The sequence below is a fragment of the Parus major genome, chromosome 13 (assembly GCF_001522545.3).
Source record: "Parus major isolate Abel chromosome 13, Parus_major1.1, whole genome shotgun sequence".
NCBI classification, from domain to species: domain Eukaryota; kingdom Metazoa; phylum Chordata; class Aves; order Passeriformes; family Paridae; genus Parus; species Parus major.
Genome location: NC_031782.1, coordinates 10,482,771 through 10,554,275, shown reverse-complemented (window position 1 = coordinate 10,554,275; position 71,505 = coordinate 10,482,771). Strand labels below are relative to the sequence as shown.

General features: G+C 42.4%; 1 protein-coding gene and 1 long non-coding RNA gene across 6 annotated transcripts; one reads left to right on the top strand and one right to left on the bottom strand.

Moving 5' to 3' along the window:
* The first annotated feature begins 12,691 nt into the window (after nt 1–12,691).
* P4HA2 (prolyl 4-hydroxylase subunit alpha 2) lies at nt 12,692–39,010 on the top strand. 5 transcript variants are annotated; one of them, XM_015641948.2, is made up of 17 exons: nt 12,692–12,755; nt 13,805–13,907; nt 19,465–19,564; nt 21,304–21,400; nt 22,560–22,711; nt 24,094–24,231; nt 25,067–25,306; nt 26,796–27,007; nt 27,783–27,959; nt 31,459–31,529; nt 31,760–31,859; nt 32,730–32,783; nt 35,142–35,201; nt 35,270–35,335; nt 37,464–37,532; nt 37,932–38,028; nt 38,776–39,010. In XM_015641948.2, the coding sequence occupies exons 3-17, from the start codon at nt 19,483–19,485 to the stop codon at nt 38,844–38,846; spliced, it is 1,686 nt and encodes a 561-aa protein (XP_015497434.1). In that variant the 5' UTR covers nt 12,692–12,755; nt 13,805–13,907; nt 19,465–19,482; the 3' UTR covers nt 38,847–39,010. The 5 variants fall into 5 exon arrangements, with proteins under 5 accessions (XP_015497434.1, XP_015497429.1, XP_015497433.1 ...); XM_015641943.2 differs by lacking the exon at nt 35,142–35,201; XM_015641947.2 differs by lacking the exon at nt 35,270–35,335.
* Nucleotides 39,011–51,619: 12,609 nt separating this feature from the next.
* On the bottom strand, nt 51,620–53,651 carry LOC117245127. Its single transcript, XR_004499374.1, has 3 exons — nt 53,619–53,651; nt 52,840–52,968; nt 51,620–51,963 (listed from the first exon to the last, which is right to left on the bottom strand). It is a non-coding gene; the product is annotated as an uncharacterized LOC117245127 (long non-coding RNA).
* Nucleotides 53,652–71,505: the final 17,854 nt, after the last annotated feature.

Genomic DNA, 71,505 nt, shown 5'->3' with positions numbered 1-71,505 from the left:
TCTGCTGCAAACATCCCCTTGTACAAAGAGCTCCATGCAGTCAGGCTGCTCTGTGTTGTGCCCAGGGCAGGATGGTTGTGCAGGGGTGTCACAACATTTTGCCCTGCCTCTTCCCTCTCACTGTGGGACATGTGACTTCCTCCTGATAGAGTAAAGGAATGATTTGAGTTGGAAGAGACCTTAGAGATCATCTCAATCCAAGCCCCCTGCTATGGGCAGGGACACCTTCCACTAGATACCGGGTTGCTCCAAGCCCTAGAATCTGGCCTAGAACACTTCCAGGGATGGGACAGCCACAGATTCTCTGGGCAACCTGTGGCAGTGCTTCAGCAACCTCACAGGTAGGAATTTCTTTCTAATATCCAATCTAAAGCCAATCTCCATCAGTTTGAAGCCATTCCCCCTTGTTCTGTTGCTATTTTAAAATCCCCCTGCTCTCCTGCATCCGCCCAGCCGCAGCCCAGAGAAGAGGGGAGTTAATATAGCAAGGACTGGGGATACAAGGAGGCTCTCTCCTGGTGGGATGGAGTCCCAGCTTTAATCCCAGGGCAGGAAAAGAGGAATAATCATGTCCTGTGTTGGCTTTTGAACTGAGGGGAAGGGGGTAGGGAGGGCAGGGAGTAGGGAAGAATCAAAGGGCTGGGGTGAGCGGGGAGGAACTAACACATTACACATCAGAGGGAGAGCCCCAGGAACATACCATGTGTCTTAATTCAATGCAACATTCTGTCACTCCAGGCCTTTGTCCAAAGCTCCTCTCCAGCTCTCCTGGAGCCCCTTTAGGCACTGAAAGGGGCTCTAAAGTCTCCCTGGAGTCTGTTTTTCCCCAGGCTGAACAAGCCCAGCCCTCGGAGCATCTTTGTGACCTCCTGTGGACCTCCTCTAACAGGTCCATGTCTTCTTGTCGGAAGGACCTACACTATGTTCTCATCTTCATCCTCTGCAGGAACAGAGGGAGGGTTTCCCTGCCTCAGTTCTGCACCCTAGTAATTCCTAGCAGCTCTCCTTGGGTCCCAGCTTCCTGCTTCATTTTCCAAACTGCTCTTTAATAAAGTGATGAAGACTTAGAGAGGCAGAAATGCACTTGACTCCACCTCCAGACAGTATCTTGCTAACTTAGGAGCACTGGGACTTTTTTTGTGGTCTCTGAGATGGACAGCAGATGTGAGCAGGGACTTCAAGCTCTCATGATAATTGAGTGTAATAATGGTGTTAGCAAGAACCAAATTGCTAACTTGGTTGTGAATAAAAATAATCACCCTGCCAGACCATTGCCATGAAAACTCTAAGAGCAATGAAAACAGACTGGTCTGGAATGAAACCCACTTATTGTATCAGAATCATCTTGTGCATATTCATTGCCAAGTATGTTGGCTTTTGGGTTGTTTGACAAAATATGGCCTCAGCTGCTCTCTGCTGTTTGGCACCATGTCAGGAGAACACAGAAAACAGGGAAACCTATTCCACAGACTTTTAGAAAGAAGGTGAAAAAAAAAAAAAAGGAAAACAAAGACAAGGGGTATTTAATATAATTTTTTTAGTATTTTTTTTTAATAGTAGCAATGAGAAAAGCAAGCAATTGGATGGATTTTGTGTGAATTTTGTTTCCTAGCTACAAATGGGATTTTTTTTGTGAGGGAGAAAGTTCATAAAGCCTCTCTGCTGTTTATCCCTGTGACCTCTGCATTACCCCAGCTGTGGCTGGGATGACAGATATACATCCATGCAGTCAGAGTTGTGAGGTTAAAAGGAAAAGTGACTCATTCAGTATTAAACCCCAAGGAAAAAAATCCCTTCAGAACAAGAGACATGTTAGACCAGCAGCTGAATTTTGGTTAGTTGTGGGACTGACTTATGGGTTCATGCTGTGCATCCATAGCTGCTTTGGGGTGGGCTTTCTGGACTAACTCTTTAGGGGCATTGATGCTCACTTCTGTTGAGAATGAGTGGGGGTCAAACAAAGCCTAGCTGCACAAATCCTGCCAGGACTCACAGCATAGTGCTGGAACACAAGCAGAGTTGGATGTAAGAGGACTGAAGGAACCCTTGTTCTGCTGTGGGAGAGGCCCCAGCTGGTGAGGATGTGTGTCATGCAAGCTGATCCTTTTTAGGGCAGAGACACAAAGTAAATGGACTTTGACAGTCTTTCATTGACAATTCCACTTTTTGGAACACTGGGCAATTTCTGTGGCTTGTAACTAGTGTTTGAAATCAGGCTTTTCCTCTCTGTGCTTTTGGTGAAAAAAAAAAAAAATCTATTTTTTGGGGAGCAAAAGTGGTGTTTACAGCTCTCTCTGTGTAAATCAGTTTTAATATAGCCACTCTGAGAACAGCTTTGTCCTCTTGGTCACGGTCCTGTGCTGGGGATGTGTCATGTAATAACACATCCCCCGATTCATGGAGAAGGGAGCATCTTGAACTAGAGAACTATCCCAAGACAGGTATTCGTCACTTTTGATGCTGTAAAGAATGGATTGGAAATAAAGCCGCAACAGCAGAACTGACCACCATCACTTACATCACTGACCACTTACACTTACATCTGGTTTACACCTTTTAATCCATTGATTTCAGTGCTCTGTCCTGATGTCAGGCAATTCTCAGCTGCCTGAGCAGCCTGGGTTTGGGTATCAACATGAAAAGCCTCATGGGTTCTGTCTGTCTACCCAGTATGGTGTTAAGATGTTACCATCATATCCTGGATTTCTGTAAAGCTAATCCTTTAATTTGTTGCTCTGTTTGATCCAACACTTACAGTATTCTTGCCTGCCCACATGCTTGGATCCCCTCGTCAGTCACAGACAGAACCCTCTGTCCTGGGCAGAGGGGAAATTGCATGTTAATGTGGAAAATACCGATAATACTGTTGAATTTTGTTGCTGTGGGAACAGGAGCTGCCCATTGTGAAGGATGCCCAGAATTCTGTCTTTAAACAATGACATGGAAAAAGAATGAGACACAGAAGGCCAACAACTGCTCTGTGGGTTTGTTTTCTGTTTTTTTTGACCTTTAACTATAAATTGTCTCTCTTATGACTCTCTCATAATATAATCTTATATCGTACATAATTTTTCATGCTCTTGCATTAATAAATGGAATGATGTATTCCCCTTCTTCTCTCTGTCTGTGACCTTCTGTGATTAAAATTCTTCACTGAGAGATGAAAGATATTATTTGCCTTCAGCCCAGATAAATATCTTGTGTTAATGTAGTAATGCATGAGCATCTGCTGTCTGCACCCAGATGTCAGTTGTGATGGCTTTTCATCTTTCAGTCTGATGACTGGGTTGCTTTTATTTCGGAATGAGTAGGACTTAAAGAGGAGGTGAATAATTTTGTGGTTAATGAGCACATCTGGAGCTATAAAAAAGCCAAGCTATGAAGGAGTAGGAAGGTCAAGCTGCTCCACACGTGTCCTGCAGACAGCAGGCCTCTGCTGAGCTCCCTGCTTCTTGTGGAGGTACTTTAAATAGCCAGGGCTGATTCTCATCAATGCTGACAGAATGGAGCTCAGTGTCATACCCAACTCCAGACCCAACATTCTCTGTCCCCAAAGTCCTTTTCCAGCTTTGGGCACCACCCTCTGCTAATGTATAGCTGGTTTGATGTGTTTAGAACAAATTAAGTTCCACAACTTTGCAGCCAGGCCATGGCGAGGAGCCAGTTCCCACGATTTCTTCATTGGGGCATTTCCACCTGCATAAATGAGAGGCAGGTCATTGCAAGGCCTTGATGCTCCAGTTCAGCTGCCATCCCAGATGTGTCAAGGCACAGAAAGCACCCAGCAAGAAATGGGTCCCAACTAGGCCCATGAACACTCAAAATGACTGTTTCTTCAAAGCTGGGAGTTTGGTCTTCTGCTGGCTTACAGCATGCACATCTATGATGCATCCCCAAAACACACAGCCAAACACTGTTATCAGTAGAGAAGGAGGAACATAGAGCTTGTGTAAGTACAAAGGAGAGGTTTTCCAAGGCAGGGTGGGGTGATTACACCATGAGTCCCTCAGCTTTGAGCCAGAGGGCTGTGACAGTGGTGCTGAGCAAGGCCTCGGCTGACTGAGTCAGGCTTATCAGCTGGGCTGTGCTGGAGGCAGCGGGTTTATGGATGGGCTTGTCAGGGCCTCCTGGCATGGCCTGCCAACATTAGGTAGTGTCACAGCTGCTGGCCACTTTCCACAGGAGTTTTGAGAATGCTTTTGAAATATTTTGCAGGGAGGTTGTATTAAACATACTGCCCAGATGACAGGAGTGTCTGCTCTGCACCAGCTAAATTCCTATTGTATTTTTAACCTGTTTGTTGACCGTTGCACTGTTTACCTGTGATAGCTGTCAGAAGCTGTGTTAAATTTCTTTTTATCTTTGTCTCTCCAGAAAGAGTTCAGCCCCAGATGCTCTGCTCTCTCCCAGGGGTGGGAGTTACATGCAGAGTGTGTGTTTCAGGCTCTGCTCGTGTTGAGCAAGTGGCTGATGGTGACCACACTCCAGGAGAGAAGGGAAGGTCTCACCCAGAGCAAGGAATAGTGGATCCTCCCAGCTCAGCAATGCTCCAGGATGCACACACAGGGTGTGCAGGAGACCCCATTCCTACTCTCTCTACATGATTCCTTTCTGCTTCCTTCACACCTTCCTTCCACAGCCTATCCAAAATCAAGGCCAGAAGGAGGAGGAGGAGGAGGGCTAGGGTTCTTGTCAGCTCACAGTCAAAAGAGGGATTGGGATGCAGGGAAATGTCCAGGCATTTATAGGATGAACTTTGGTATCTACTCACTTTGCCTTTCTTGAGAAAGTGTCTCTAAAACTATGAAAATAAATAGTCCTGCTGTGTCTCAATTGTCTTTTCAGCTAACACAGCCTGTGATGCAACTCCTGGCTCACTGGTGTGAGGTCAGACACAGAGTAGCTAACACTGACTTGCTGCTCACCTGAATTCCCACTCACAAAGTGACTGTGCCAATTTAAGTAAATTAATTTAGAAACGGGTTCTTCCAGGCCACACAGTTTCTGTAGGTCCCTGGGAACAATGCCAAGGGGGAGCTCATTCTTTCCTGCTCATTGTTTCATGGTTGGCCTGTCAAGGTAGGAACAAAGGCTACATTTAGCAGGAGCTGTGACAGCAAGTGATGCCATCTGGACCTCATTCTGCTTGTCCCAGTGATTCACAGGGGCTGTCACATATAGCTCTCCCTTCATGGCCAGCAGATTTCCCTTTCAACTTATCATAAAGATTCTGTCAAGATAAGGGGAGTAACAATGGCATTATCTATCTGGATGGCTGAAAGCCTGTTATTAATCTTACTAATTCTGTGTTTTGCTGTCAAGCTGCTGAGTCAGTCACTGGTCTGTATTTGTGTATATTTAATGCTTTTAGGGATAAAGACAAGATCATCATGTTTTGCAGAGCACAATTCCATTATTTTACTTTAAAATAAGCATGGCACACATCCAATACAGAAATACCCATTGTTTTCCAGTTGGGTTGTAACGGAACTGTTGGAATTGTTAAATCTAATTTCTGATTTTTTTTTTTTTTGCTAGTTACTTTTTTACTACCCAACTATGTATGGCAGATGCTAGTATCGTGTTAGATTTGTGTAATGAATAGTGAAATATATTGCTTACATGTGTAGCCACAATATGTTAGCAGAATGTGAGTTTTTATTTCAGTTTGATGTGAGGTAACAAGTACTTGAGTATTATCCAGCACTGTTTCCTTGGCTAGCCAAGGGTAATAACCATTTTACCAGCCATGTGGAATTAGTACAGCTACCCGGAGCGGGGGATGGATTTATCTGGAAATGGATACACGGGAATGCTGGGCTGGAGAAGGCATGCAGCCCCTCAGCCTGATCCAGTGAGAAGTACCAGGCTGATTCTGAATGCGGCTGATCCTGGATCCGGGCTCGGCGTGCTCCCTCCCGGCCGCTCCGGGAATGGCAGCTCGGGCCGGGCCGGAGGCACAGCCGGTGTCCGGCCTTGGCACACAGGTCCGGCTGCCGGGCACCGGCTGCGGGAATGGCAGCTCGGGCCGGGCCGGAGGCACAGCCGGTGTCCGGCCTGGGGCACACGGGTCCGGCTGGCGGGCACCGGCTGCGGGAGGGCCCGGGGCCTTGCGGGTCGCACCGCCCGGCTGGGCTGGGCTCGGGGAGATGGCGAGGCACAACCAATCTGTTCATAACAGATGATGCACAAAGAGCACAGAGAAGAGTTTTTTTCCGGTGGGAAGGGTGGGTGAGTGGTCTAAGCAGCATCCAGGGCCTGGGGGAGAACAGCTCTAGCCTTCCTTCAGGAAGGGATCACAGCTGAAGCACTTGGTGGGGACAAAACCCAGGGTTAGCTGGCAAGCTGGTACGGCAAACACTTCACCAGTGTCACATTAGAAACCACATGGCTGCCTTGAGACAGCTCCTGTGAAAGAAACAGTGCCACACTGAGGCATGAAAAGTCACTTTGCACAAACACATGGCTCTGAGTTTAACAATAGATTGGACAACCCTCTCTGATACATCATGGGATTTTTGGGGTTGTCCTGTGGAGGGACAAGAGCTGGACTCAATCATCCTTGTGGGTCCCTTCCAGATCAGGATATTCTATGATTCCAAGGGAACTTTCCAACAGTCCAATAATGTCCTTTAATTTCTCGCAGCAAAATGATGCTGAGAGGGCAGCTCCAGGCATGTGAGGCCCTGCAGGAGCTGAGCAGCCGTGGCTGCATTCCTGACTGCCCTTGGCTGCCCATTGGCAACGTGTGCAGCGAGTGTAAAACCACAGCAGAGCTGTGCCACAGGCTACACCCTCCGAGAAAACTGAACACAAATACTAGCTCTGCCCAGGGTGAGTAGTTTCATTTTTGACTTCCCAAAATCATGGAAGTGGGGCAGCAAGTTAGGGCACAATACCAGGGTTGGATCTGCAATTAATCAAAAGTAGCTTACTCTCTTAGGATCTGAAACTTTGCTAATTAGTTTCTTTCTCCCGAAATTATTAGAGATTTACAATATGTATAAGATGAGGATTTGTCTGTAGGGCCAGAATTATTTACCTTGTGATGCATTTTCTCTGTCACGCCCATACATTCAATACAAGCCAGATTGAGCAGAGTGAAAATGAAGACTTGTTTTATGATCTTATAATGTGTTTCTTGAAATACAAATGAGAAAATACAATTTAATTTTCTTCTGAATTTCCATCCTACATTCCATGCCTTACAGCAAGTAAAAAAGTGAAGGGACATCTTTAAGTTAAAGCAAATATTGTTATTAGCTTCCTGGTTACATAACATCTTTTCTAAACATTGTTTTTCTGTATTACCCATGGAGCTTTAAATCTTCATTAACCAGAATAACTTGGTTCAGTAATTGCTAAATAGAGCTGAAGACATACATAACAAAGAGCAGACTAGAACATAAAACCACACAATGATATCATTGCAATTATATCAGGAGTTATGAAAATGCCTTTAAAGAACACTGGAATCTGTTTGAATGTCAGAAATTATTAAATGTATATACTCTTTACAGAGATAAAGTTTAATTTCTTGCAATGGCAGTTTAAATACATTGCCTGTCTACTTTTTTTTCTCTTCTTTTTGATGGTTTTCTGATGTAAGGGAAGAACACAGCTGATACTGATTTAAGCTCTTTGAGTTATTTAAATTTGCTTAGAAAATGTGGAGCAACATCCTTCCACACACACTATTTACTGTAGAACCAGTCATTCTGGGAGAAATCTCTGCCTCTGCATTTCTCCAGATTGTGTCAGAAATCAACTGTCTTGTGTATCCTATCACAGGCAGGGCAAGAAAAAACATTTGCCCTGGAATAACGCCAGCAAATGAATAGTGTGACTTTACCTATGGAGTTGTAGCATGGATATATGCAGAAGATGTGTTTTCCCTTCCAATAGCTGTAGTGAAAGGAGTTCACTGCCTTATTTCATACCTCTACATGAATGTTCATGCTCAGGTATTCACTGTTTACTTATGCTGAGTATACAGTGCACACACTGTGCCTCTTCTTCTGCCTGGGAAGGAATAAAGATCTACTGTTCAAGTCAGACAAATATTTTTAAAATCAAGCGATGTGCCAGAAGGAATTTCAGGAACTCCAGAAGTTAACAATTCCACCATTGCGTTTTGCTGAGCAGATGTTGCTGCTCAGAGGAAGGATCAGGACTCATGCTGCCAGGGCTGCCCTGACTGAGCACTGAAATGGGCATTCAGAAAAGATGTTCTGCAGGAGCAGCTCCAGATCAGGTAGGAGAGGAGGCACCTCTGGGAGGAAGACTGCTCCTGTCCCCTTCTAGCCTGGGTGGCTCTGCATGAGCCATGAATGATACAAAACACAAATTAAGGGATGTTATGTGAGAGTGATGAGAAGCTAAAGAACTGAGTGTTCTGCAGTTGAACAGTTCTGCAGTTGTTTGCTTGCCTGGCTGCTGGTGGGATGGGAGGTCATGAGTCTGTCAGAGTGGAATTTATACCTCTGATCAAATTTAGGAAGGGTGCTGTCATCCTCTCTAGGACCTCAATTCTAAGATCTGAGATTTCAGAATCTCAGCACAAAGCTAACGAGCTCTCTGCACAAGCATTTTTCATCAGCTGGGTTTCCCTTCCAAGGTGTCTATAAATTATGTCATGTGCAAAGATGGGATGTGAAAAGCCGGCCCAGGCTGATGCTGAATGAGTAACGACACGGAGCTGAGAGTGCTGGAGCCAGTCAGCAGTGAAACCACAGAGCTTGCAAGCAGAATTTGCCAAGGCTGCTGTGTTTAGTACAAATAACCCAGATGCAGTGATCCTTTCTTCATGTGAGGAATCTTTTTTGGATAAATATACCTCAGTTCCATGTGGAAAACCCACACACATTGCAGGAGCTATGCCAGGCAGATGATTGCCACTTAAAGCACAAATTACCCTCTCTCCAGAGAGAAATACTTCATCCAGATCTGACTTCAGACTGATTCAATATGGGTTTTTTTTAAGGTCTGTTTTTTTATCCACTAATTAGTAGCCTAAATAAAATAAAGATTGAGATTTTTGTGGGTTTTTTTCATGGGTTTGTAATGTCTTTTACCCATATGTTTTAACTACATCTTTCTCTAAACCTAAAAGTAATAATGTGACTGGCTGGCCTTTCCTATTTCTGGTTTTGATTTATGCTGGAGTCCGCAAAGGAAAGACTTACAAAGCCTTTCCATTGGCCACTTAGCCTTGTACAGAATCTGTGTTGAAATCCAGGGCATGCACATTAAGGTCTGCCCAGTGCAGTGTGGGATGACCCAGTCCTCTTCCACATTCCCTCTTGGACTTTATTATGCAAAATATGTGCTTCTCCTCTGCAAACCGCTATGTTAAATGTGTCACAAGCTTAAATCCCTTGCAGGTTGCTTTCTGAGCTTCAGGCAGGGTGATCTGTCTGTGTTACTTCAAAGTCTTTACCCAGCAGTGAAGATCTGCTCTTTGAGAACACATGGGTTGGGTGGGCAGTGCTCAGAGGTGCCTGCTTACCAGCCACCCAGGTGCATTCCACTTCACTTACACCCCAGCTGTGGTGACACAGGGAGATGGGAATGTGCCTTTCTTCAGAAATCAGCATCTTCCACTTGGACTATTTCCTTCTTAGTTGAAACAGGGAACACAGGGTGATTCATCATTCCTGCTAGCCAAGTTCACAAAAGAGTTTATTCATTTGCTGAGGCGGGGGCCAAGTTTTGATTAAAAACCATGACATGTGGATATGGCTAAAAAATGTTTCAGCCTGGACAGTGCCTCCTTTGCATGCAAATGATGGAGGTCACAGTCCTCAGAGCTGTCTATCCCAAATGCCCCCTGACAGATTTCAAAGGACAATATAAGAACATAATTTATAAAAGCTGCCTTTTGTCCTGCAAGCCCGTTGGATGCTTAGCAAGGACTACAGTCTGCATCACTACATCTCCTGATTCTTTTGGGCGTCCCTGGATAATCTGGAAAATCTAATTAAAACATGGGCAATGTAATTTTAAATAAGAAGGGAAGAATTTGTGTCTTTTTCTTCCCTGCAGAGTCCGACCCCTCAAATTCTGTATAGGTGCACTTGTACAGTTTCAAATAAGTCAGTTTAAGTAAGTCATAAGTAAATAAGTAAGTTTAAGTAAGTCAGTCAGGAACCAGTTTTTTCTGTGTTTGCAGATGTTTAAATGGCCTTGTGAATGTGCAGCTGGGGATGGCTCAGAGCACTGCCAGACCAGCCTCCACCATACCATAGTTATGTTGAATAGGAACACAAGCCATCAGATTCTCCCTTGACAATCCAGGTGAATCCAGCTTTAGTCTGCCAATCCTGGCACAGAGACAGCTGGAGGTACCAGTCTGTATGACAGACCTTTTCCATATGAACGCTGTGTGTTTATCTCACCTTAAATCCTGTCTAGATTATCTACAGCAGAATTTAAGGCATAAATCATATCCTTTCACTTCTCTATGTTGCACTTCGGTGTCCTCAAGGGGCGCAGCCTTGAATAACACTGAGTTATTCATGACTGCCTGCAGCCTCCCAGTCTGCTCAGCTCAGCTGCACCAGCACAGGGCTGGCTCAGGGCCTCGCAGGACTGAATTCCCAAAACAGTCTATCAGCATAAATCCTTTTGCCCATTCCAGGAGAATCCTGGCACAAGTCAGACTGCTCAGGAAGCCTTCAGAGTAGGCATTTGTTTGCAGCCAGGGTTTCTGAGTTTTGTCAGAGGACAAAGCACAGTATAGTTGATACCTCAGTGTTTCACACACCGGGTTTGTTTAGCCTGTGCAGGGCAGCCCCATGCAGAGACAACTGAGCTGGTCTGAGCTGACCTGAGCTGGCTGCTGGACAAGGTTACCTACAATCAAGGCAGCAGATGCCCAGTGGGGAGCAGTGGGAGCATGTAGAGCAGTGGGCTGTGTGGGCTGTGGAAGAACAAGTAACCTGATGTAGCTTTTCGTTGCTGCTGTGTGCTATTCCAAGAGGAAGTTGTACTCAGGTCTGTTTGTGGTGAGATGTGTGTGTCTGGCCACGTTGCCTTTTTCCAGTGTTTGCATCTTAGTCCCACCTTCTCCTCGTGATGGAGACATTTCTCTAACACTCAAAGGGTTTGATTCAGGATGGCTTCCTGACAAATACTCAGAAATTTTGCTGTTTGGAAATGGCTCTGTGATTTTGCTGTTGGCTGGGTACCAGACAGTGCCAATCCCACAGGTGTATCTGGCACAGGAGGCTTGTCCCAGTCCACATATGCTTCCCTCGCCTCAGAAGCCCCTTGGCTTCTGCCCATCACAAACAATATAGTTTGTATTTCCTTTGGTACACCAAATCCTTGGCTTGTGAGATTGACCAGGCCAGTGCACAAGCTAAAGGAAGACTAATAATTAGATGATACTTCAGCAGACAGCACCTCCACAGCATGGCACAGTCTTTTACCTGCTGCTGATGTAAACACATTGCCCAGGCTTTCAGCAGGATCTTTGAACAGCAGACATTGGATATTGGCATGCCTTGACTTTTGGCTTCCATCCTTGCTTTTCTAGGATCTGGTGTGATTATTTTTTCATTCATGAAAAAAGGAAGCGCAACAGACACAGCTAATTTTAGAATTGTTCCTGTACAAGGCCTTTTTACACATGTAAGTTTTAGCTTCAGTTTCAGGGAGAAACCTGAGCTATGCTGAGGTCAGAAAGAGTTGTTATCCAGGCATATTTGTTCCTTCTCTGTTCTGACTCACTGCATTGTTTTATGGGAAATCTTACACAGCATGACATAAGTACTCTTTGATTAATTTTAATATTTCCTCTGTCTAGGTCTTGAACAAACCCTTGTAATATGAGAGGCAAGGGGGCATCCAAAAATAGTTGTGTGTACTTTCAGCAGCCAAGCTCTCTGCAGAGATATTTTTGCTCTACTTTTCAGGAACGTAAGGGATTCAAACACACAGAGGATGCTTTATTCTCCTGTTTTTAAAGCAGATCTCCATGTCATAGCTCTCCAGGTTCAGCTGTTCCTCTCACATACTCTCACTCCTCTCTCTGTCTACAGTTGTACAAGGGTGTTTTGGTTTTTTTTCTCTTTTTAAATACATTAATACTGCTACTGTTGCCAATGGGCTCAGCGTTGTCCAGCAGCAACATTGGCTCTATGGGGCATGGGGGAAGCTTCTCACAGGCCACACCTGTAGCCTCCCACTAAATGTTGTCACACAAACCCAACACACCTCTACAAACCCATTTTTAGTCCTTTCTACTAAAAGAGAAGGGAAAAAAAAATCTATTTCTCCCTAACATAAGAGCAAGAAGTCTATAATAAAAATAGGTTAAAAAAGAAGCATCTGAACTGAGTAAGGCTCTGACTCATGTAATTGGGTCTGAAGAGTAATAGTGTTCTTACAGTCTCTAAAATGTACTAATATCTTTAAAGCCATCACAGACTGACAGCTTGCTTCTCTCATTGATACTGATGCGATAATTTCTAGATTCACCTAAACAAATGTTAAGGCCCATCCAGGCTGGCTGTTCCAGGGATGGAGCAGGTGTTCCAAGGCTGTTTGAACTCCCTGTGGATCGCTGTTCACCAGTGAACAGGCGCTGCGAGACCTCAGCACAGCCGGGGCGGCGGGCGGGGTGCGCCGCTACTCGCGGCATTACGGCGGGGGCGGGGCCGCGCCTGGGGCTCGGGGGCGGGCCCGGCGGGGGGCGTGCCTGGAAGGGCCGGGGCGCTTCTAGAACGGGCGGCGGGAGCGGCGGCAGCACGGTGAGCGGGGTAGACTTGAGGGTACAGCCATACGCTGAGAGCGGCGGCGGTCCGCGACACGCTGTGCCCGCTGCCGCAGCCCCCCGGGACTGGCGGGGATCCCGCTGCGGGGGAGCCGTGAGCGCTGCCCGGCTGCGCGGTGTGCTAGCGGGTGGAAGGCGGTTCAGCCCTGGCGCTCCGCGGTTTAATCCTCGTCCGGGATCCTCGCTCGGCTGCTGGGGGTCGGTGGGTCCTGGGGGGCTCCCTCGGTCCAGCTCCCCGGGGCGGGTCGGCGAGCAGCAGCCCCTCGGTGCTCTGGGCGGTGTGGCACGGAGGGGAGGTGGTACCGTAAAACATCAGCGGCTCTTTGTAAGCGTGTTAGAGGTGTCATCGCTAATACAGTGGGAGAGCTTGCTTCCCTTCTCCGCGCTGTTTGGGTTTGATAGGACTGGCATTCCCGGTTAAATGACGGCTGACTCTGAGTTAACTGGCTGTGCATGTTCCCTGCCTGCCATAGGCTCAGCATAGAGCAAGCAATGACTTAAGCTTTGTAGAGGTGTCCAAACCCCACTTGTTCTGCTCACGTCTCGTTTTACTTTACTCTGAGCTTTTTTTTTCCCAAAAAAAGCCTGTCTCTGCACAGTTGTGCAGCTGAGCTGGGGACAAGCCAGGAGAGCTCAGCCAGCCCTGTGTGACCTGTTCGATTCAGTGACCAAAGCCTCGGTGGAAAAGGCTGTGCAAAGACACTGGAGAGCAGCTGATGTGAAAACTGAAGGCACTGCTTAAGTGTTGCCACAGCTCAGCTGGAGCACAGCAGCTTGGCATGTCATAAAATGACAAAACATGCCTTTGATTAGACAGGAGTAATTCTATTTCTGGAAGCAAAGAGCGTCCTTGTAACCTGGAAGCAGGGAGGAGAGAGGATATGTAAATAAGGACTATTTTGGGGACTGGCTGACTTGGTGGTGTTTAGTGTTTCTAGCCAATAATCATCCATCTTCCTCAGCAGTAAAGCAGTGCTCCACAGAAGACATTTTTGTAACAAAACCTCTTGCTTTTTAATTTTATAGGTGCTCTGTGAGGGTGGAGTAGAGCTGAAAGGCCGCTGTGTCCATCTTTACCGGGGTAATACTTTATCTTTCTGACATTAAGGACTTGGAAATAATCCCACAGGTATGTGGTGAATATATATAGCAATCAATAACTGCCACTCTCATTTCACAAGCAGAACATTATTCTGCACTGGTAAATTGGCACTACTGTGACACTAACAGACAAGAATGTGTCTTCTTGCTATTGACATAATTTCTTGGGATTATAAATTTTATAATACAAATTATTAATCTGTATTTCTATGTATTATTATATATTTTTATGTATTATATTTATTCATGTTATTATATTATTTTTATATATATTTGGAATATAATTTTTTTAATGTGACTAATCATACATTGGGAAGCAGTACAGGAATTACATTCTTCAGAGAGAATAACAGCAGAGGGAGCAGCATTTACCAGTTAGTGTAAGAAATTTTTCACTGGAGGTTTAAGTTAGGAATCCAATCTGTTTATGATTTCCGTGCTGTGCACATTGGCAAACTTCCAAAGAAGCAAGCTGTAAACATAGATATTTTTCCTATGACTAGTTCTGATTTTTGTGCATGATTTTCTATATGTCATAGATATGAGAACATGGAATGTGGAAGGGGGCATGTTCTAGGGTGATGTTAGAGTAGAATCAACCCCTGAGATAATGATAATGTCTGAGATAATGCCTGACTTTAATTAAATTTAATTGAAAAAAACAGTCCACTGACAGTAGCTCTTTCAATGTGGAAAGAACCCCTCTTATTTCCAAACAGGAAGATATTTTTAATGCTTTACATGAGCAAATGGTAAGTTATGTCAAGTTATGTTAAGTATGATGATATACTAAAGTCATGGCCTTAGCCCAGTAAAATGCAATCTAAATACTAATGCTAAAAAAAAATAAGCTGTAGTGGAAAAAGCCCTGAGTCTTTTTGTCTTCACCAACACTGTGGAATTTGAATCCAGGCTGCTTTATAAAGGCAGAGCTTGCGGAGTAAGGTTTAGGTGGATTTGCTGTGCCTTAGACTTGCATCAGTTTTGTTCTCTACTGGAGTGTTGAAAAAACATTCTCTGTTATAACTTAAAAAAAAATATACTGGGAGCCAATCAAGATGATTATGGCTTTTAAGGTGGTTATAATTTATTTAATGTTAAAATAAATGCCAGCAGGTTTGTGTGATTGTGCTGTGTCCTTGTTAATGCTTGCAAATCAACAGGTTTTCCTCATTTTCTTTTGGCTTGCCTTAAGAAACAGAAGGCAGTGATATTGGTGTTTTTCCTAGGTGATTATAATTGTTTTTAGATGCATATTACAATACTTTGTAAAAAAGGTGCTGATGTTGGCATAAGCTGCTTCGAGCAGCAAAGCCGATGTGCCCTGGAGGAAGGGGCTGGGTTGAACACTGGTGCATCTGAGTTCATGTGGATAATGAATTTCAGCTCTGAATTACTGATGTTTCAAAGTCTTCAGCCAATGGTGTAGGTTTTCTTTCCTTAGTATTTAATAATTTTTAAAAAGTCTTGTTATAGCTGCTATTGTATGTTGGGCTAATCTGCAAGACTTGAAATATTGTTACACGTGGATGGTTTTATGGCTGCTTTTCTTGGTTGGTATTGAGAGAGGCTCCTCCTTGCAACATCTTGAAAATCTGTTTAAAATTAAGCCTGTCTTTTGGCTCTTAATAAGTAAGCAGCCTTGGAGGTTTTTTTGTTTATACTATTTTCCACTTATATATCATTAACCTTATCTACAGCCACCAGTACTGATAGCAACTTAATGTCTACTTTTGAAGCTCCATTTTTTGTGGAGGGGAAAGGGATGAAGCCATCTGCAGCACCAGTTCAGTACTGTTTAGTGTGTCTGCAAGTAAGAAGACAGGGTGGAAAACAGTGGCATTTGGAGGAGCCCCAAACAGGCCTGTTTCATCCAACAGTCCAGCCTCAAATTGCTGTTTGAGGATGAACCAAACTTCAGAACCTCAACTGTGTGTGCACTGAGAACTCATCAGTGGCCTGAGGTGATCTTGAATTAGAGATTTGCTTGTTGGATTTCACCATGATATTTAAATGTAGGTACATATGGAAGCAGCTGTTTCCAGAGTGATTTCCCAGGTGTCTTTAACAGCACAGGCAAGCACAGACGAGGAGACAGGCTGTAACCCTTGTCATCAGCTCCTATGTTGTATTTCGGTAGCTCAGAAAAATGGTATCTTAATCAGATGTTGACAGTATCTGGTTATGATACTTTGTCTCACAAACTTTTTTCCTCTGCAGTAAATTCTGTGTCTGTAAGTATGGAACCAAAACCAGAGAGCAGTACTCTGCCTTAATTACTTAGAAGAAACCATTGCTGTGTGCTCTGAAAAATTTTTCCCCTACCTTGTCTTTGGAAAAAGAGATTACTTGTAGCAGTTACATAGCACCCCAGTTCCCCACCTCCCCTAGAGAAGCCCCATAGCAAAGGGGGCTTTAAATGTCACATTTAAGTGTGGAGTGGAAGAACACTGGAGTTGTTTTTTTTGGAGTTCATGTGATCAAAAGGAGTGTTCACATATAAGTAACACTGGTCTAATTAACCACAATAAAGGGTATGACTTGTATTCTTTATGTTGTACAGGCTGGTCTTATGTTGGTTTTGCTTAATTAAATTTTTCTGCATATCTGTGCAAATTTGGAGCTGGATGAAGGACTTGCTTTTTTTGTCCCTGGTTTTAGTTAGGTTGTCAGGCTAGTGGAGTTCTCGTGTACTATGGTGAATAAAGGAGACTATATCGTGTCAGTTTGTTCAGAAGTTTAATCCTAAAGGCACTAGATGAGTATTTCCTCTTCTGACCTGAGAAAAGTCTTCCTTTTTGGCTGGGATCTGGCCTGTGTCCCCTTGTGACTGGATATGAAATTCAGAGTGAGTGAGGAACTGAGAACCATGGTAGATGTGCAAGCAGCTTCCCTTTAACAGGTCTCCATTTTTATATCTTGTTGATTATGAGGTTTTAGGAAAGCTCATTTAATAAAGAATTCAGTCTAACCTGTGGAGAAAAATTCCATCCTTGTGTACTTTGTCTAGAAGCTTTTTTATTTCTGCCAGTGTTCTCTGAGCCTGACAGCACCCTTTCCATAGGGAGTAATGATTCATTGAGGTCTTATACTGTAAAGAAGTAAAAAAACCAATGAACACCCTCTCCCTCCTGAAAAAGCCCACAAAAGAAAAAGCCAGAAATATAGGTGTGATTTATCCTACACTTTGTTGTCTGGCATTTCTGTTTGAATAAAACAGACTGGCTTTACAAACATTTGTCTTCATTATTGAGGCATGAGCTACTCATGCCCCTTCTGCCCCACTTGCCTTCTTTGTTAGCAAGATTGTTTAGCTGGAGTGGGGTGAGCACACATACATGTGGCTGTGCACACACACTCCTGCCGGCCAAGACTGTGGATGTTCAGCCTCCTGTAATTCATTATTTGTGCTGGTTTTCCCAGTAACAGCTGTGTAAAGAATGTGTACAAACAATCTGCAAACCCTGCAGCCAGGTGTCCTTGTTTGAGCAAGAGCTGCTTTCTCTTTTGACTGAGGTCTCTCTTTATTGACTCAAGTAAAATTGAGTAGGATGGTAAAGCTGTTGAAGATCTGTAAAGACAAGCTGCTAGCTGCAGTAGGTGTGCTTCTTGGCAGATATCCTCAGCCATGAGAGAACATGATGAGGAGGTACAGGAGAATGTAGAGTTGTGTTTTTAAACTGAAGTATTCACTTGTAATTGTTCTCCCAGACTTTATGTTGTGCATCCAAAAAACCACTCCATTAAATGATGGCAGACTATTCAGATGGACAGATGAGGCTTAATGTATTGAAATTAATGTACTTCCCCAGTGTGTTTGACTTGCTGGGCTTTCTGCTACATCACTTATTGTGGCTTGTGATATTGGCAGACCTCTCCGTGGCACTATTCACTCAGCTTTACGCATTTCTCAGATTACCCATTTACTAGTTCTTAACTAACTTAAATAAGCAGTTTGGGAATATGTGGTTTGCAGAAGGGTGAGAAACAGAAGAAGGAAAGAAGACTTTTTATGATACTGCAAGACATTTTCATGCTTACTCGTGCTTTCAAACTCTTGTGGTAAATGATTCCTTGTGTAGTCTTGCAAAGCAATCAAAAGAAGAATTTAAAAGTAATCATCTTGCCATGTGATAATACACAGCAGAGGACAGAGCTATTTCTAATGTTTTTAGCGATGTAGGTATCACTGAAGGAAGTGTTTGATGTTTGTGTCTGTGGCACTGGTGAGCCCAGCTGAGGGTAAGAGCTTCAGTTGTGCTGTGGGCTTGAAAATGGAGAAAGAAAGGGCGATATCCACTTTATCTTTCATGGATATTTCATCTTGTGGAGGCAAATGTGTGGAGCCCAAGGGAACAAGTTGGAGTTATTGCAGAATTATATCTTGATTCCTTCCTATTTGTTGCATTGCTTGAAATTTCAAGACACTCCATATATTTTCCTTTCCTTTTCCCCCCTCCATTCCCCTTTCTCAGGTTGATTCCATTTTGCCCCCAACAGATGCATTTTTACTGTGTTTGGAATTACTGGGTCACACATGGTAATTTTGAGCCACCAGTTTGCCCAGTTACATTGAGTAGGAAAAAGCAGTAAGTGCTTCTGTAGTTGAGGTGAAGAGTTGTCACCTCCCTTTTGACACTTCAAGGACGTGCCAAGAGCTCCATGTTTGAGCTGCAGTGCTTCTACATGAGATTGGCATTGGTGGCTGTTCCTGCTTGGTGGACAGGCAGCTCTGGAGTGAGCTGTGGACTGATCTAAGTGCAGTGCTCACAAATCCTCTGGAGAAGGTGTTCTGGTCATCAGACCTCCCAGGAGGCTCTTCTGTATGCCCCTTGCATCCTTCACTTCACTTGACCCCATCTGTTCAGACTGGCTTTCCTCCCATAGCCCTTAGGCTGTGCTTTTGGAACTGGAACAATCTGCTTTCAACATCCATCTCTGGGGCTGGGTTTCTAAACTGGCACAGCCTTTGAAATACAGAAATTATAAGGGCTGTGCCCAGAGGCCAATATGCTGAGATAATGCATCTTGAATAAGCAGAGCTAGAAATTTTTCTTACAACTTTTCCAACCGTTGCTGCCACTTCCATGTTACAAAATGTTCTCTATTTGGCTTTCTTACTATTTGTGTTTCTAGACGGTTTTTACATAACTGAGTTTCATAGAATGCTATAAATCCATTTAATTTAGACTTTTATTATTATTATTGGACTATAATACAATTTTGTGGGTCTCATATTTTCCAGCTCCAGTTATGTCTGACATGGAAGGTGCTCAGCTGCTCTTGCAATAGAGCTTGTTCTTGCTGTCTCAGTGGACAACATATTGTTTCCTTTACTTTTCTTGTGTGCACTTCCCAGTGTCTTCCGTGTAAATCTCAAAGAGTATGCAAGAAAGCATTTGAGACTGTCAAGTAACAGCTCTTAGTGTTGAAGAGTTTTTTCAAACTTTACTAATTAAAATTCAGAGAGTCTAAATAATTTTCATGAGGGTAAAATGACTGAAGGTAAAGATTAATGCTTTGGCTTGTTTCTCACAAATAAGTTAATTATTCTTATTTCTCCTTTTCTTTTTAATTTTTTACAGGTTTGAGGTACCTTGAAGATGAAACCCTGGCTGCAGTTGATGTTCTTCCCTTGTGTTTTCCTGATCTGGCACACAGAAGCAGAGTTCTTTACCTCCATAGGTGTGGAAGGACTCAGTGCATGATGTTGTGATGCTGTTATTGTGATTGCTAGAACTGTTCAAGTTATCATCTGAAGCATATGGCTTTCTTCATGGGGCCCTGACCAGCACTGTCTCTGTCAGGAAAAGCTGCTCTTCTGCAGCATTAGTGCCATTTATTTGCAGTTGGTTGACTTAGAACACTGACCAACATGATTCAAGTTTCCCTGGGGCCTCTGTCAGTAAAGTAAGATGGGGCCTGTGTTCCCTTAGGATTTGTGCATCTGTTGTCACCTTGAACAGAACACCTAAACTCCAATTCAGGATTAAGATTTTTAGCACCTTATGCTAAAAATCTTAATCCTGAATTGGAGTTATGAAAATAATTTAAGTGGTAAATATGTGAAGTTTTTTTTTTTTCACAGCACCTGAAATCTGTCTTCTCAAAAAGTTGGAGTTAGGTGTCAAAAGGAAAAACCAGTAACTCCCATACAATTGTGTGTTTTGCTAGGCTTGAGTAAATCCTAAAGAATTTGCATTTTAATAAATCTGTATAATAACCTGATTTTTATGACAACTTAGTTCCTGTGTTCTAAGAGGATACAGCCATGTATGATTTTGGTAGAGCTTCAAATAAGCATTTTAAATGCTTATTTTAAATTTAAATTTTAAATCTTATTTTAAATAAGAGTTTTCAGCTATTAATTGGTCTCATGTTTTCCTGTCAAGCAGTTTGGGGACTTCCCCTTCATAAGGGTATTAGAGGCTGATTAACTACCACTGGCTGTTCTCCAGAATGTCCTTTGAGTCAGTGGAGCTGTTTCTGAATGTCAAAGTGTAGAGGTCCTTGTGTGTTGTTCTGCACCACTGTGTGGAACTGCTCAGCTGGAGTCCTACTGCCACCCTCCTCACGTGCCCTGTGGCTGGCTGAACAATATTTAACTACATGTGTATTATTTGCTTCTGATTTTTCAAAGTAGCATTTTATACAAAGCTTCCATGAAGGGTTACTTTCTGTTTACACTTACCTATTTCTGAACCTTTCCTAACTCTGAAAATAGCACATCCTGCTGCCTTCTATCTGCTTAATCATGCCTCATTCTTAGTCACTTTGGAATGCTGGAGCTGTGGTTGCATTTATGAGTCTCATCATGCTCTTTCAGTTTGGGCTTTGAAGAGCCAAGTTTGTCATAGCAATTAGGACTGACACGTTAGCAATTTCCTCTAATACTAATCAGGAGAGTGTGTGAGTGTCTCTGAACATTAGTCTGAAATTCCTCTTGGTGTAATGTTAGGCTGTTTCCACAGTTATCCGTGTTTTAAAGCTGTAACTTTAAATAATGGCAGTGATTAAGCTAATAATTTGTAAGTGTGATCTAATCTGTATCCATATGTAGAACAGATGCTTTGGCAACCATTTGGATTTTTTGTTGCTTTATCTCCATAGCTGTATGAGTGTCAAACCCTTTTAATTGTCTTGCATTCACTTGTAACACTGAAAGTAATTCAGAGGCAGAGGAAGGATCAGAGCAAAGCTAAGGTGAACTGTTGAAGTTGGGCTTTAAAAGCCTCTTGAAGCATTTGAATGCCAGACCTATGGGTCTAATAGCTTTTGTGGTTTACAGGCACTGAAGTGTGCACCCTTAACTTGTCTGTTTGTGATGGTTTTAATAGCCTTGGGGCATTTAAGGTTTGTCTTCTGTGCACTTGGGAATGTTACTTTCTTTAGGTCTGATGAATATTTGCTCCTGTTCTTTTTAGGTCAAATGACAGACCTGATTTATGCAGAGAGGGACTTGGTACAGTCTTTACAGGAATATATCCGAGCAGAAGAGAAAAAGCTGTCTCAGATTAAAAGGTAGGGGAGATTGTGTAATGAAGGGTGACAAAATGGCTCATTTGTGTTCAATCACACCCCACCTTTCTCACCACTCTCTGATGCTAAATCTTGTTGGTATTTCCTCAGTAGATAATCACAGGGAGAGGATAGGTACTAACTTGGTTTAATTTATTACCATTAACCTACAAGGGTCCAAGGGTCCCTGCTTCAGATATCACTTAGAATTTGCTTCTTTAGAAATGGTTCTTTGGTGGGCTCTCCCCACTTTGCCCTGTCCTTGAACCATCACAGGACTCCTGTAGAGAGGCCACATCAGGAGTCTTGCTATGAGAGCTGAATGCTTCTGTGTGCCAGTGCTCTGTGCTGCCTGTTGTTCCATGTAAACAGGGCTGATGACAAGAGCCAAGTATACCAGTGGCATTCACCAAATCTCTGGGTTCCTTACTGTGTTGGCTTTGCCCTCAGGGACAGTTCTTCTCCCTTGTTCTCTTCAGATGCCAGCCTGGCTGCAGCACATCTCTGATGTTGTCCTGTTTGCTTGAATCACTTGAAAGGCTCTTGCTGACAACTTTGTGTTGCTTAGGAAGATTGTTCATTCTTGTCTAGCCAAAGCAATATTTACTAGGGTGTGACAGGAAGATAGTCTAAATGAGGTCCAGGTTCAGAACAGCCAGGTGCCTCTAGAGGGAGGCATGCTTTCCAAAGAACTTCTGAACCTGCAGCTGTCTGTGTCAACCTGACCTTCCTTTGGGAGTGTAGAATGATATTAGAGCTGTGGACTAGTGAAATGGTATGAATTCTGGTCACATGTACACAAAAGGGTCTTTTCTTGGAAAGCTGCCCTTTGGAGGCAAAATAATATCCTCTTCAAGTATTGGTAAAAAGGATATCTGTTCAGTCTGTTACTAAAGTGATACTTTTAAGGCTCATTACAACTGAGATGCATGCCTACTGAAGTTAGGCTTAAAATACTAAGCAGGGAAATATTTTCCCTTTGAAAGAGACTACTGGAATTGAAAAACCTCCACTTTATCCTTGTGAATTTGAAAGTTTGAAAGCCAGTTTTGACAGTAAAAGCAGCAATAATTTGATCTAGATGTGCAATTTGAATGATTTAAGAAGGAAGATGTACATTCATAAATTGTTCTCAAGCTGAGGTGCGCACTTCTTGTTTCAGCTGGGCTGAAAAAATGGATATACTGACCAGCAAATCAGCCTCTGATCCAGAGGGGTATCTGGCACACCCTGTAAATGCATATAAGCTTGTGAAGCGTTTGAATACTGACTGGCTGGAATTGGAAAACCTGGTTCTTCAGGATACAGCAAATGGTAAGGAGTTACAGGGAACTGCTGTTGGGAGGCAGCCTTGTGTTCTGGAAAACCACAAGCTTGCCTGTGGTTTAAATCTTATTGTCAAGTTTGTTTAAAATGCAGCTAAGGGATTTGCCTTGTGTGTGTACTGATTACCCAAGTGAGTGAAACTTGCAAAATTTGCAACTGAAACACATCTCATTCAAGACTCAGAAACTTTATTTGGGGAAAAAGGGAGAATGGGATATGCTTAAAGCTGTGGTGGTAACTGTTGAGTTTTATGTTCTCTTGTATATAAACTGCTTCATTTGCTTCCAAGTCTGTTGCTTCTCTTGGTGATTGTTTTTTCAACCATGTTGATCAGAGACAAAATTAAGAATCAAAATGAGTCCCATATTGAACTGGTGGAAAAATTTGTATCAGCCCCAGCATTAGAGTTGGCAGATGCTGTAGTCTGTCAAAACCTATCCTTCTAAATCAAAGGTTTCCATTACTAATCCTTGGGTTTGCATCATTCTATCAAGTGTTTGCCTGAATTTGCTTGCATACCTTTAAGTGGAGGTTTATTTTTACTGGACTTTTGGAAAGTGAGGGAGAGGTGGTTATGTTTTTCAGGCAGAACACCACATGTTTACTGTGTGGTTCCTTCCCTTTGTACTGTGCATATGCTAAAGTTGAGGTACTTGAAAGATTTTCCAAGCAAGGCTTTTATTGCCTTTTGGAATGGTTTTCCTAAATGGAAATAAAATACTGAAATCTATTGAATACATCTGTCACTAATTCTTTTTCTAAAGGCTTTTATCCAGTTTGGCTTGCTGTATGACTGAAAATGGTTGGGCTGTTTTCCTTCAATTGATGGCTTCCTCTTCTGCCCAACCAACTTGCTGTGTAACTCTGATATATCTACCTAGTGCATTTAATTTTATTTCTGAATATCACTTGGTTTTACTTGTCAGGCTTAACTCTCTCACTGAGTAAGGTCCTATGCTAGTGAGGGGATCCTGGATCAGGATTTTGGAATTGAGACTTGAAAAGCTCTTAAGGCTTTAGAGGTTGGAATACAGAGTTGAAGATCATTGACAGTTAAGTTTTCATGTCAGAAAGAGACGTTAGAGGAAAATGAAGATCATTAGATCCATCATGCTGTGCATCAATAATTGTGTGTCACAAGAAAATGGAGGAGTTTAGCTATTTATCCTTTATTTTTTACTCATGAGCCATATTTCTTGAGAAGGGACAGAAAACAATGTGTTTAACTTTTGGGCCTAATAAGAGACTTTAAATCTGGATTATTTAAAACTCAATATTCAGGCTAGAGCAGATGTTTCCTCTTCTGTGTCAATCTTGTACTGATGTTTATTCAAGCTTTGGAAGTAACATCTTTCCTTTTTACTGTGAAGGCTTTATTGCAAATCTTACAATCCAGCGTCAGTTTTTTCCAACTGAAGAAGATGAGACTGGAGCAGCGAAGGCTCTGATGCGCCTGCAGGACACCTACAAACTGGATTCTGAAACCCTCTCTCGAGGGAACTTGCCAGGTAAGTGCACCAAGGTCTCCTTGGCTTTAACAGGAAGTGGTAACATCCTCAAAATCTTGCCAAAAATCCTTTATGAATTGAGGATTAACTGGTTTTGCCACAGAGATGTTTCAGGAAATCCCTGGAGATACTGGGGTGTCTGATTGTTAGCTGAGTCCTGATGAATGTCTGTTGCTCATGAGACTTCTACTGAAACAGGTTATGGTGGCTACCAACAGGGTGTTCACAAACTGGATAGGCTTTGTTGGTGTGTGGGTAGATGAGCTGACACAATGTTTAGTTATTGGAAGTATTAATGGCCTTTAATAACTAATTAATTTTTAAGTCTTACCTGTTCATCTTCTGAGCTGGAAGCTGCAACTGGAAATCAGTGCAGTCACACTCAACTGGACACCCAATTTGTTTAAATAAATATCAGCTTGCTTATACCCAAATACAGGCTTACAATAAAGAGAAACAAGCTGGCTGTGCATGTAGTCAGGCTTCTCTGGTCATCTAACAGTGTTAATCTGTAGATTAGGTGAAATCTATTAAGATGTTAGTCTGCTCTTCCTTCATCTACAACAGAAAACACAATAACTTACCACTGCAACTTCTGTTAAACTTCTCTGTTTCCAGAGGAATGAATTAGAATAAAATTAAGACAGAGTTTCCTCTTTAATTCTGATGGTGATCACTTTAGTACTGAATTAAAAATATTGTCAAAGCATTGTTTCTTAGAAACATTTTTGGATTATAAAAGTGTGTATTTACAGATACTTCTCAATGTGTCCCATATATTTAAGGCAAAGGTGCTTCTGTGTGTGCTTGCTGAAAGCTATGTTTTTGTTTTTAGGAACAAAATATAGATCCTCCCTGACAGTTGGTGACTGCTACGGCATGGGGAAGACAGCCTACAATGATGGGGACTATTACCACACTGTGCTCTGGATGGAGCAGGCCTTAAAACAGCATGATGAAGGGGAGGATACAACAGTCAGCAAAGTAGAGATCTTAGATTATTTCAGCTATGCTGTTTTCCAGTTTGGGGATTTGCACAGAGCCATGGAGCTCACCAGACGGCTGATATCCCTTGGTAAGAACAAAGACCACGTTATTTTAGCTGGGGAGTGTTGCCAGCAGCTGAGCTGAGAGCAGTCTTGGCCCATCCACATTGGTGAGCTGACTGGAAAGGATATGCTGACAGAAGACTTATAATAAATGCAGGTCCTGGAAAAAAGGCTATTTATGCATGAAGTATCTTTAGCTGTCTTATGGTACATGCTGTTGTTATTCAAGGCCCCCATGTGTCTGACTGCACTCACTACCTGTGTGCTTTGTGCTTTTTTTTTTTGTGTTTTTAGCTTTCCCTTGAGTAGGCAAATAAGCTTCCTACCCAGCTTTGCCTACTTCCTGCATTGGAAAGATCTGTCCTCCTCATTTAGAGTTAACATTACCTGTGTTAGGTATTTGATGGGTGTTTTAATGAGTTGTGGTTCTTAGTTTAAATATTAGCAGCATTTTGAGAGTGGGAGAAACCTTCCTATTGAAAAATACTTATTAGTCCAATTTCTGCAGAACTAGAGTTCTTAAATAAAAATTTACAAGGATATGAATATATATCAAATCTCTCTCTCTGCAGTGGGATTTAGCACTGATAACAGAATGCTAATCCTTATCAGCTGTAAACAGTGAAACACACTTGGCAGTCCCCTCTGAAAGCAGCAGCTTCCTCTGCTCTGGGCTCAACTTGTTTATCTGGCCACTGTTACCCTGTGCTCTAATGAGGGGTGACTGGAGTGATCTTTGGGGTTGGTTCCATGAGATAAACACAGTAAAGCTGGGAAGGCCAGAAGAAAAAGAATCTGTTGTAGGTAATAGCATCCAGAAACACAGATGAACAAGGAATTGTTCCTTCCTAGTTATCTGGGGTAAAGATCTATTGATGATGTTTATTGATTCATACCAACATCATTAATAAATCACCAATATGTCCAGAGATCTTAGTGACCCAGGCTCCCTCCCATATAACCCAATTAGAGCTACAGATGGATGCTGTAGGTGGGCTCAAGCTTCTCAACCTGTGAGATGTCTTTGGGACTGAAGACTGTTGCTGGACTCCACCACAGTACTTGGTTAAAGTGTGCTTGTGCAGTGTGGGTGAGGAGCATGGTGGAAAGGAGGACTACAGCAAGTAGGCTACCTTGGTCTCTGCTCATGAGCCCTGGTGATCTGCTCATCTAGGGTGGAACTGGTCAGAAAAGTTGAGAGAAAAGGAGAAATGTAAGGAACAAAAAATGTAAAGAACAAAAAATTGTATTATTTTTCTTGGAGTACAAGTTTTATGATGAGTTCTTCCAGAAATTCTCCCAGGTTCTTTTGTATCCTGTGTGTACCCCTCCTTTGCCAAGATAGAAACTTCCCAGTGTTGTTTTTCAGTGCAGACTGAAGCCAATGCCTTTGTTTCCCTGATAATGCTTTAGAAAGGGAGGAATTGTTGCTGTCTTGATACAGGGACTTGTTTGTACTAACAGTTCCCGAGTTTGCAGAAATCACTGTTTCTGTCTGTTCTTCTCCCAATGAAGACAGCACTCACGAGAGAGCAGGCAGTAATCTGCGGTACTTTGAGAAGCTGCTGGAGAAGGAAAGAGAGGAGAAGGAGAAAGAAAAGTCCATAAACAAGACTGTGACAACCACAGAAGCCATGGTGCAAAGTGGAACCTATGAGAGGCCTCTTGATTACTTGCCAGAGCGTGATATCTATGAGGCCCTTTGCAGAGGTGAAGGGGTGAAAATGGTATGAGACATGAACTTCCTGACTATGCTGCCTTTGCCTAAGGGTGGTCAAGCTTGGTGGGACATATTATGTTTTTCCTTCTGTAAAGCTCTTTTTTTTTAAAAAAAAAAATGCTTGGTTCTGTCCAGGCTGAGATTTGTACCTTTTATTTTGGCTTCTGAATCTTCAGCTGTTACACACAAACAGCTCTTAGCTGTACCTCTTAAGGGTTGTTGAAAATTGATTCTCCTCAGTCTGTCTACTCAGCTTTTTCAAAGTCAGCTGTACAGATATGAAAGGAAGTTTTTTCCCCTGAGAGCTGATTATGCTTTACCACACTCAGGGAATCACATTATCCCTTCTCTTTTGCATCTTAGACCTATTCTTCTGGAGTGACTATTTGACCAAGTGATTTCCAGTACCTCTCAACAAACATGTCTTTAATTCTTGGTCCAGGGAAAACAAACAATTTATTTCATCTGTATAGTCTTAATTATAAGAACCAGGCCTTTTTTTTTAAAGCTCACTGTTTGTGTAATTCTTAATCTGTAAACTCTGATGATTTAATTCCCCGAAAGATTAGTGTTTCAGAGCCTGCTCAGTGGTATTTGGAACAGGATATCTTATTTCTAATTGCAGTAAATTGCAGAATCACTCTTGTTTACCTCTTGTATCCTCTGGTCACCTGGTGGCTTTTACAGTATGTGTGGAATGAAGCTCATCTTCTTGTCTTGCCTGTTTGAAGTTCAAGAAAAGTGTTTGAGCAAACAATGCTTTGTTTGGAATTTTGTTTCAGACACCTCGAAGACAAAAAAGGCTGTTTTGTAGGTACCATGATGGAAACAGAAACCCTCATCTACTCATAGCTCCCTTTAAAGAAGAAGATGAATGGGACAGTCCTCATATTGTGCGTTACTATAATGTCCTTTCTGATGAAGAAATTGAGAAAATTAAACAACTAGCTAAGCCAAAGGTAAGTTTCCCTTTTCCTATCTCACTAATGACTGCTATTTCCATGCTTCAGTCTCTGTTAGCAAGGACTAGGCAAAGGATTAGAAAGATCTAGTTTCATACTACAGATGATCCACTGCAGCTGTGAACCTAAAGGGAACAATTTTGAAACTGGCTGTTGATGTAGGACCATAAAGCCCAGGCTCCCAAAGGTATTTATACCTTGTTGCAATTAATTATGTGAAGTTCTTAGTAAATGGATTAGAAAGCTTTATAAAATTAGAGACTAGACTTGAAAATGTAAATGGCTGAATTAAAGTAATAATAGGTGTTCAATATGCCTTAAGTCTGCCTTTTGAACTGGAGCCAAACTTATATGAAATTTAAAAAGCCCAAATCTCAACAGAAGTAGAAAGGAAAAAAGGTAAATTATGCTAGAATAACGCCTAGAGGTTAGGGTTTTGTTGGTTTGTTTGTGTATTCTGGAATCCACTGCTGTGCTAAACCATTGGTGTTCTCTGTTGCTCATGGTATGAGTTCTGGTGATTCTGCACACAATAAAAGAAGCAGCTACCTCATGCAAAGCTAGTAATTTTCTGTTTTTTCTGGAGGTGGAATTTCCTGCCTGTCACCTTTCTGTCAAAAAGTAGTATGGCAGTGTGATAGTAGCAGATGCTCCCTTAGTTTTTCTGTCAGATCTGAGCAGAATGTAAAACTGAACAAATCTTTGCTTTTAGAGTGGTTCATTTTAGCAGTCTTCAGGTTATTGCTATGAAATATGGTACTAAAATTCCAGTGAAGATTTACTCTTCTATTTCTAAATGTAAGCATAAATAGTTAGAAACAGAGTGAGAAACTGATGCTTCCCAAGATCATTAATAATTTGGGATGTTTGTAAAGCTGGTCTTCTATGACTACAAGCCAGCTGTGGAAGCGTTGGCTGAACACTCCTGTCTCAGTGAGGATTCTCACCTCCTTAAATGGAGAAGTTTTCCTATTACATCATACTAGAAAACTTCAAGAGCTTCAGATAAAATGGAAATATTCACATAAAGCATATCACTTAATCTATTTTATCAAATAAAGCACTGTTTAAAGGCACCTTTTTTTGTGATTTTCCTTTTTATTCAAGGTTTTATGGAAAGTCTTAATTCTTGGTCTCTGAATTTTGCATATATTACTAATGTTAGAGGAGTTCTTCATGTAATCTATGTAGTGTAGAACTGCAGTCAGTCCTTAGAAGAGTGGGTAAATATTATAGCCTTAAGATTCAGATGAAAACTGTCAATTTAAAAAAAGCAGCCATTTTCTTGTAATTTGTTTTTTCTAAACCTATATATAGCTTAGCTGCAGGAATAGCTTTAAATTCTGCAGTACTACTGAAAGAATGGAAAATGAAGTCCTGTGATGAGATGGTCCTTAATAAATACAGCTTAATTTTAGCTTGGAAATTTTAGTTAGTAATCATGGAAGCTTTCAGACAGAACTGTGAAGTTTTATTTTATTTTAGGCTCAGAAAGATGACCACTTTGTTTATGCTAAAATGCATTTGCACAAAATTTTTACTTTTGAGTCCAAGCATTTCAACATTTTCTGCAGTTCACACTTGCCAATACTTTTTGTAGAGAAAGAACATATGTATGTGATTGGGAGTAGCTGCAGTTGAGTTTTGTTTTATTCTTGTTTTGCAAAATGCAATCACTGTTGTTCCACTTCCAAAAAGTAGATCTAGCTTTCCAGGCAATCCATCAGAACTGTCAGGGGAGGGTCAAGAAAATTCTTAGCTCTATTGATTTGGATAGCACTGAGGCAGGTCTGCCATCATAGTATGAGAGCCATATTCCCAAAATTCCTAATGTTACCTGCAAACCAGGAATGTCTGAACAGGCAAGAATATGGCATGAAGTGGGGAGCCATAAATACCTGAGCTCATGCTGCAGGGTTTCAGTAGTGAAGATTTCAGAAGAAAATAACAATGGAGAGCTTGCTAAACTATATAGACTCTGAAACAGTCAGTGAAGCTTTTGACCAATGAAGGATGTTATAATGATTTTTGGAAGCAAATGCCTCTTACAAGGCTGATTTCTCCACCCTGAGAGAGGAAGCCTCACATTTATCAGTTGCTTATACCAACTGAGATGTAGATTGTGTGTCTTAAATGAAGAAATCTGCTTATCGGACCAGATAGGGAATCATATCAAAGCAGTCAGACTTATTTGAGTTCTGATTTATTTAGATCCTGTGCTAGCTGCAGAAATCAAGCAAGCATATACAAGCTTGAAAATGGCAGCAGAATGAAAAGTCTGGGAAGTGAAATATATATCCCCAAAGCTATGCTTTGCTGTACCAGTGAAGAACAACATTCAGTCTGCCTTGCTCTTCTGTTACAATTTATACAGACAAAAATTGGAACAAATTAACAGTGAGTCAGAATTACAGCAGCAGCTGTGCCAAGAACTCTTGTATAGGGACAAGACAGCTGACATGGAGTGTAAAGCTGGCTGGAGATTTATTTGAGGAAAAAATGAGAGAAATAATGACCACATTCTCTGAAGAAGATGCAAATAGAAGGGCTTTCTGTGACCTATAATTAGGTGGAAGAAAAGAGGTATGATTTAGAGTGTGGATGGTTGGCAGGAGTTAAATTTAAATGTGGTCTAAGCTTACAGTCAAAGAAAGGAGTGTCCCAGTTCTTGTTCTCAGCTGCAAGAATGAAAACCAAAGTGAGCTGGTGTATTGTTAGCAGTCATCTGTCACTCTGACACCACAGCAAACTTTTATCAGTCCTGCCAAGTTACTTTTTTTTTTTTCCTACAGATATGCTGATATGGCCTAAATGTGATGATATTCACTGTTTAAAATATGTAGGCATGCTGTGCTTTTGAAGAGTTATCTTCATCGTGTAATGCCATCTCAAACTGACTCAGAACTAGATGTTCCAAGCATTTTTCAGCTGGAAAATTTGAGCATGGGAATGTTGAGAGTTGTCCTTGGGAGTTTTCTACCATTGGGGGTTTGCTTGTCCTATAATTTGTAAATCATTCTGTGAAAGTTTTCAGTTGTTATTTTACATCTGAGAGTGAGGTTGGGTTTTTAGTACACATGAGGATCAGGCTGATTAAATGGACTATCATGGACTATCTAATGATTTTCTCTTCGCCAGGAACTTGGACTTCATATGTTAACTTTTATTGTTGTTCCTTCTCGCTAATATTGACTCCAGCTGTTTAAAAAAAGTGCCTTCAAAACCTGTTCAGCAAGCAACTCATGGATTTAATCAATATCATGGCTTGTGCAGTCCATCAGACTCTTTTTCCAGGATCAAATGCAGGTGATGGATTATACGTGTGTTTCTGCATGTGTTGTTTTAGCATGAAATCAGATCATATTCTAGGTTGAAGCTGTTCCATCCAGTGAGATATTGAAGTTGGACAAATCAGGTGTTGCTTTTGGTAAGATGTGAGAAATTTTCTATCCTGTAGCTGATGTGTTTCTTCCCCCTTGGGATTTTTTTGGCACAGCTGGCACGAGCCACAGTACGTGATCCCAACACTGGTGTCCTTACAGTGGCTAGCTACAGGGTATCCAAGAGGTAAGCAGAGAGAAGGGTTGAGCTTTGAGGTTTTTGTGTTTAGCAGCTGTTGTTTGCTACCTACTGTATTTGAAAACTTGAAGCGCTTTGCATGTAACCAAAGCTTTCCCAACAATTGCATGGAAAATAGCTTTTAGCCATCAGACAAAGGGTAGAAGAATCCTTCTGCCTTGGGAAATGTGATGTGGTGATTGGTATTGTAAAGTAATGTGTTGCTATCCTTCCCTTAGCTCATGGTTGGAAGAAAATGATGATCCTGTTGTGGCCAAGGTGAATCAGCGAATGCAGCAGATCACAGGGTTAACAGTGAAAACAGCAGAGCTCTTGCAGGTTGGTGTGCTGGCTCAAGGGTGGAGATATCAGAACAAAGTAAGATAACTTCCTGCAGGAATCTGAGATTTACCAGTTTGTTCTGAGGGAGGTGCCTGCTGCTTATTTTTCAAGTCTGCAAAAGCTTATTCTCTGTCCTAGTTCAGTGTTTCTAAGACCCAAATATTTTCTGTAGTCCTGCTATAGTCTCATGTGAATTCTGATCTCTGGGTGTGTGTTGGGGAGAAGAGTTACAGTAGTACAACACTGCCAGAATAGCTGTATGTTAGTGCATTTGTTGTTTGTCTTCCTCCATGCTCCTTGAATTCCTCTTTCAGAGCCTGATTGAAATAATCTTGATTACAGGCTATCCACAGAAACTGGGTAATTGTGTAGTGATCTGGGACACACATTAAATACAGCCTCAGAGTAACTAAAACATGTTATGTGATCATAAAGTAAGTGAAGAGGTGCTTTTATTTTCTGTGATTCTGGAGAGGCATTTATATGTAACAGATCATACATGATCCACAGAGTCCACTTCTGTCTCCTAGGCTGGACTTGACAGAGAGTTGCACATTCATCTGCCTTTCCTTCAGAGGAAGGAAGTGAGGCTGTGGTGAAACTATTGCTGCTGAATGTTAAACAAGCTGTTGCAGTGATAAGTACAAACCATCAAACTACAAAAGGGAAAAAGCACTCAAGTTGTTTCTCACCTGTGTAACTCAGCTCTGGCAATACAAAAATAAATTAAGTGTACAATAGATAATAATCTTGCCACAAAGTGCTGTTTCACAGAGCAGGCTTTGAATTCCTGAAAGCAAGTGCTGTTCTGCAGCAGTCACTTGCAGTTCAATAGATACTTATGTGCTTTCTTCTTCCATGCTGTAGGTTGCCAACTATGGAATGGGAGGGCAGTATGAGCCACACTTTGATTTTTCCAGGGTAAGATCACACTTGCAGTTATTTCTTAGTGGGATGGGGAGGAGGGAAGAGTTTGGTCTGAGAGAACTTGTGAAAGTGTTTCTTGCTGGAGCATGTAATATGTAGCCCTGTTGCATGGATGGATTATGAATTCTGAAAAGCCTTTGTACTGCCTTCTCTGATGCTGAAAGTTCAAGAGAATAATGAACAAATCTCCCGGCTTACCTTTGGGACCTTGATTCTTTACACAGTACAGGGACACTAAAAGAGTCATGCAGTACTTGAATGTGGTCTTTGCATTGTATTTTTTTGTAAACTGAGGTCTGCAAGCTCTGGGTTATGAGTCTGCCTTGTTCCATTAGGCTTCTGAATTCAGTGATGTTGTCCAAACCCTGCTTTGCTAGGTGCTTTAAAGCATTTTGCAGGAGCTGACTGAGAAGTCTACCTTCTTCCTGAAAAGTAAACATGGAAATCCTCACAGGTTGTACAGCCCTTCTGGCAGATCCCCCTGAGAGTGGCTAGAGCACTGGGGTCTGAAAAGAGTTCCCTGGATTGGTGTTGAGGGCAGTGCTTCAACACAGGTGGATGTACAGATGGTACCACTGGGTCTTCATCAGGCACTAGGGGGCTCTGCCTGGCAAAAAACAGCTCTGGTTTGCTGTGGGAGAAGGGCAGATTCTGAATAATGACCCTAAACAAGTTCATGGATGTGCTAAGCATACTGAAGAAATATGGTGACTGGTAACTTCAAATATAAATTCCATGTGATGCCTTGGTTTCTGTGGTATTTCAGTGGAATCTGGCATAATTCAAATTGTCCCAGTGGTTTTACCTGGTAAGAGGGATTGCTGCAGCCAGAGTACACAACCCAATAATTGAGTGCAGAATTGAAGTCATCCAACCTAGCACTGTTTAAAAAATAAAAAAATTCCAAGCTTCAACACTATGGAAGCTTGTATTTTCTAGCTGTGGCCCATTCTGAGAATTTTCCTCTTAATTTCAAGTCTGCTTAGTTTCCTGAATTAAGCAAATGCTCTTAAATTCTGTTCAAAGCCTTTGAACTCAAGGACCTCTGGCATCAAATTGGCCACTGTGGACTTTACTTTTGGATTAGTAGCTGGAGCAGAGCCCCACTTGGAACATAACCTTGGCTGTAGTTGTCAGTTAAGGCAAGGCAGTTGCAGAGGTTGCCACAGTTTCAGTCTGGTCCTGCAGGCTCTCTGTGCATCACAGACTTTGTGTTGAAATAGAGGTGCTGCTGTGTCTCTGCAGCTTCTGATCAGCTTTTTGTTCCCTTGCAGTTCTCAAATAGAGACACTTCAGTAGCTGCCTATTACAACCTGGAGGTTTTATTGCTTGTTCAAGGTAGATTTTTGCTGTTGAAGTTCAGAAGTTCATGGTTGGACCTGGGTTTCACAGCAGTGGCAGCAACCAGGAAATTCCCTGTATCTCAGTATTCTTATGTTGGCTTTTTTGGATTGGATTTGCATATGCAAGTCATGGGGTTTTTATGAGCACATTTCAGGAAAGACCACTTGTTTATTAAAACATGCTTCAGGCATATTGAACTATGAAATCTTAGACATGGTCACTGTGATTTTCCTTGTTGTTTGTCTTTTTCAATACTGATTTATTGTTTTCTTTATATGTTGAACATTCTTGCTTTTGTGTATAAAAATGCACCTTGATGTCTCCTAACTGGAATGACCACCTGACTATTAGCAATGTAAATAAAAATTTCTAATTTCATTTTTTTGAAGGCAAGAAAGACGCTGGTGTTCTAGATGTCAGGGCAGAAGCACAAAGAACACCAGTGTGATCTCAACTTCAACAAATGAAACTCACTGTTTTTTACAGACTAAAGATAATTTGATCTTTTGATGTGGCCTTTAGTCCTAGATAGGCAACCACCTGAAACTACTTTATAGTTTTATCTGCTGTCAAAATATGCATTTGCTCTTCTCATGACTCTGTTTCTTTGAGTTGCTACATTTACAAGAATCTGTTAGCTAAAGCCCACTGAAAATTAGTTTTTTTGTATTTGTGTCAGTTGTTGACTTTGGATCAGTGCCCAGAACAACAATGGCTTGTTGTTGACCTTACTTGGATAACATCTGTGCCACAGGCCCTGAAAGCATTGCTCCTATTCTCCCTTCAGAATTGTTCAGTGCAACTTCACCTCATTGCATCCAAGTGCTCCGTGCATGCAGCTGTGCACCCTGGCTACAACTTGTGATTGCTTTCATGTTCCCCTGTGTCAGTTGTCCCCTTTCTGTCCCAAGGCTTTAAATTGGGCTTGAGGGTCTCTGCAGAGCTGCACGTGGGTAGCTCTGGTGAGAGCCTGTTTGGAACCCGGGTTAAAGTTGTTGTCTGTTGCAGCGACCCTTTGACAGCACACTCAAATTGGAAGGAAATAGGCTAGCGACGTTTCTTAACTATGTAAGTACCTCTGTCTGTCTACTGTCTGGGAACTTGAAATTTTCAGTTATTCTCATTTAATTTTATAGAAAGATGAGCCAAATGCTTTCAAGCGGTTAGGGACTGGAAATCGTGTGGCCACTTTTTTAAACTATGTAAGTATGATGATCCTTTATGCATTGAGTGTAACTTTGGCACCATCTTTTTACAGCTTGTGTATTTGGTTATTTGTAGAGATTTCCTGACATCTGGCAGTAGGGATTTCATTATTCTTTCAAGCATCAGGTGTTGTTCATCTGAATTGATAGAATTTTGGTAGTATTTAACCTCATAGCAGAAAATTTGAATACAGGACCCATCTTCTCCTTTTGGCCACTCTGCTGTGGAATCTTTTACTTAATTGGATTCCACGGGGGGGAGAGGAAACTTTGGCTTATTTCTCAGAGGGAAATCACTTGGGGTACTCATGTGGTATGCTTTTGGAGAACTTGAATATCAGCCACTTAATGTGAGACAGGCATATTTTTCCACCACTGTTTTACAGCACACAATGTTGTGGTCTGTCATCTTCTTCCTCAGCTCAAAGCCAGAGTTGCTCAGTTGCTTAGCACAGCTGCTGCTTCAACAAATGGAGGGAGAGGCAGAGCTGATAAATGTGCTGCAACTAGGTTACAAGTGCAGATATGAAAGATTCATTAGGTGCATGCATTACACAGACCACAGACAATATACGTTGGAATCCTAAACATACCTGCCTTGGGAATAATGGCCTTGTTTTCACAGTAGTCTTCTGACACTATTTAATTGATCAACCTGTACCCACTATATCTTTAGGAACACCTCATCTTCTATTTTTAAGATTTGAGTGCTATAGCTTAAATATTTTGTCACGGAATTTTAAATTTGATGGCTGACATCCTATTTTGAGAGTGAAATGCAGCTCAAAACAGTACCAGAAACACTTTCAACTTGCTATGGAGAGGAGGCTGCAATCTTCAAAACAAGAGTTGGAGTAAGATTGGTAGCTGTGAAATATTTTTCTGCAAATGGATTTTAATTTTAAATCAAGTCAATCTTTATTTTGTTTACTTCTCAGAATTTTGGATGAGCTTTTATTTAGAAGGAACAGTACACATCTCTGCCAGTTGTACATGGTCAAAGGCAAATTGCCCTTGTTTGTTTGATGTAGAATACATAACACATCATGCATGTACCAGCAGCACCCTTACTAAAAAGAATGGTTGTGTGGCTAAGATGTGTACTAACTTGCAAGGCTGCATGCACACACTTTCTAGGTGGAAGGGGCAAAATCCTGTGCACCTGTGGTATCTGATGCACTTTTATTGTATGAAGCAGGAGGACACCAGAGTGGTAATAACATCTGCTTTAGACAGAAATCCAAGTTACAATAGGGATTGTGGGGACTTGGAGAATGTATTAATAATAGTTTTTAAATTTGGTGGGAGCTAGATCTGACTAACTTGTTTCTTTTAATTAGAATCTGACCCAAAGCTTACTGAAATCAGTGAGCTTACTGAATTCTATTTTTAATGGGAGCGTTTCCAGGAACTTCGGTGGGTTTTGAGTCAAGTCTAGAATTTACAATAAATCTGTTGTTACTGATGCATACAGTAGGGTTAAATTAATTCCAGTGTAGTAGGGCAAAGAGTAAAGATACATGGTTTTGTTTGGAGACACGTAACTGTAGCTGTTGAAGCTTCAGCTGCCTAATGCATTTGAAATTGTGTAAGACTGCTGGTGAAAAGCATAGAAACACTGCAGAAAGAGAGGCTTTCTAATAGTTTGTGTAGTTTTTGAAGTGGTTGACCAAGATGCATAAACTAAATTATGAAAATTAGTTCCAAAGACATGGTTTCAATTTTGAGGAAATACCTGGTTTAACAGACACTTGTTTTCTAATTGGATGATAAAGTGGAGTGAAATGCTTGAAACCAGCTTACTCTGAAGTTCTGTCTTGTTCTAGAGTATTAGCTTATTAACATTGCAAATACACAACTTCTGGTGGCTATTTGAAGTAAAGGAGGATACATTATCTAGGGAATATATCTCTAGATATACATAGTCTGGACAAAAGCCTTCAGCTGAGATAAAATCCTTCAACAGCAGGTACTGTTTCTTCTGCAGTTTGTGCTGAAGTGCACCTTCCTTATCAGAGCCAATTGTAGAGGTGCAAGTGGAAATTTTAGATTTTGGGACACTTTATCTTGTAGGACTGTATAAAAAGCCATGTAAATGTACAGTTTGTGGACTTTGTTTTCTTAGATGAGTGATGTAGAAGCTGGAGGAGCTACAGTTTTCCCAGATTTTGGGGCAGCAATATGGCCCAAGAAGGTAATGTCTATTGTATGTGTTTGGGTTTATTCCTTCTCTCTCCACTTACTGCCACTCCCTCAGCACAGTCCATGTAAAAGTCAGCTGATGTGACAAGTGCACTTCATTGCAGCTGGAGATACTGATATTGCAGACTACAGGGCATCTCCCTTTGCTGGTAATGGATGAAGTGAACTATTTCTCTGTACAGCTGTTTTTAACAAAGTAAACTTGTGCTCAGTAGAATTCCTCTGTGTTCTGAACATGGCTGAGCTAGAACAGGACTGAGTTTTTCTCAATAGTGACCTGTTCAAGTGCTTTCAGCTGCCTGCAGCTGAATCCATAGGCATCCTCCCCCTTACTTTAACCTGCTTATATTGACTAGGTTCTGACTAATCCAGCTCTGATCTCACTTTTCAGGGAACAGCAGTGTTTTGGTACAATCTCTTCAGAAGTGGTGAGGGGGATTATAGAACAAGACATGCAGCTTGTCCAGTACTAGTGGGGTGTAAATGGGGTAAGTAATACTTCTTTAGAAACAAAACCTGAAGGCAGGCTCATGTATGTAAAGCTGGGGATATACTGACCTCTTACAAAAGCATTTAATAACCTGGGTGTTGCCATTTCTACTACTGGAGTAATTTGGCCATAATGAAATTTCCTGCTGTTGATCTCATGAAGTATTAAGCAGCTGCATTGTACAGTTATAGCTTTTTTAGTGAGTTTTTGGGTCAATGGCACCACTAAGTTTAAGATTGTCACTGGGTTTGTGTAACGTATCAGCATCAGAATGACTTGAATTATCATTTGGCTAGAATCAGGTTTACTCCTACCAAGATCTGTCCATAGTTCTAGCTGCAAAAGGATGAGAGCTCCTTGTAAGGTAAATGGGAGTGTCTGGACATTAGGAATTTTGGCTTCCTGCTGAATGCTTCTCTCAAGCTTTGTATCATCTATTCCCATACCTATATCCCCTAGCCTCCAAGGTATTCCCCTGGAGTGCCAGAGCATGCTGACTGTCTGTGACACAAGCCCCAGAATACACTGTTCTGTTAGTGTTGGCTCTAGAATTTTACATTGGGGAAGATCCCTTTTTCCCCATCCTTTTGCATCTTTCTATGTATCTTCCCTTGGGTGAGTAGAGAAGTATAAGCATGGATGCCCAAAGTCAGAGATTTTACCTCAAGTATCCATCTAGGTTGTGATGATACCCACACTGGGTACATGGTGATAACTAATTCCAGTTCCCTATTTCCTATTTCAGTTTCAAACAAATGGTTTCATGAAAGAGGAAATGAATTCTTAAGACCTTGTGGGAGAACAGAGGTTGACTGAATTCCAGCCTGCTGCAGACCTTTGTTTCTGTCTCCTTTTCTACTGTTGTTTGTTCCAGTTCATTTCTAAGAAATGATCCATCTTTTTCTCCAAGAATCCTGGCACTTTACAACAAAAAAACAATGTTACACCTGTGAAAGAAAGTAAATGACATTGTACACATCCTTGTGTTTCAGTTATTTCCACATTTTCCCTGCCTTCCTCCCTACAGCCTTCCTCCCTACAGTAGCAGTGGTACAATTAGTGCTGTGAGCAATTCTGTTGTTTGGGTGCTTGGTCCTGTGCCTTTTGAATCTCACAAGATTTAGATGTTAAATATTTCTTTGAACCAAAGTTGTTTTTAAAAAAAAATTTGTGTACATGTTGATTTTACTGTATTTCTATGGATCACAAGTTCTAAAGCAAAAATAAATCTTTTTTTCATAAAGTGATTCTCTGTTTGGAGTCCTTGATTGGTGCATCAATGTTTGGTTTTAGGGAACAGTGGGCCTTTACTTTTCCTGCTGAAGGCCTGTTGCCTTGTTGCCCTTCTCCTGTAGGAAGTACATCATGGTTTTGTGTTACATGCAGTCAGAGGCTGGAGACAGATTCATGACCTGAGTCATGGAGATCATGTGACAAACAGCCTGTTTTATTGTTTGGAAATCTCTTACATGTGGGGTCCAAGTTTTCTGCTGGACAATTGCTTGGTTGAGGTCTCAGCACTGCCCAGCTCCCTGACCAGTGATATGTCTGCATTTAAGGTTCAGTGGCATTGGCTGTGGTCCCCTGTATAGGTTTGAATCCAACCTATCCTTGCCTTGTCCAGGGACTTCTGTTTGCTGGAATGAAGCAGGCTAGCCAAATTGGATTTATGTTATGACTGGATTTATCTTATTCAGCTACACAACAGCTGTGATGTGACAGTTCTGGACAGTGTTCTAAAACTCCAGTACACAACATTCTTCTAATGAAACTGGAAAGGTGTAATTTGGGTATTGAAACTATAATGTGTCCTGGGAGCAGAGAAGCTGTGCACTTTGTGCCAGTCACAATTGTGGTCTGAGTTTTACACTTACGAGAAGCCTTTTCCTGTGATGTTAACTCTCCTTTTGCAGGGTGCTATCTTTTTTTGACACAAGCAGTTACAAAAACCTGAAGCCTTTCAAGAATAGTGATATTCTTGACAATCCCTAATTCTAAAAGTAGACATATGCTGATGAAACTTTTTCCCACAGGAGTACCTGAACTCAGCACTTGTGGAAATCAGTAGGATGTTTTGCAAGCAAATCTTAATCTACCTTTGTAGACTGGAGGAGGGTTTTGTCATGCCATTCAGACAGGTTGGGAATAATCCTTCCCTGTGATTCTGCTTTGCCCTTTTGCTCTGTTAACATGTAAGTATTGGCCCCAAGCCACCACATGGAGGATTGAAACTAAGTCTCATTTCTGAATTATTTACAAGACCTAATTCCTGAAAAAAAAAAACAAACAAAAGTTATGGAGAAACAGGCAAATGTTTCAGAAATGTAGGAACTTGGTGTTAGTACTGGACTGTTGTACCAGTATTTGGCTGTGCAGGTGAATTGAACCCTGGCTGTGTGTGGTTTGGGCCTGACTTCAGGGGACTATGGATGACTGCAGGTGAACTGAAAGCCAGAACTGGTAATGGTTGAACAACCATAAGCAAGTGCTTAAAGACATGCTTAGGCTTAATGTACCAATGCATGGAACTAGCTTGAGAAAGTGAAAGAAACTTCAATTGCAGTGAATCATCCACTTGCAGTCAGGGTTGTCATATGACCAAGGCTGGTTTGCTTTGTGCTTCTGCATTTTGCCCTGTGTTGTGCAAAGACCGAGTGAGATAAGGCTTAAAACAGGTGTTGGGCAGGGTTAGAAGCAATTCCCCTGCTGTCATCTTAGGAGAGACTGATGGAACAGGAGAGTTTTACATGTTAGATACAATTAATGTCATCAATTTATTCTGTTAGTATTAAAGCAATGTAGCTCAGCAATGCATCTTCATGGGCTCTTGTATTTTATATGTGAAAAACTGATGAATTTGAGGGTTATTGCTTCATTAGGATGTAGCATGAACCTGTACTTGCTAAAGCTTTAATTTTTCTGTTAAACATGCAAAACTGATTGAAGAAAGAGGCCTTGCATTGTCCAGACAGAGACTTGCTGAGCTCAAATTGTTAATAATGAAATGAGAATCTAGACTTGTTACTAAGTTTTGTGTGAACACTTAGAGCAGGTAGCTATAGAAACTGCAATATTTTTTTCCTAAAAGCTTTGAAGACCCAGCACAGCAGAGCTCAATAGCTGCTCTCTAATCTCCCAGGGCCCTTCTTTGCTTGCCATGAATTTTGTGGTTGTTGGCTGGCTCTTCAGAATATCATTGTTGACCTCCAGCTTTCTTAGTAAAATATCTCAGCATAACATAAACTTGGGAAATAAGGAGTTTTGCTTTATAACAAAGTATTCAACATATGACAGTCTTGCAGATGTGAAGAGGTGATGATGAGCCAAAGCCACAGTCTCTGGTTGGAACACTGGGTTTCAGGGGAAGGTAGAGGAATCCTCTTAGACTTTGTCGACGTGGTATGTTGACAGATAAAATTCATATCAGGACTCTGGCCAAAAACTGCACATCCCACTTCTGAAATTGCATAGTTGGCTGGGAAATACCGTTGTTAACTGTGTGTTATCATAGTGAGTTATGTATATATCAAGTAAAGATAATTTCACTTGCTTGTTTTTTCTGGGAAAAATCCTATTCTGTCTTTTCAGTTGTCTTTGACCTTGTTCCCACCTAAAGTAGGAGGTGATGAGTGTGGATGCAGAACTGCTTGAGTGCCAAGCTGCTTTTGGTGCTGTATGCAGGATTTGCTTACTTCTAATCTGATCTGAAGAGTAATAGATAATAAATATAATAATTTGAGGGAAAAAATCATATATGGGTTGTGAGATTCAGTAGCTTCCTAAGCATATTTGTGTAGTCTGTCACATTATACACCCTGTTCTGTCTCCTATCATTGTAGAAGATGAACAACATATGGGAGCCTAAATTTAAGCCTATGGGGTAGTTCTTAGACCTAAACCAAAGAAGTTTCAAATGCTGGAGTTTCAAATGTGTGTGTGTGAGAGTGGAAAAGGCAGCCTAGAATATAGGTGTCCTCCAAGACTTCTTTCTGCTCTTCTTGCACCCTGAGATGATGCTGGGGTGGCTCAACACAGCAGGTGACCTGTAATTAAAGCCAGGCAATTCATGCCCAAAATTTACCTCTGCTTGGTAAGGATTTCCCCAAAGATGGACTCTGTTTGCAAAGCCTTGGAAGAAATGCCCCACCAGGTATTCTCCAGCTTTTAGAGATGGCCCTTGGCTCGAGCATGCACATCAGGATGTTTCTTCTGAAACCGCTTACTTGATGTTGGGCTCAGCTGGGTCAAAACACACAGATTAGGAATTATTTTTCCTTGAAATCTGCTTTTCTCTCATGCTCTAAGGCCTCTCAACTGTATCAGCAACATGTAGGGAAACGGGGGTCATGGTGCCCTGAGCTATCCTGGCAGCACCTTGCTGTTTGTGGGCAGGTGTAACCAGAGTGTGAGCCAGCATGGTCTTTGCTGGGGGGAGGGAGAGAAAGGAGCCTGGCTGCAGTTTGGGTTTGCAGCTGCTGGAGCAGGTGGGCAGTGGCAGCTGCAGGGATGGGATGTGATGTGATGCAGCCCCATGGCTGCAGCTGTGGCTCAGGTTAAACTCCCCCCTCCAGTGTGTTCTGCTGTGGATCTTTGCACTGCTACCAGAAGCATCTGTGTAGCTGGTGTTTTCTGGCCAAGGGGAGTATGGGTGAAGATGTTTGGCAGTGTGTTGTTTTGGACTAGAAATATACTTTATCAGCTGTTTCACATCAAGATTTGGGTTGGAAAAAGCAGACCTCATGTCCTGATTTAAAGGACAGGTGTCTGCCAAGGAAGGCAGGAACCTCCCTTGAAATGGAAAATGTGACCCACTTCCCTCCAAATTATTGTAACTTTGAGAATATGGGGCTTTCAGGCAAAGATATGTGAAAAGCAGTAACAGTTCTTCACTAATATGGATGTGTATAACAAGGCAAAGAAAGCACAACAATGGAGCAAAAACAAACTAAAGCAGAAATGCACCAACAGCCTTCTCTTGGCTGTCAAGCCTCTCCCCCTGAGTAAAAGAAATAATGGGATGGATTCCACTGATTGAGTGAAAGATGAAAGGGACACTGAGAAAACACCATAAATTTCACAAGAGTTAAGAATTAAGAGGGGGTTATGCATTGAGGGGGGAGAGATCTCAGGTATCTGGCATTCCATGAAGTCTGTACCTCTCAAGTGCCTCAGCCAGTGGGAGAAGAGAGAGGGATATGTGGCCGGGAAATTAGGATAAAAAGGAGGCTGCACCCTCCAAAAATGTGAGAGACACGAGGGGAATGCCCCATGGCTTCTCCCTTTATTCAAATAAAGTAAAAGGACTCCTCTGTCTCCTTTTTGGACACAAACCTCTGGTGTTTGTGGATTAATTTTCCCGACATGAACTCTGTAAATTTTCTCTGCTTGTCTGGGCTGGGGTGGAGTGACTCACCCACCAAGGTTTAGCAATCCTGTGACCACATCCATTTGTAAACCTGGACAGAGTCTCCAAGTGATTCATCGCCTGGAAGAAGAGCTGGCTGATCCTGGCATTTACCCCATTTTCTGCAGAAGATTAATTGGGTCCATGGGGCTGCTTCTTCTGGCCCTGGAGCAGATGTGTGTGATTTGTTCTGAGTCAGCTGCAGTCAGCTGTGAACATCACCCACCTGCAGTCCAGGTGGGAGTGCTACAGCAGCCCCAGCGGCATCACTGAGCTCTCTGTGAAGGGTGCACCATGGGCAGGCTGGCAGTGAGAGCTCACCTTCTCCTGGTACAGTATGATTTTGCTTGTTTCTGCACTGATTTCCTCCACTTTGAGTGGGCACAGACAAGTGAAATGTTTCTGACTCAATTAGGTATGGAAATCCGTGAGCCTTAAGTACCATCTGTGGCTTTAGGCTGACACTTCCTAACAAGTGCTAATTTAGTCATGCTCTCGCCTCTCACTTTGCCCCTACATATGTATTTTGGTGGGGGAAACACTGCAAAATGTGTTTACTCCCCCATGCCTGCAGGATGGAGGCAGTTGCTGGCTGTGCTGTCCCCAGCCTGCAGATGTTCCCCTGCTACTATGGAGCCAAGTCTGACTCTCGCAGGTGTGGGAGAGGAGTAATACTTTGCTGCAGCCAAAGGGTTATTAGGTAAAAGAATGAAAGTTGTTGGTTCTGTGTGTTATTTATGGTTTGGATTTGTTCTAGTTAATTTGTTGGGAATTGCTGTGAGCTGGGAGAGGGGCAGGGTTGAGGATCTAACCAAAAGGAAGTAAGAGGGGAGGGGACACAAAAGTAGGTAGTCAGTAAAGAATGTTCCTGAGTACCCAGCTGATGGGAAAGGGGACAGGTACCACCCTGGCCGTGAAAGGGTATAAAAAATTGCCATTTTGTTGGGGGGTGTGTGTGTTGAGCTCTCAGGGAGAGAGACATACAGCTGGCTCAGCTGAATCACTACACATAGTTTTCTTTTGCTGTGATGACTTTGTCCCCACTTGAATTTTATCTAAAAGTTAGTTTAACTGTTTCTAACACAGGCATCCTTCTTTACCGTGCAATGGCTTAATGTGTTTCCAGCATGGCTTTCTCCAGCTCCTCTAGCAACTAGAAACATATGCTCTTGTTCTGGATGTGCTATTTACAATTGGATCCCATCTTCTCTTGCAGTTCAGCCTCTCACAGGAGTTGCTCCAGCTCAACTTAGAAGGAGGGAGTTGTTTCAAATTAGCAAAAAGTCTGAGGTAATTGAGCTCTTATTAACGTAGTTTTACCCCTGCCAAAATAAATGACAGAAACCTCTTAGCAAGCCCACTGGGCAGCTGAGGCCCTGCTCACTGACCATTGTCCCCCATGGACACTCCATATGCTGGGAACCCCCTGGGTACAGTAGCCTGGTCTGACACATTTTTGGGCATTGTCACTATGTGGAAGTGTTGCACTATGTCACATTCAAGTAAGAAAGAGTTTGTTTATCACATAGTTAATTTAAAAGAAACTATTTCTGCATTGACATGTTGCCTAGATATTCAGACTGCTTAATAACTCAGGTTTGTACCTGAGTAAGATGAGTGTCTCAATTGTTACACACTCCCAGCTTTGAATCTTCCTTTCTCAAAGAAAGGATTTACCAGCCACACGTGTATTATCAGAAGAGCTTCCTGAGCTATTAATACATAACAGCCCCTGTTAGCTAGACACTTGACCTATCTAAATTCTGTTTGTAAAGCTGCAGTGAGTTTGCAGTTTGCGTTTGATCCTATAGGAAATAATAACTTGGGAAATTCTTCAAAGACAGCACTGTTGAACATTCCCCCTTGACCAGGCTTGACTATGGCTGGCTCTGAAGCCACCCTTGAGGTGTCCCCTGCTTGTCCTGTGTTGTGTGTCACCAGCTCATGCTCAGGATGTGACATAGCCACCAGCATGGCTTGAGAACTGGGTGGGGAACTGGAGGCTGACACTGTACAGCTGGGCCAGAGCAACCAGAATAATCGTGTGAGAAGGAGCATTTGGAGCTTGGGCGGGAGAAATTAATGGAATCATTAATTCCAGCTGTAAGGGACGTGTAGCAATCATCTAGTCCAACTGCTTGGCCACTCCAGGACTAAATTGTTTCCTAGAAACCAACTTTCCTTTATTAAAAGCATTGTTAAAAAAAAAACAAACCTCCAAACAAAACCAAAAACCCAAGAAACAATTTAAAATATGCCACGTGTTATTAAAACAAACTCCTTTTTAATAAAATGCTGAATTCTCACTTGTGAGTGGTGCTGATCCCTCAGGTGCCTTTGAGGAGCCTGTGCAGTGCTTAGCAGTGGGAGCAGAGGCCAGCTTGTTGTGGTGACCCTGAGGCACAGCTGAGTGAAAGGACAAAGCGATTGTTGTGGATTCCAAAACTGAAAAAAGTGATTTTCCACAGAACAAGACAAAGTATCAAATGGTTGTACTCAGTCTATACAGTAAGTTGATGCAATGTTGCTTGGAGAGGGGCAGGAGAAACAAATGACCTTGCTTCCTTGGTGTGTTAGCTGGAGTAAATGCAGGATATTTTACACTTCTAGAAGTTTTGATAACTCACAGAGGGGCTTCCCTGAGCTGAGGAGAGTGTGGGTGGGATCTGAGGCACCTTTCAGTGGAAGCACACCTGGGGGGGGGGCTCTGTTAGCCAGCACATCAAAGCAAGGCAGAGTGGAACGAGCCTAAGGAGTCCAACTTCTTTGAGAGCACTGCTCACTTGCCACGTGGACCCTGTGGTTGGCTTGGTTTGTTACTGACAAAACACTTTTTAACCCCTCTGATGAAAGTAAATAATTGAGAGACAAAGTGGTGTGGTATGAAGGGGTTTTCCACAGCACTGACAGAGGAAGCTCTGCTCTTCTCCAAGAGCTTAATCCTGTCCTTTTCCAGTCCTGCTGTTTGATTCAGGCTGGTAGCTGTTTCTAAGCCAGGCCAGGGTTTACATGTAAAAACTGGAATTAATATTTCATTAAAATTGAGTGGAAATTACAGCAGAATTTTACTGTTGAGAGCTATTGTTTTGTTAGCACAACAGAGATCTGCACCAGGAATGAAACTGCACCTGTACAAACTGCTGGGAACCAGCCTTGATGGTTCTTAAAGCTGGGCCTGATGGTGGGGCTGTTTTAAGGCAGAGCAGCTGTGCAGCTTCTGCAAGTATCAGTCATGGGCAAAGCTTTCCACTTGCCCATCACCTCCAGGTGTGTAACTAACTGCTGTGGGCACTGTTAAATTGATCAAATAGAGCTTAAACTGCCTTGCAAATTGCTCTGGGGCTCCTGGTTAGTGCTCAGCATTGCATTGAATTGCCTTTCACTTAACTGAAAGGTGCTGCAGCTGTAGCTGGAAGGCACACTGGGAGAAGTGCTGCTTGGTAGGTGTGTATTCTCTAGAACTGAGAGGCTCAGTGAGTAACAACTGGATAAAGGAGGTTTCTGATGATTGATTTGAATCCTGGTGAGATCACAGAATGAGAAGCTCATTTGAGCTCCATAGAAATGTTATACTTTCTGCTGGATTGCCAGTTTGCTAACCAGACCTGACAATATGGGCCTGAGCCTGCCCTGCATTCACAGCCTGGCAGAGATGGGAACCTGGTGGACACTGCAGTGAGATCCTCTCCTCTCAGCTGTGTGGTCTGGGGAGGCAGGACCCATCCCTGGGATGCAGAGTACCTCATCCAGGGTTATCCATCCCCAGCCTTCCAGCAGCACTCCATTCGTGTCAAAAACTGAAGTTCATTTTAATTTCACTTTATGTGCTTCTGGAGAATGAATTGTGGATGAGACAGGAAGCAGGGGTGCAGCAATGACCACTGCCTGTGCTCAGCTCCCACCACATCAACCACAGCCTTATCTCACCCCTCCATCTCAGGGAGGGATGTCTCAGACTATCACATCCCTTTCTGTTTTCTACCTTTCTTTATAACTTTTCTAAAGTGAAAATACCATTTAAACCTCTTCCATTACATGTTGTCAATGATCACAGGTGACTCTGTTCTGAGTAACATCTTGGCAAGAAAAAAGAAGCAATAAGGTAAGCTTATTTCTGTGGTGTACTTTGGAAATTGCCAGATACATCCAGTAGCCTTCTGGCCACCAGAAAAACAATTTGTACCTCTGGCTCTAGCTGTTGTATTTTTTCCACAATTTATTTGAAATATGCAATTTTTTGAGAATAACATTTAAGTTCAGTAAGAGCAACCATTATTGCGACATTTGAATTTGCCAGTAGGTTGTGTGGGAGCTGTGACTTTTCAAGGTTAATGTGTCTGGATTTAGGTAGAGTGGATCTGTGCTGACTCACTAGGACGTGGATGAGCATGTGGCAGGAGGATGTGCTTGCTGCTTCTCTGCAAGCAGGATTGTTCAAGCCAGGAGAGAGAACAGGGATGATGCTGTTACAGACAGCAGAGGGAGGCAGGGACGGGGGTTTTCCCATTCTTTCTGTTGTTTGCTCCTGGTAGGTGGTTAAAAATGTACTCAGGTCCTTCCAGAATTTTGTCCTGCACCCAAAGTTTAGATCCTGTTGTGAGGGCAGAGAAGAAACATTTAATTGCAAGTAATAAAAATTAAAAGTCCTTGCATGTGAAGTGTATCACAGATAAAATAGGCTTAAAGACATGCGAGCCCAGTACTTATGGAAGTTATTAGAACGCAGATTGTGCTGCTGCCAAGAATATTAGATCCAGATTTCTATTTTTTCCATTGCCTTTGAAAGTATTTAGAGCATTGCACTTGAGAAGTTTCAAAGTCTGGATGAAGATTCAAATAACTTTGGAAATTGTATATAGAGAATTAGGGTTGGTTCAGGATTGTTTCTGACTGGAATCGGATGGGGTTTCTGTAGGTCTTCCATCTTTGGGAAATGAATTATTTTATACCTTTTACATAAGGTTACAGTCAATGATAACCAGACTTATAGTCTATAGATTGCTGATGTGCTGTTAGCTCAAACAAATTATTTAATACTTGCAATTTCTTCCATTGATTTTTTTATGAGTTTTTTTTAATTCTTTTCCATTCTGTCCTGTAATTAGTTCTATTATTGTTATTGAAGGTTAAGGTTTCTTTTAATAAAAATATATTCTTTGTCCACTCACAGCATTTGTGATTCAAGGATGTGGCTAACAGCTGTTTGTATCTTAAGACACAAAAAAAAAGAGTTTCAGATATTTCAGCGATAATAAGCAGGTACTGTAGCCTTGGTGCCTGGTTTATTTCCCTGCTCTGATAAAGTCATGGAAAGATTTTACACGCTAAAGTTATCTGCCCATGTTTCCTTTGGGTTAAAAACCTGTGGGTTAAATGTACAACTCTTCTCATAACTTCAATTGATGGGTGATATCAGGAATCATCCTAAATTATCTGTTGTCTTGTTTCTGTAGAAACAGTTGCATTAAGTATAGGCTTCATTGGAGTATTTTTTAAAGCTTTGCTCAGGTTTGGTTGTTTTATCATTATACATATTCTGATAGCTGAAAAAATACCAGGGTACTGGTGTATAATTTTTTATACTTGTAATAAACTTTACTTTGTTGTTTCATCTTGTAAAACATGAGGAATAACTGAGCATGGATTTGACCTTGAGGACTTTATGTGAGAGGGCAACATATGTGTGCAGGAAACATGCAAAATAAATGCATTCATAAAGGTGGTGAGGAAAATGCTGCTGCTGCCTACCCAATTTGAAAGGTCATATTTTAATTCTAATCTGGTTTCCTTTCCTGCATTTCCTTGATGCAAGGGCTGCAAGTAGATGTATGGAAAAATAAACATTTATACAGAGGGAGTGACCTGAATTTAAGAGTAGGTATATTAAGAGTGTGAGTAGGTGGCTAGGGGTTTTTTCCTCCCTCTTTATGAATTTACCGATTTACTTTATGAAAAAATCAAATATGAGTCATGCTGGGAGTGCTACAGGACTTTCTGATCAAGTCAGTGGAATACTAAGCCCAAATGTCATGCTTGGGATTTTAAAAATTAAACTGAATTACATTAAGGTTAAACCTTGGAGCTGCTGCTGGAGTAGGTGGATGCTCAGTGGGAAAATCCAACTGTATCTCAGCCAGCCTGACCACAGGCAGTAATAAAATTATGTTCTCTGGCAAGAGCTGCTTAAAATCATGGACTTCAGCAGAATAAATATCTTTCTGATGATAATGTGACTCTTCTGTTTACCATCCCAGTTCAAACACTGGCTGGTGTAACATCTCTTATTCTGTGGGGTTTTGTGAAACCCTTAAGGGTGTGTTTGAACAAGGCCAGCTCCAGAAGATATTGTGGGCTGATCTGTTCTTTCTTATGGGGTTGGACAGGAGCATTTTGGTCATCTCTAGGGTTCATGAAACTGAACCCTAAGTGCTCTTCAATTTCTTTCTGTTTTTTAAACTGAGTTTTGAAATGGTTGGGCAGGGGAGGGAGCTGCATGCCCTCAAAGAAAACCCCAGTGCAAAGGTGAGATCATGGATTCACGACATTAATCAGTGACTTCAAGAAAGAAACACACTAGGCTTAAAACAAACCACTTTTAAACTGGGTATCTTACAATATTTTTCAAAATCCTCTGGCAGCTGGGCTGAATATATGAACAAATTCATGTATTACCTGGCAGCTGCTCTGAGTGGAGGGCTGGGAGTTGGTTGTATTTATTGTATGTGCTGTGAAGAATTTCAGGACAGCAATTCAGGAGATTTGATTCTTTGTGTAGGTCCCATCCATTCTCACACAACCACAGAAACTCATCCTTCACATGGCTGTGTGAATATGGCCCTACAGAACCCTGCTGCAATTCGGATAATGTTGGGATCTCAGATGTTTTCATAGACTTTGAGCTTTCCCAGTTTATAATTTTGTTTCAGTTTTCAAGGTTCTCTGTGATGTGGGAGTTTCCAGAGTACTTATCTTGCCTGGGATACAAAAAGATGCAGAGAGCTACAGCAAGACCTGTACCACCCCATCACCACTGCTGTTTTAACCTGGATGTGCCTGATGCTTCAGGGCTTGCTGAGCATGATAGAAAACTTATGCTGGGACTGAAGCATGACAATAGGACAGATATTTTTTCTCCACATACCTTATAAATGCTGTGTCTCTTTCTTCCTCTTACCACTATTTTGTCAACTGCAAAAACTACTTCTGATGGTCCAGTCCGGATTAAATATTGGTTAGTGATCCAGACATGATGGGAAATGGTGCAAACCTTCTGACTTGTGTGTTTGTATCAATTACAAGGTTTACATGTGTGATAAATCATACTGCCAGAACAAGCAATTTCCACAGTTGTTGGTGACTTTAACATCAATCCTTGTCCAAAACTCACCAACCTTAGGCTAGATAGGCTGTGAGTGGGAGTGGTGAAGTGTTTTCAGCAGTAGCAAAGGTCTAAGCACCAACATAAAATTCATCTAGCAAACAGATACCTGTCCTACTTCAGAGTTAGAAAACCAATTGATGACTCCCTTATGTTTTATCACAGTAGTTTCAAATTTGGGTCCAGCCTCTCTGTGCTTAGAAGAGCTATGAATTTTTAGCTGATGTCAGCTGGATTTGTTATTGTACAAGCCAATTGTTTTTTGGCTCAATTCTATGGCAAATTGTAGTTCTGTCTATAATTACAGAAGTCTGGGTTCCCCCATCTTTTCTAACTGTGAGGACAAAAGCCTTGAAATCTGTGGTGCCTCTGGAACACATGGGAATCAGCAACCTTTGGAAGACCCATCATCTGTGACCTTTTCTATCTGTTATCTTGGTGTTGTTAGTGCAGACTATGAGAACTGGTATTGCCATGGCTAGAGTCAGCCTTAGCTGCTAACTTGAGGTAGTCTGCATTTTTTTAAAATTTCTTCCCATTTAAGTCTCTGCCTAAGACTTTTTCAAAAATACAGATATACAGCAGAAAAACAGCATTTGGCACCCAGTTTGTACTGATTTACACAGAGCTATGTGAGGTCTTGTGCAAGGAATATTATGCTCAGTATCTTTCTTTCACTGCCCCCCCCCAATATCCTTATATCCTCTAGTGACATAAGATGCTTCACATTTGATAGCTGCACAAAATAAATGATGACACTTGACCATGCTTGTTATCCAAAGCTTTAATTTCTGTGTACAGCTTTAATTTGCCTCCTTGCATCAGCCATCAAAATTTAACATTAATTAGCATCAGAATATTTCCATTAATTAGCAAAGACTCTATTTTATAACAGCCACATCTCCCCCTCCCCTTCCCAGCCAGACCCTCACTGCCTGTGTAGCTCTTCCCTAGCCCAAGGCTCTGTGGGATTTCCAGGGGTCGTGGCAGCTGCATTTTCCATCCAGGTACAAAGCTGAATTGCTTCTCCCAATGCTGCTGCAGTTGAGCTTCTCATTGACCCATCTCAGGAATTCTTGCAGACTCTCTTTAAATTGTGAGAAATTGGTTTTTGCCTTCTTTAAGCAGCTTTTGCCGTTGGATGAAGATTTCTAAGACCAAAAAGGAGATACTGATGCATGAGTTACAGATGCTGAGCATTCTGTCTCAGCTCACTGGGATGGAGGAGGATTCTGTCCTTCACACTCCCAAAACCATTTCACACAATTCTCATTAGTCATTAGCTATTTCTCTTTGACTTTCACAGCACTGGAGACTTTTTTATGTTGATTTGGGGGGCAGAGGAGTCATCTGCCTATGTGGAAGAAGGTCAAAAACATTTCTCCCACAGTACCAAATCCTGGGGACTGTGAGAGAGAGTGAGACACTGGCTGGATCCCAACACAATCCCAGCTGCACCAGTGTGGATCCCTTGTTGGGTTGGATGACAGACTTAGATATGGTTTATTCTGCAGCTGAAATAGATAGAAAATTGATGCTTATCTGGTTTTCTTCCTAAAGCCTGCTTCTCTATTTCAGGGGACTACCTAAACACAGTTACTGGCAATTCAGCCACTGGCCCATGCCAACCCTATTTTCTATTCCCTAATTTCTCTTTTTCTCTTTTGGATTCAAAAGGCAGATTCTTTCTCTGTAGTATTTCTGATCTGTTTTTTCTGCTATTAATTGTCTTGTTCTTCCTGAAGGACAAGCTGTACAGGTCATTATTAATTGCACCTAATAGATAATCTTCATTACCACAGGTCTAACTGAGCCATATTGATATGGTCTCCATAAGAATTAATTTGTGCATGGGAGAGAAAGTTTGTTGTTCTTCCCTTCCTTAGCTGGTTCAAAATTTAAAATGAGTGATAATTTCTTTGATAAAATGTGGGAATGGTAAACCACCTGGTTTTAAAAACCCTGGATAAATGGATAATTAGAAGAAAATGTTTGAAATGCAAATCAAACAAATAGTAGAAACTTACCTTCAAAATGTAGCAGATTTTTTCTAGCTTTTGCATATCTTTCTCCACTTTTCTCATGCATGTCCGTGTGGAAATATTTTTTAGTTCATGAATAAATATTTCAGCATTATTATGTGCACAGCTTAGTTTCTAGAAGAAAAGAGGAGCTATATAGTGCTCTGGTTTGCAACAAGAAAGCTTTTCTTTCTCAAAAGAACTGTTAATAAATCATATTGAATTTGCCATTTTTCTCTGGAAATCGAAACTACTTTTATTCTTTTTAGGATTTCATCTTTCCTTCCTTCTTGCCAGAACTGTTATAAGGACAGTCTTCATAACTATCATAGCTGTAAACTTTGAAATTAAAAGGGTCCAATTTCTGTCAGTGGGGGATGTGACCTTATTGGGAATTTGATTCAATTCCATCTAAGTCAGAGAGTGATTCATTTTGTCTTTGCATTGGAAGTAGGACACTTAGAGTGAGCTACTTTAAACATTTTCTTTATATTGCCAGTCCTTTGTAGACCAGACTTTGCAATCATCAACAGAAATTTCTCAGGAAAAATATTAAGAAGAACTGATAAAAATTGAGGTAGAGAGCAATTAAAATGGTTACTACCCAGATTCTCATAATCTTTTAAAATTAGGATATTGCATCAGTATTTTGGTACACCACTTACATCTGCAGCAATTACAACTTGCTTTAAATGTCTTCAGATTTGCTATGCCAGAGTTTATACTCCAAGTTCCCTTTGGAGGCTCTGACTGAAAATAAAAGAATGGAAGCAACAGGTTCTTACCTTTATGTGAAGCGGTTTGAAGAACTTCTCCTGGAAACAACAGAAATCTGTTAGTCACAAACTGGAAATCATCTCAAAAAGTAAATCAGGTGTGAGGGAAGTGGAGAAATTATTTACATTTATGGGTCCATTTTCAGCCTCAAGCAAACAAAGCATTTCATTAATTAGTGAGTATTTAGACTCGTTCAACAGATGAGGCATTTCCTTCTGAGGGAGAAAGTAACTGGACACCCCAGAACTCAATAGTAGCAAGAATACTTGAAGATACATTTTAAAGGTGTTCATTTTGGAGCTTAACTCCTGTTATCTGAAAAGGGCTTTGAATTCAAGCTCTTCTCTCTTGGCAGATATGAGGTTGGCTTATACAGAGAAGATGAGTAAGTGCAGGATGTGATTACTATCTTATCTCATTCATAAATCATTCAAATCAGGCAATAACAACAAATTGAGCAGTTGAATTATCAGTGTATCAGATTTGAGAGACTTTTTAATGTTCTGGTAAATTTCCTAAAGCCTCCAACTTCAGAGCAATGCTTTCATGCAGGAAAAAGTGGTGTGTAAGGGCATAGATATCATAAAAGAACAACAGAATAATCATAAAATCATAGAATGGTTTGGGTTGGAAGGACAAAAGCTCATCTTGTTTCAGCCTCTTGCCATGGCCAGGGACACCTTCCAGTACACCAGGTTGGCCAGAGCCCCTTCTAGGCTGAACTTGAACACTTCCAGAGATGGTGCAGCCACAGCTTCCCTGGGCAACCTGTGCCAGGGCCTCAGCACCCTGAAAGGGATGAATTTCTTCCTAACATCCAATCTAACCCTGCCCTCTGTCAGTTTGAAGCCATTCTCCTTTGTCCTATCAAGGAAAGTATCTGAGGAAATTTGTAGTAACACAGCCATGAAGGGGATTGCTTCCCATCAGATAAGACTACATCTCGTATTGCTGTAAATTTTTGCAGTTCAACAATTTCAGCACTTCTGGAGCTAGTATCAGCTGAAGATGCCCATAGGGGCTAATTAATCATCTACATCCCTACAGTGTGACTTGGGTGAGCATGTGTGAGCAGGGTGGGGGACAGACATGTATAGCAACCTTGCAAATCTGGCTACTTTTCTAGAGCAAATATTGTCTCTTTGACCTGAAAAGAACACAGTAGGCTGTTTGTTCATTGTAATTAGTAAGTGTGAGAGCTGGATTTTACCCTGACATAACTAATTTGTATGACAATGCTGTGCAAACCTTCAGTCTCAGGTGGAAACTGCAGCTTCTCCTTCCCATGGGGCAGGGAATGTTTGTTTCTTCATTAATGATACCTGGGCCCTGATGTAACACTTCCCAAATGTAATAAGGTGATTTATTTAATGGGTACATTGTGAGTAAGTGACCAGAGGGGCTGCAAGGACAGTGTGGTGGTGAGTCAGGGGTGCTTTGGGGTGGGACCCCAGTGTCCCACAGGAGGGGAGCCAGGGCTTCCCCAGCTTTCAGAGTAACTGCAGCTCTTCCAGCACAATCAGCTCAGAGAAGAGTGAACACACCAGGGAGTTCCCTTCCAAACGTGAAGGCAATGCAGCTCTAAAGACAAAAAAGAGTAATTTGTTCTGTGCTAGGCAGCAATTAATGTTACAGCCAATCAAAGAGGTGTCATCAGGGGAGCTCTGAGTGCAAAGTTATTTCTGGCCACCAAGGAAAGGGAAATCACTCATCATCAGCACTGCTGCCAACCATGCCTGGCAGTGCAGTGGGAGGTTTTGGAACCTTCCCCAGGACACCTGAGCTGCCTCACCTTGTTCTGTGCCCAGGAGCAGCCCTGGCTCCAGCAGAGAGCTGGGAGGAACTCCTTGTTCAGTGCCAGAAGCAACCTTGGCAAGTGGTCTTTGGGAAGGGTGAGGGAGGAGCCAAGCTCCCAGCAGGACCGAGCTTTTCCAATATCCCTGTCAGCCTGGGCCAGGTGTCGCTCTTAAATATTTCCTGTGTAAACCAGTTTCTATTCTAAGTCTATATTTGATTTTTAGATATGTAATTTCATAGAAAACTTCTGACAAAGCACAGAGTTGGTAGATGAACTTTTCCAGGTTTGATTAGGGAAATTTTGTGTTGAGTCAGAGATATGTTTCCTTCTGGATAGTCTTCTAAATAATAACAACAACAACAATACTACTACTACTAATATGAATATTTGAGACTGGATGATGTTCTGAGTTCTTTGTCTGAGTATGTTTTGGATTATCCCCACTATAAAAACAAGTCTGCATGTTAACCATGGCCACGTTATTCATTTACCTGCTTTGATGAACATTGTTCATTTACCTGCTTTGCAATCTGGAGAAGTTATTTACATTGCTGTGGGAAAGGTTCTTGTAGCAAAAAGCACATGGGAAATGATGGTCATGGATGTACTTTCCAGCACTGCTTTGGTTCAGCTCTCTGATGAGAAGCCTGAATCATTCTCTCAAAGTGGAACATTTCAGTACCAAGCTGCTCTTGGTCTGTTGTTGTCCAGACCCCCTCATTTCCCAACCAGGCTGTTGTGAGACCAAGTAGCTTTGGGCATCTCTTTTGAACTGACAGCCTGAGGTAGATTAAAATGAGTTACCAAGATGAAAGTTTAAATGTGCTAAACTGGCACACCAAAAGATGCAAAACATGTAAATAATCAACTAAAATGACTTTGTGCTTTCTCCTATCTGAGTTTCAGCTACCACCTTACTGTGCACAAGGATTTTATAACCAGATGCACCAGACACAAAGCCCTGTGTGGGCTGTACGTTCACCTAAGCCATTAGGCAAATACTGACACCTTCTAAACCCATTTATCAAATAATTTTTGCACCAGGTGACTTTTGGAACAGTGTCATTCCTTTTAATACACGCCTACCTGGAAAACATACTCTGACTTAGGATGTCAGATAGGTTTGAAGCTGCTGAAGAGAAGTAGAAAGATGTTATCAGGAGGCTCATGCTCAGAGAGCAGCTCCCTGGGCACAGGATGCATCTTTTGGTGATGCTGCAGTGGCTGGCTGTTGGTGCTGAGCCCTCATGCCTGCACTGATTCCTGCTCAAAGCCAACCTTCTCTTAGAAGCTGTGGGGCCTGACAGGGTTGTTTTCCTTTCAACATTTTCTGTAATGAGAGATGAGAATCTGCTGTGCTTTTTAAAACCCTTTTGTTCTATATGTTTTTACAGAAACATGTTTTATACCAAAAATACCCTAAACAGGATGCTTATATTTTTTAACCAGCTGAAGAGTTTCAAGGGTGTTGGGACAGGGAGTTTTGAGAAGCTGGGATAAACAAGCAGAACATCAAATTTCTCAAAGGGGTAAAATATATTTGACATTAAGGTCTGAGAGTTGTACACCTAGGGGATGCCTGATCAGTGGGTTTGGGCACTGCAAGAGAACTGAGGCACACAAGCCCTTTTTCGAGCCCATTCAAAAAATAGCTCATCTGAAATCTTCCTTCACCTTTCTGTGACACCTCTGAGCTCTATAGAGTAATACTGAGAAAAGATGATTAAAAACCCGAGCGAGTAACTCACAGGCAGCCTTTCTTCTTATGGGTGTCCTCTGGCTGATTGCAGCGTTGTGGTGAGGACAGGCCAGGGCTGCCACCTAGAGAACATCCACAGCCACTTGCACAGGCATCTTCGGGGTCCTTTTTTGGGGAAGAAACGCTTGCCAAGCCTCGGCACGGCCGCTTGAGTGCGGCAAATGAAGCAAGGAGGGGTCCCTTGCTCTGAGACTTATCCCCGCCTAAGGCCTGAGGGGTCACCTGGGGGAGATGGATAATAGAGATAAGAATTTAATTTGTATTTGAGCAAATGATTGGAACACAGTGTCTGGGAGTATGTGTGTCTGCTGCTCTCCAGCCTGTTCTAAGGGAAATGTTGTTGTAGGATCATAGAATCACAGAATAGTTTGGGTTGGAAGTGACCTTAAAGCTGGTTTAGGCCCAGTCTCCTGCCATGGGCAGAAACACCTTCCACTGTCCCAGGTTGATCCCAGCCCCATCCAGCCTGGCCTTGGACACTTCCAGGGGTGGGGCACCCTCAGCTTCTCAGGGCAGCCTGCTCCATTGTCCAGTCTTCCCTCCCCACCTTGAGCAATGGTCCACAGCATTTCCCAGTAGTCCTGGCCCATTGCTTTGTCTCCCCCTCAGAAGATTTCTGCTAAAAATGTAAAACTTCCTTTAGAAGCAAACTTTTTCTATGCTTTCCTCTCTCATCCCACAGGATGATGGCCCCTTCCCTCCTCAGAAGGTTAACTATTCCTCTCTTGCACCCAGTCACAAAGGAGAGAGCAGCTGTGCATGCAGGGTGTAGGATTGTGCTCCTGCTCCCCAGAGAGATTTCAGCCTTTCAGCTGGAGGTCAGTAACAACCCTTTCAGAGCAGCTTTTCAGCAGGTTGTGTGTCAGACTGGACATGATGGGACTAGAATGTTCCCTCAGGTCCCTTGTCAGCCCTGTCACTGCAGGAGTTACAAGTTCCATCCCAAAGCACTGATGTCAAGTCAGTGACAGGGACAGTCAATGAAAGGTGACACAGTCACCTTCTTCCTGCCCCCTCACAGGGTGGGCTGCTTTGACCCTAAAGCCACTAAAAATGTCAAACTTTGGTTTTTTTGCATTCTGTATTTTTGCAGGTATTTGTTAGTGTTTTATTCCTGACTGTTTTGGGGTGGCAGAAGGATGATGGCTGAACCCATTGCTGGGTTGTGGCTTTTTCCCTGTCCATACAGTGACCTTTTCTTTCTACCCCCACACTCAAGAATACTCCTCTTCAGGTGTTGTTACAGAAATTGGCTAATTTTTCAAATATGTGGGTTGCCTTAAGGGATCCCTGCAGATTCCAGCATGGATATCTCTGCCTCTTCAACCTGCCTTTTCCTGCTGATAATGTGGTGTTTGGGGTATCCCACGGGCACACCATGGCTTGCACAGTCTTTGCTCTCTGCTAAATTCTCCATGAATCACGTGTTTTGGGGAAGTTCTTTGTAGGTGCTCAGTAATGCCTGCAAAAGTACATAAATATGATGGGCTATTTATGGTGGGCCAATCCAAATCTGGATTGCTCAGAGGGGAAGGTGTGTGTCCAACAGCTCTGATGTCCCTGTTAGTGTCTCCATCAGAGCCCCAAAAAGGGTTTCTTTTCTATCAGCTACATTTTGCTTTCTTCTGCATGGGTGAATCTTCCTGAAATAAGAATATCCAACTGGATGGAAGAGAGGAGCTGCTGGAGGGAGATCTCCATGGGTGAAGTGAAAGCAAAGAAAGAAACTAAATCTCAATGCACAATTTCAGTGCTGCTTTTACATAAATTTGAAAACACTAGTGGCATTAGGTGGTATCTAGACCTAAAAATGGTGATTCTCTACACAATTTTTTGTCATTCATCTATAGGCTATATTATAAAAAATGCTGAATATAATACCCTGCTGATACTGTCCAGACCTCACTGGTAGGAGACATTCATTCAGTTAATCAAAATTATTTTTAGATAGAATGTTCCTTATATCACCATAAATATGTATTTATGTTTATATTATAAAATTTATTCTATAGATAATATATCAAATATTATGCAGTCTAGATATTTTATATCTAAAACATAAATATCATATTACATATTTAATATATATTATATATAATGAAATATAATTTTATAGATAAAATGTCTGTGTGCTTGTGTTATATGTGCCACAAAAAACCCTACCAGTTCTATCTTTGTGCAGGAAATCTGTTTTGCATTTTCTGTTACAGTTTGGGTACATTTCATAGAGTTCTGCATACAAGTTTCCCATGTACTTAAATATAAAAAATGTTCAAGTGCTGTGCCAGCAGCACACAGCTGTAATCAGAACACTCATGCTTATACAATTTGCACTTCACATTTTTAACATTTTAAAATTATTGCCACTGCATTTGTGGCATAATTTTTAAATTATTTTTTAAAAATTTTAATTTGTGGCATAATTCTTTTTGCAGTTAAAAGAAATATTTAGGTGTAGTTTGAAAAAGTGCATCTTTTTGTAGAACTGTCTCCTGAAAGTGCCTCAGCCTCCTAGAGGGGAGGTGGAGATGATGAGTGATGTGGATGGCTCTGTCCTACAGGTTGGCCTTGTTCTGGCTCTGGGAGCATTTGGGTGATGCACAGCAGAGCCCTGGGTTGGAACAGCATTAAGAGAAATAGTGTGACAACAGCCCCCAAACTGAATCCCCAGAGCAGCTCTTTTAAAGCAAATAATTATTGTTTTTCTCCACAGTAAAAATAAATAATTTGAAGTTTCTCCAAATAAATAGAATAAATAATAATAGAGATCCAAATAAATAACAGTTCCCAACAGCACTGCTTGAAGGAGGATATGCTGAGTTCAGGTCTTCTGGCAATCTGGGCAGGTGCCTCAAACTCCTTTGAAGCTTAGCTTGTTTCCTCTGGAAGGGCATTGTGACCCAGGAACCTTAATAAATATTCCAAATTATTGAAAAAATCATACCCTTCCACTGCCTTCCAGTGATGTTCCTTGAGGGCAGACTGAAAGGAGAGGAGTGAAAACAATCAGGACATGCAAGTTACATTCTGTTCTCTAACTAAGTTTGTTTTTTTTTTTCCTTAATAATTAATTTTAAGACCACAGAGGCTCTCATGAAGATATTAGGATTTGAATGGCCAAGGAATGTGTTACATGTTGCACCTTGTGCAGCTGTTTCTCAGCCAGGGTTCCAGTCCCCACCTGCACCAGGACACCTCCAGTTGGTGATGGGCTTTGTCTTAGCCAGGAGACATTGGGAGGGAAGGGGTGGCCAGAGCAGTGGAAGCACTGAGGCCATGGCCAGCTGCTGGCTGGAAGCTGCACCCATTGCCACATGACCAGGAGGCAGTGGGTGCTTTGGTCAGACACTTGTTCTCAGAGCAGCCAGGAAAAATCAGAATCTTTCATAGTCCAGTGAGCAGGAAATCCTTCAGGAAGCAGCAAGCAGGGAATCAGCCCAAACATACCATCCACCCAGTGCAGGACTCTCCATAAGCCTGGATTTTCTGCAGGTTCAGAATTATGAGTCTCTCCTCCACACCTTTTTTGCTGTTTTTTAAGGCTTCAATAAATCCTTCCAGATAGGTGGCTGCATTCTCTCCTGCCTCCATCGTGTTGTTCTGGAATAACAAACTTCAGTAATTTTGTTTTTTCTATACTATATTCCTGGCACAGATTACATCACACCCATGTAATCAAAATGCCTGCTACAAGAAATAATCTTGCACAGTGATTTGAGGGCAAAACTCCATAATAATTATTATAGAATTATATAATAATCTGTGAAGTTGAGAAGCAATTGTGCAGTCCAGTGCTTTCCTTCTCCTGAAGGCTGATGATACCTTCAAAAGTTACAGAATGAGTCCGTGGAGATGGAACTAGGCGTGAACAGGCACCATTTGGTTTTTTATTGCCTCCTTAGCTGACTCAGGCATGGGAAGGCAGTGATTCTCAGGAGAATCCTTAACCTCCAGCTTTGCTACCTGGGCTTTTCCTCTCCTGAGCTTCCCCAGGAAACGCACTGCCGATGATGCTGCTGGCATTGGTCTCTAACAACGTGGGTATTTTTTTCCCCAGAAGGCAGGGAAACAGCCTGTTCTCCACTTTTCAATGGCAAGGTACCTGTCTCCATCTGATTTAGGGAGACAAGCAGTTTTGATTATCTACCTGTGAAAAGAGAGAAGTGATGCTGTCTGGGAGCCAGCTGTTCTGCAACACTATACTGAAGGCAGAGGTCTAAGCACTGGTGTTTCAGGGAGATCTCTTTGATCACTCTGGAGGGAGCAGAGCCCTGCACGTGATCTTTCAGCACACATAACCCCACCATGGTGCTCCCAAAAAGCCAAAATGATGATTTGACTGCCATCAAAGACCTGATCTAAGAGCACCAGAGCATCCTGAATGGTCTATAACAACATCTGCATTCCCCCTCCCTCTCAAAAAGCAGCTAGCGCCCCACAAGCCCACAGCACTGCCAAGTGAACCACAGAGAGATCTTACCAGAGGTGCAATTTCACTGCTGCCCTGGAAGAGATTAGTAAAAATTACATTAGCAGGTTCCTTGCTAACACAGAAAGTCAGGCACAGGGCACAGAGAAAATGGACCAACCTTGGAGCTTAGCTTCCGAAGGACTTGGATGGTTTCCTTGAAGAGGGCATTGGCAGGGCAGGCTGTGCCTCTGCTGTGTGGTGCAGGGGACACCAGGCACAGCACTGACAGCATCACCCCAAACAGGCATAGCATTGTGGCAAAGGGGTATGCTCCTCTCCTTGGACTGGCTAATCTGCCTCCCTGCTGCCTCTTATATGTGCTCTGGTGCAAGGAAGTGATTAATACCTCACCACAAAAATGCTTAAACTGAAGGCGAGTAGTCACCTGTAAAATGGAAGCTGTTCATTTCTTATCTGATTGAGGAAACTACATGTTTCTAAAATAAGGACTCCCCCAGAAGTTCAGTGGGTGCTACGTAATTCAGATGTTTGAGCCATTGTGATTTTAAATGCTGGAGCATTTTTTGAACTGATACTGTCTAAAGATTGATGAAAAGTAACTAAATATCTCATGGATTTTTACATCCATATTTTCCCTACTTAATATTGCAATTACATTAAATCATACTCTCACTTCTACTAATTAGCTCACTGCCCTTGTTCTGTGTGCTTGCCATTAGAACCCCATGGATTACTCAGTGGTACCATGCTCAGACAAAAATGACAATTTTGAGATTCCCTCTGATACCATGTGGGGCCTGTGCTGAGAAGAAGGATCAGCCATGGGCTGCTGGGGTAACTCATGTCTTGGGGGGACAGAAAAGCAGCTCCTCTGCTCTTTTTAAGGAGCATTTATCCAGTTTCTGTGCTCTCCTGAGGAGGTTTACCATTTGGCTGGTATCTCATTTTACTTCATCTGCAGGGAGCTTGGCTGATGGGGTACATAGCACTGATGATTGATGAGGGCACTGGTAGAATTGTTCCTCAAGCTGCAGGTGGGCTCTGGGTTAGCCATAGTGGGTCCTGGGTGTGCAGAACCCTCTCCTGTTCCCTCATCCCACATCAGGGCTACCTCTGACCCTGCTGCACAGCTCTTCACTCATCCCAAGAGGAATGAACACCATGCCAGGATTACACCTACAGGACACCAGGTCTTTACTATCCAGAACCTTGGAATGTTATGTTTACATGTTTTTGCTTTAATTTAAATTATGCTCTTTCAATCCTGCAAGGGTTTTATTATGTAACTGACATTCTTTAATGTGAATTAGGTTTTCTTGCCCTTCAAAAACCTCAAGTGGTACATAGCTGCAGAGATGGCTTTGTCTGTGTTTTTCCCCTGAGGCAAGGGCAGGTGACCCCACACACAGGTGCCATCCAAGCTGATGAGAGCCCAAATGCTGCTTTTTCTACACTCATGGCATTTTCCCACTGGTCCCTAAGCTGATGTTTCACAGAACACATAATTTCATTGGATTCCTTGCATGACACTAATTAAATCAGAAGACACTATCTTGTTAGCTACAAACCAGGTTTTGGAGATGCTGCCAGGCACTTCTCTCCCATGAGAAGCCACCTTGTTCAGCTTTTTGTTTTCAGTCATTTTGCTAATTTTTGGTGAGGCAAACCCTGCTGTTCTCCACAGCTCAGCCTTCAGGAGCCTTTGCTGGCTGAGCCACCCTGAAAGCAGCAGCCAGGTGTGGAGCAGAATGTGCTGGCTTTCCTGAACACCCTTGGGTGTGCTGGTGTGGGACCTGGGGTAGTTTTCCTGCCTTGTTGGAGTTACTGATATTCCCAGTGTTTCCCTGTAGGCAGAAGAATGGCTTTGCTCCAGAGCTGAGGTTAACCCACTGTGTGTGTCACCTTAGTGGGGCAGCATCCATTGGAATGCTGTCTCTGCCTTGTGCTATCAAGGGATTTGCATCAATTCAAGCAGTGGTGAGCACCAATCTCTGTGGTGCATACATGGCCTCATCTTTAAAAATCCTGAGATTCTTTTTGTTTTAATGAGTTCATGAGTAGTGTGGACCCTTTCAGTGAACCTGTGCAGTGCACACCTCAGGAAGCAGAATTTCACCTGAGGTTCAGGTGCTGTCTCTGGTTGTTTCAGGACTTTGCCTGTCCCTGGCACTGCTGTGGCTGTGGAGATAAAACAGATTACAGCATGGTTTAAAGGGAAGGAATGGATTGTATGTATTAAATCATAGAACCATAGAAATGGTTGGGTTTGAAGGTCAAATTTGTTCCAACCCCTTGCAATGACCACTAGACCAGGCTGGACAGAGCCCCATCTAACCTTACCCTGCATGGATGGCTGTATCTGCTGGTACTATAAATTGTAGCCAGGTTCAAAGTGCAGGGAGTTTCATCCTTTAGAAAAAGCAGTAGGAGCTAAGGCTGCAGCTAAACCTGTTGGAGAGCACTGGGGATTTTGCTTTTAACTCTAAAATATCTAAAGAAATGAGAACTCCCGCAGAGCGGGCAGAAGGGAAAGGTGTGGGCAGGATGGACTTTTACTGCTGGAAAAAAATGAATTGTGAGGTTATGACTCCACCTTTTTCTCTTTATTCTTTTTTAAGCCACTGATGACATGCAAATACTTTCTTAGATTGCAGCCAGGGTGGAAAAAAAAAAAGGTGATAAAACCAGAAAGGAAGATGGAACTTGTGGTCTACTCATGTACGCACATGCAGCAGTTGATCTCACACACACCAGTCCTTCAGCTAATATTCACTCAGAGGTGAAACTGCTGTGACCACCCTGCTCTCCTCAAGATTGTATCAGAATTGACCTTTCTTTCCTTTTCTGTACTGAGGGGATATCTGCTGTAGGAATCTGAGAGGGCTGCAGGGAATTTCCAGCCAGGGCTCATGCAGCAGTGCTTCCATCCAACTCCACCACCACCAAAACATTCCACAAGGATTAGCGCTGATGAGACGTAAATCACTGATGATTTCAGTCCTAGGCAGAGCCACATGAAATACACATATCCTTGCCAGACATGAAATTAAATCAATGAACAGAAAATGGTCCATCCCATTAGGAATTAACCAAAAGCTTAACATAAAATTACCAAAAAACTGAAAAGATAGTAGAAAATGTACTGAAAACAGAATTGTTACCTTTTCTAAACCTGGAGAGATGGTGAGCTTCAGTTTTGAAGCTGAGCTCTATGCAGCAGAATTCCTGGTGAGAAGTTTCAGCAATGGTACAGAGATTGTTCTTCCCTTGTGAAGGATTTGGACAACTTCTGATTCATCACCACAGTAGTGATCATTATAGAATCATCACACCCATGTCACTCACTGGAGTGATAGTTCAGCCAGCTGAAGGGTGACACAAGCTCTTGTGAGGCTTCCTGTCCTGTCAGGGAGAAAGCAAACAGTTTTGAGAGTAGTTTTACTAATTTGTGACACTCTATCTCAAAGCTATCTTCTTACTGTCATTCCTCTGTGAAAGGACTGATCAGCACCTCCTCTCACTCCTCTGAGTGAACATCCCTGTCACACACATGCCAAATCCATCTTTGCTCATTCTTGCACAACCTTGAAGTGTTTTGATTTCTCCCAAATGTTTGCCCCTGCCACACTTGCTGTGCCCTGCTGGCAGCTGCACTTGCACGCTTCTGAGCAGACCAAACCATAAGGCTCTTGTTGGCCTCCCTCTTTCCTTCCTTAGCCCTTTCACTTTGAATTAATCTTAAATAGGGAGGCTGAAATGATACAGTGTCCTTTGAGCTACAGGATTGATGCAGTGTTCCTTGGTCCTGGAAGGAGTTAAGCAGTGTTCCATCTCTGTGGTCTGCCTCTGCAGCGCTCTATCTCTGTGGTCTGCCTCTGCAGAAAGGAGGAAGCCATACCCCTGCCTGCCTTGCAGAGTGATTTTACTTGCTGTTCAGAAGCAGCAGAAACTGAGATCATTGTAGCTGGTGACTGTACTTGGTTGGGGCATCTGCAGCAGATGTGCAGCTCTGCTCCCCAGCCCAAGGACATTCCTTTTGTGTTTCATGCTCTGGCTGTGGTCACTGGTCTGTGGCCAGCTGTCTGGCCAGTGGGCTGTCATCCTTGGAACGTGGCCCTTGGAGCATGGGGCCAAGCCAGGCTAATTGGAGAGCAGAGGTTGCATGTTTTGAAATAGGCTCTGGAGAGAGAAAGATTTTTTATTTAATCAGAAGGTATTCCCCGTGTTTGTATGACTTCCGTAGCTACTCAAAAAAAGTGCCTGTGAGTCACAGTCCTTCCTTTGCAGGACCCAGTGGGGGGATTGTACTGACACATGAAATCAGAAATTAATCCAAAGCTTGACTCATTCTGCACATCTCAACCTCCTGGACTCCTGCCCTCTGCTGTAATCCCTTAGTCTGCTGAGGCTCTGCCAAGGTCTCCCTAGCTGATGGGAGTCAGCAGGGCTCACTCTGACATTGAAGTTGTCTCAGGACCTCGTGTCACCCTGGGAGTAGCCACCACCTTGCACCTCTTGCATCTTTAAGATGGAACCTGTCACCCATTGTGCAGTGGCCATGGCAATTGTTGATAAGCATCCAAAGAAGGACAACTGTATTTAATGATGATTCATTGCATTCTCAGTCACTTGTCTGAAACCAAGTGAGTCTGAGAAAAACACAGATGATCAATCCAAAAGGTCTGTAATGAGTGTTTTCAAGTCTCACCCACTGACCTGATGAAATTTGGCTCCAGAGCAGAGGCGTCCAGAAAGGGACACTTAATTTTTATTTTCAAAGATACCATGTATGAGGGAGGTGAGTCACTAGAGGACACAAAATTATTCCCATGAACACCTCTCAGTGTCAGAACAGAAGAAACAGTGCATTTATTCTCTGACTCCAGTATTTATAAATTCTCGACAATGGCCAGGATTGGATAATTAAGTTACCACCTTCCCAAGCACACTGGTGTCATGAGAAATCTCCATCAAAAGAAGTTTCTTAGAAAGAATGTGATACACACAACTTATGTTTATAGAACTTCCATGGGAAAGTAACTAAAACTATGAAAACATTATCAGAAGGCTTCAATTTCCAGAGCAACAGAGCTGTGAGAAACAACCACTCACCTTAAAATTTTAAAGGTTTTTGAAACCTCAACAAACACAACAAAGGACTGAATAAGGAAAAAGGGACAGTGCTGGGAGTGGGGCTGACTACCAGTGGCTCATCCATAAAATGGCTTTTTTATCCCCACCCAAAGTCTGCCAGTCAACTCTTCTTTGCCATCAATTGGTGTTTTCTTGCAACTTGATTGGAGGTGAGGTGTTCCCCATCCCCAACTGCCCCATGCAAGGGGCACATGCACGTGCCCTCCTTCCATATTCTCTGACACCCTGACAACCAAGGCTTTCCAGTGGCAGCAGTACAGGAGGGGAAAAGGGGACTATGGGGAGAACAGAGGGTGTCCAAACAACAAACTACAATTATATAACCATACATCAACAAAACTTCTCTTACACATACGCACAATATTCATCTCTTAATTGCGAGAGACAATCATCACATTAGCCATGTATAACAGAAGAAATAGAAAACAGGTCTACCAAAGCCTGTGGGATCATGTTGTGCAGAAAATAGAAGGTTTGTGAATCCTGGCAAGTGACTAATGAGAACTGCAGATGAAAAAGGAAGTAAAGTATCAACAGAAAATGAGTAATCAAATGTTTAAAAAAAAAGTAAACAGGGGAATTACCCCTGCAGAGGGTAAGCCCAGATCTGGCTGCTGATTGCTCCCTGATGGAGCTGAGCCTGCATTCATCTGGTTGTGATGGCATCACCATCCTCTGTGCACAGCTGAGCAGGCGAGTGATGCCATAGCTGATCTCCATTTCTCTCATCCTTAGTGCTAAGAAATGATGGCAAGAGAAGTGGTGTTGGGATGGTAGGGGAAGGATGGGGTGGGAACCACATTTCCATATCCAATCTGCTTTCCATCAGTTCTGCCCTGGCATAAATGAAGGGGATCCTCTGGCAGGGACCTTGTCTGTGGGCTGGAGCACAGCTATCTCCCTCGAGGCTGCCCTGCCACATTCCCCTGTGCAGCTATTCCAGAACCATCTACAGCCTGGAAAGTGAGACTGCAGGAGAGACACCCCCAAACCAAGCTGAAAAACGTGGCCTTCTGAAGCTGGTGCCTGTGTGTTGGGTGTCCCACATGCTCCCAGAGTGCAATGTCTCTTGGCAAACCTTCCCCCTGCTTGTTGTGGTGGCACAGGACAGCTGCCACCATTAAAGATTTGGAGAGCACCCAGAAGACTGTGGCTGGTCCTACACAGGGCAGATGGGCTTCTTCTGCCCTTGGGGAGCTCATCATGGATCTCATAAACACAGGCAGGTCTAGGTGTGTGGTGTGCACCCCAAAGGAGTTCAGCAGACTGGAGGGGGTCTGCTCTGCTGTCACTCTGTTGGGGAGATGGGTTTTACTGTGAATAATTTCTTGCTCATCAAATGGGGAATGCTAAATATAACTCACACCTACAACTTCTGAAAGTAGCACAACAAAGCTATGCAGCATACCTTCCCCTGCTCTGCCAGCAGCTCACACATCTTGTCCTCTGCTGAGGTCCACAAAGCTGCTTTTCCTGCCTTGGTGTAAGAAATGCAACAATCATGTTTTAATGGAAAACCTACTTCCAATACAAACAAATCTGCAGCAGGCTGTGAAAGTCAACGTCAGAACTTAACAGAGATATCAAGACAGGTGTGTTTTATTGTGTTATGATGATGCAGGATGCTTATCCGGGTTGTTAAAACTGATGAAGCTGTTGGAGTTACCATATTCAGGCAGCTGTGCTCAGCACACCGGTGCTGTCAATGCTGGTGATAAAACTGTCCTGCCTGCTGAAACCAGGCATTCCCTTCACTGCTGTTTGCACAATAGTTTATGCTTAATGGTATCAGGTCATTTCAGAGCCAGCATGGGATCAGAGATGACGGCAGAGCCCTTGGAAGCCCCAGCCAAATGAACTTTGCCAGGGCAGAGTGGTGAAGAGGAAGGGCTGTGCCATATTTAAGAGCTTTATGGGGTGCTGCTGGCACCATGGCTGAGAAGTCTGCAGCCTGCAACCCAACTACCTTCACCCCACTGGCTTCATCCCCACTGCCTGCATCCTACTGCCTGCATCCCCACTGCCTGCATCCTGCTGCTTGCATCTTGCTGCCTGCATCCCACTGCCTGCATCCCTGCTGCCTGCATCCCCACTGCCTGCATCCCACTGCCTGCATCCTACTGCCTGCATCCTGCAAGGCCCAGAGCTGTCCCACCATGCTGGTGCTTTCTCTGGCAGTCTGCTGCCCTGGGCAACAGCTCCAGCTGCATTTTCCTATGGTCAGCCCAGTGTTGACTTCGAGTTATTTAATGCTTCACTTTTCCCTCCTGTCTGTTTGTCAGAATTTCCTGGACTGCTGTGCCAAGAAGGCTGATTAATGTTTCCTCCATAAAATCCTAATATTCTTCTCCCTTCCATACATGTGTGATTCTGAGACTTCTTATTTATCTGAAGAGGGTATTTAAAATTTAATGTAAAACATTTAAATGTAATTTCAAATTATATGTCTGAAATATTAAACACCTCATTACTAATGAAAACTTTGAAATTCAGGAAGGATTTCTTCAGGGAGTTCTTATTCCTTGAACTATTGCACTGAATGAGATGGAGCTCAGGAGCAGAGGTTTTCCTGACTGTTTAACCTGAGGGAGTTTGGCTGCATATTCACTCATTTTTCTGATCTTAGTAAACAGATTCAGGGTTTGGTTTGATTTCCATTTTCCCCCATTCTTACAAAAATTCAATATAAAACAATGTGCAATGGCCTTGCCTGTGAAGCCTGGGCAGTTTGTGGTACCCAGGGACAGTCAGGGCACTTGTCCCCATGCAGGGCTGATGGCTGTGTCCCCACTGTGGAGGTTTTTGAGGCTACTTCCCCTGTGTCAGGAGATGAAGTCTCTGTCCAGCCTGACTGGGCTCTGCAATTTACAGTTTGAATGCAAAGCACCTGCTTGGGTTTCAGCCATTGGAAGTGTGTATCTGAAAACTGGGATGTGCTCTGTACATGTGTGTGACAGGGATGGGATGTGTGTAGGAGCCAGCCCTTGCTGCAGCAAGCCCTGCCCAGGGCCACCATGCTGTCAGCAGGGTAAAACCACGTTTTTGGAGGTTTCTGCAAGGCATTCTCTGTCTCCATGGGTGCTTGCCAGAGTGGCTGTATGTCTCTGGATCTTTGGGTGTTGATTCCTTCCTCACCTGGACTGTCCCTCCATTCCTGTCCTCTTGGTGAGCATGGATGCTTCTCAATTTTTCAAATTTTCCACATCAGTGAAGGTGAGGGAATGTTTCTCAGCTGTGAAAAGTGAAAATTCTCCTTTCACAGCGCTGCAGGTGTGGCAGGGACATGGTGCAGCCAGGAATGAGTTATCCCAGACAAGAGGACACATCTCAGAAGTTCAAGCACATGATTGAGTGAAGGTGAGTTCAGGGCCAGGCTGCAGCAGGTGGCTCCAGGCCTTGGGAAGGTGATGGGTTAGGTGAGGGCAGATGTGGAGATCAGGAGAATCTCCCCTATTGCTGGCAGTACCTGTTGTGTTCATCCCACTTGGAAATCAAAGAGCTCCCCTGAACAGTGCTGAAACCACTGCCCCTTCACAAATAAAGGACTCTTTAATTTTGCAGGAAAATTTGTTTATTTTTGTAAAGGTGCATTTACATTAATGGAAGGTTGCAAACATTCAGTAACAGGTACATAAATACAGGCAGCACATGACAGGAGTCCTTAAAAATCAGTCCTTGCAGGAACATTCCCCTTCAATACTCTTTTATTAAACATTAACTTTCAGAATCTTAGCTGATGGCTTTACATGGGTATGCACCTTGTGAGTACCTGCCATAGCTATAGCTACTTAAACATTTTAGAAAAAAAGAATTGTCTGATTCAGTTCAGTAGAATTCAGCTCACATGAGATGTGGGAAACACTGTATCAGCTGAGCAAACTTGGAGGAAAAACAAACAAGATCTCTTTGCTTTTGTTAACCAGTTTGGCTGGATTTGGCTGATATGGCTCTGCCTCACCAACAATAAAACGTGGTGGTTGAAGCTACCCCACGGATCTGAACTCTCAGGGAGGGAGCAGAGGAGGGAGTGCACAACTGAAGTGAATCTTCTCCAATTCTGGAGGTAGTTTAGGAGCCAAGGGGAAGTGAATGGGCTGGGTGGCACCAATGGCCTTGTCCCTGTCCCACAGACTGACTTTCACCCAGCTCTGAGAGCCCTGGGGCTTGTGACAATGGGAGAGAAATACTGAGACAGCCAATGCCAAAGCAGATCCCCAGAGCTCCTCCTCACACACCATCACACAGCAATTTCCTAAAGAAACACTTAAATACAGCAGCATCACAATAAATATCTCAAAGTCTCCATAAATAAATAAACAAATAAATAAATAAATAGTAAATAAATAAATAAATAAACCTGATCTTTCATTATGAAAAAGACATAAGTTAAAATATTAAAATTATCTAAAATATTTAAATATTTAAGTGCCTGTCTTTTGAATCAGCATGTTTCAATCATTACAGAGAACATGACTGCAGTTATAACATCACTTTTTATACATATATATAGACACAACATATCTCTCTTTATATAAATATTCTATGGCCACATTCCTGAGGATAAGTTAATCGAGTCACAGTTTGCTTGCAACAGAGTTCAGGCTCTCCTTTTCTTCCCAGATTTGGACTGGTTGCTCTATTTAGGCATTTTGAATTTTCTCAGAGAGCAATCTCAAGAACCTGTCTAGCGTGTCCAGGAAGTCATACCATGTTACTTGTGCAGTCTTACATTTCTTATCGAGATCCTTTAAA

What these genes read in the sequence shown, in the direction of transcription:
- P4HA2 (XM_015641948.2), top strand. Translation starts at nt 19,483, where the DNA reads ATGAAACCCTGGCTGCAGTTGATGTTCTTCCCTTGTGTTTTCCTGATC. An exon ending in AAACAGCAGAGCTCTTGCAG is followed by an intron (nt 31,860 to 32,729) that starts GTTGGTGTGCTG and finishes TCCATGCTGTAG; the next exon opens with GTTGCCAACTATGGAATGGG. An exon ending in TGGCCACTTTTTTAAACTAT is followed by an intron (nt 35,336 to 37,463) that starts GTAAGTATGATG and finishes TTGTTTTCTTAG; the next exon opens with ATGAGTGATGTAGAAGCTGG.